The following is a 72,089-nucleotide window of genomic DNA, read 5'->3' on the forward strand; positions in this document are numbered from 1 at the left end:
AGTTCGAGTAATTGGGTGATAGTTGAAAGTCCCCTTCGAAATCCATGTTGAACAGGCGATAAAATGTTTTCTTGCTCAACATAACTGGTGATATGCTTTAGTATAATGTGTTCCAATAATTTTCCTGCCGTGCACGTTAGTGATATTGGTCTGTAATTTGAAACGTCATCTTTGCCTCCTGTTTTGTGTATAGGAATAACTTTCGCTATTTTCCATTCAGTAGCTAGACTACAGGTTGATAAAGATTTATTGAACATTAAATGTAAATATTTCGCGTTGACTTCGGCATATCTTTGCAAAAAAGTGTTTGGAATATTATCAGGACCATTTGCTTTTTTTGTATCTATTGATAATAGTAGGTTGAGCACGCCTGTCTCAGTTATTGTTGGCATGTCTAGCGGTGTTTGATTGCGGTGAATACTCTCCGGTGTGCGGCCATCGTCATCTGTGAACACAGACTGGAAATATGTATTTTAAGGAATTTGCAAAGTTTTGATTTTGCCAGTTGAAGGTGTCTTTTTGTGTTTTGGGGCTGAGGTATTTCCAAAATTTTCCAGGGGAGTGTTTTAAAAAATTAGGAAGCGTAACTGAGAAGTAGTTTGTTTTCGCTGCCTTAATTTTTGCTTTCATTTCACGGATGGCGTTCGTGAGCTTATGTTTTACCTGAGTGTCATTTTTTGATTTTAGTGATTTCCTTAGTCGTTTTACTTTGCGTTTCCCATGAATAATATCGCGTGTTATCCAGGGATTACGTGTATTTGTTCGTTTGGTCTTCAATGGTACAAAGTTTTTGATGCCGTGCGATACAATGGCCTTGAAGCTTCCCCACAGCGTATCTATATTTGTACCTTGGTAATTAGCGAGTTCTTCAAACGATTCGTACTCCGAAATTAGGTAATTAAGTATGCTTGAATCATCAGCGTTTGTGAAGTCTGGGTAAGTAGTTTTCGAGATAGTACGAGCTGCTGTTGCTTGAATGGGTGTGGTGCACAATGTTAGCTTATGATCTGATATGCCATCGAGGACTGCTAAGTTGGTTTGATCGATCTCAAAGTGATTGCTGAGGAAGATGAGGTCAAGTATGTTAGATGCACTACCTTGAACACGCGTGGGCTCGTTGATAACTTGGAACAGGTCAAAACTAAGCATAATATCAAAAAGATGGTGTATGGGGTTTAACGTCCCAAAGCGACTAAGGCTATGAGAGACGCCCTAGTGGAGGGCTCCGGAAATTTCGACCACCTGGGGTTCTTTAACGTGCACTGACATCGCACAGTACACGGGCCTCTAGAATTTCTCCTCCAAAGAAATTCAACCGCCGCGGCCGGGATCGAACCCGCGTCTTTCGGGTCAGCAGCCGAGCACCATAGCCACTGAGCCACCGTGGCGGCCTATAATATCAAAAAGAGTTTCAGAACACGGGGAACGGTACGACATGCTTTGCCAATCTATATCTGGTAGGTTGAAGTCCCCAAGAAGGATCAGTTTGGATTTTTGAACATGTTGTTGCATATATTCATACAGCGAGACCAATGCAGGCTGACCTGCCGAAGGACTGTGGTAAACAAAACCTACAGTGACAGTGTTCGTTCCAAATAACAACTTACAAAAGAGTGCCTCGGCACCCTCAACTTCTGGTAAGATTGCGAAGGGAATTTTTTTGTTTATTAGTATAGCCACACCTCCTCCACGTGTTAACCTGTCTTTGCGCACGATAGCGTAGTTTGGTGGCGCAATTTCTTTGTCACTGATATCGCCAGTGAGCCAAGTTTCTGTGATCGCTATGAAGTCAGGTTTGAGGCCGATAAGAAGAGATTCTAGTGACTCAAGCTTATTAAGAATACTTCGCGCATTTACATTTGCAAAAGTTATCTGTTTCGTTTTGTGGGATGACGGGGGCGTAGGTTTGGTGCTTTGCCATGTTCGTTTTTTTGGCTTGTACTCGCGTTTGTCTCGGGACACGAGTTAGTTGTCGCGTTTGTCTGTGTCTTTACGGGTACTCGGCAGTTGTTTTCTTCATCCCATTGGAACATTTCACCGTTTATGCGTATTTTGTCGAACACTAGTGCAACCTTTGCCCCGGAATCTTTCATTGCTTTCGCACTAGTTCACAACTTTTTCCTTACGTCGCGTACTCGGGCTGAAAAATCTTCACTGATTGCATACTCACTACCTTTGAGTTTACTACAGTTTTTTAGCACAAGAGTCTTTTCGCGATAGTCAAGAAGTTTTAGTATTACAGGCCTGGTTTTTTCAGCTGAAGGCTTTCCCAACCTATGTATGCGTTCAATGGCGACAGGTTGAATTTTATGGATATCCTTAGCAATGTCTTCATTAAAAATCTGTTCTAAGGACTCACTGTTGCTGGCAAAGTTAAGAGGTACGAAGAGGTCGCACTTCTTTAGGTAACAAACGCTGGTGAATGAAATTCAAGAGTAATTGAAGATGAAATGGGCATACGCTGGATATGTAATGCGAAATAAAAATATCTCCGGGCCGTTAAAGGTAACGAAGTGAATTCCAAGAGAAAGGAATTTTAACAGGAGGAGAGAGAAAGTGGAGTGGGCGGATGAGATGAGGATCTTTGCGGAGGTAAGCTGGCTCAGCCGGCACAAGATAGAATTGATTGGAGGGATATGGAAGAGTGCCTTGTCTAGCTAGGCTTGTAAGTTAGGCTGATGGAGATGATAAGTTTATATTTTTGAAGTATTCCTCGTGAAACTAACCCTCAAGACCACATCTAAACGGCCGCCGCGGTGGCTCAGCGGTTATGGTGCTCGGCTGCTGGCCCGAAAGACGCGGGTTCGATCCCGGCCGCGGCGGCTGGAATTTCTTCGGAGGAGAAATTCAAGAGGCCCGTGTACTGTGCGATGTCAGTGCACGTTAAAGAACCCCAGGTGGTCGAAATTTCCGGAGCCCTTCACTACGGCGTCTCTCATAGCCTCAGTCGCTTTGGGACGTTAAACCCCATAAAACCAAAACCAACATCTAAACGCATCTTTTCTAAAGCGCATCCTTACACTGCGCGTCTAAGGGCAGCTACCGGTATCATCTCCAGCAGACCGAGAGTGATTATCCTCTGCAATTCAACTTCGAAATTTTTCTGCTTTTTTTCCACGTCTTTACCCTGATTGTCGATTCGACATTTAAGGCAGGTCAGAACAAGGGCAAAGCCATTGCATTGTTTCTCAACAAGTCCTGCGTCCTGTCGGATATAAGGCCGTTGGTATGCTCACTATACTTTTTTGTGTATTCTCAGGATGTTTATTCGCTCTAAGGCAATTGGAGCCGACGGTATGGTTCAGTTTGTTGCAACCATTCGTGGCTAGAGACGTTCAGCTGAGCCCTCCATTCGAGACCTAATTGTCATGTCAAAACTACTACGACATAAGCAGAAAGTGTACCTGTGGGGAGAGTAAAGAAAGTCGCATACCTAACTGTATAATGAAAGGCAGAATAGTGCACGCAACTCATGTTATAAGTTCCTAGATACACAAGAATGCTTTAATTATTCTGCTTTGAAAAGGCGATATAAGCTAGGGTTGTTTAGCTCTAACACTTATTCAAGACTACGGGGTTGGAATAAAGGAATTATGGAAAGGAAATTGATGAAAGGTAAACGCCCTTACCAAGGACGTCATGATCGCCAATATTACCAGCCCTAAAAAGAATTATGCAGAGCAAAAACTTCTTTCCACGCCATCAGAAGAAGCTTCTTTTGAACACTATTTGGCAGTTATAGCCGAAGCGCTAGACTTTTCAAGTATTTCACGTATAACGGCTTCCTAAGCTAAAATCGTCTTATAGAAAAAAACAAAAAAAAACAAATTCCTATGATTCATTGTTATGAAGCCATCTAAGTTATCATAAATTTTAGTGTTCTTCTTCTCTCCTTTCTTCCAGTTATCTTTACTCTGCGGGGTTGCCTATGCAAGTGCACTTTTTCTCTGATTACCTGAATCCATTATTTTTCAGTGCTGAAAAGCCAACTTGTTCATTTTTCTATTTCTTTTTTGTTATTTTGTTGCATAAACATAGCACAAGAAAACGTGCATTCTTTTATGATCATGAAAATAAAACGTTTCTAAAAACACGTTCCCCTCCTTGGTCTCATTAAGACAGCAGTATGTGTAAATAAATAAAATACACAAAGTAGATATACTCACTTGGTGATCTTCACGGCGCCACTCAAGCACTCAGCCTCCACACATGGTTCCTCAGATTGCTTTTTGTCCCCATTTTTTATTGTTTTGTCAAAGATACGGCACTCACCTGCAAGAAGTTTGCTCTTAAAATGCTGGTGCAATGGCATAAGAAGCTGTGGAAACTAAAAAGCATTGATGTTACATTTCCTAATGTTGCCTAGATTGGTTTCTCTGCTTTACAATACTCATTTACATTGCCGATAATATCAATCATATATCATCATTATTTCAAAATATCAGGTGACCATCGCCTTGTATATGTTTGTGCTTCTTAGTAGTGATTAGCCACCTAAGGGAAAAGTTAATATACAGAACAAAGAAAGGCAAAGCATTATGCTGTAAGCCATTCGAGTTGAATGTAATCATATGTATTTCGCAGTTATAGCCCTTATTACAGTCACGTACCTATGCCACTGACAACTGTTTCATTGTTGCATGGGGCCGCCTCGGTGGCTCAGTGCTTGTGGCGCTCGGCTGCTCAACCGAAAGACGCGCGTGTGATCCCGGCCGTGGTGGTCGAATTTCGATGGAGGCGAAATTCTTGAGGCCTGTGTACTGTGCGATGTCAGAGCGCGTCAAAGAACCCCAGGTGGTCGAAATTTCCGGAGCCCTTCACTACGGCGTCTCTCAAATAGCTTGAGTCGTTTTGGGATGTTAAACACCAATAAACCATAAATTGAACGAAAACTTTTAGGTAGAAATCTACAGCTGTAATAGCCAACCCGCTGCTAAATCGTGCAGTTTCGACATTAAGTTTACTGTTGCAACTAAGACAAATAGCCCCTTGATTCAGTTGGTCGCCCCTTAAAGGTGGCTGGTAGCGCATGCTTGAAAGCTCAGACCGCAACGCTTGCCTCTCGGACACAGAGGAAAAACGCATAAATGAATATCGTTTTCACAAGACCCCCTTCATGCTTGCTACAATCATCCTGCCCGTTGACGTGCTCGTCTCCTGAAATGCTGGAACATTTTGATGGGCCTAGATAATTTTAGCACCGGCGAGTGCTTCCGAAATCTTAGATGCAAAGCGGGTTCGATACTGTGCAACAGAGAAGTCAACTTATTGCAAACGGAGTATAATATGGCTTCATGCGAACGCGGAATAGCAGCCAAACGCACTGCTAACCCCTTAAAACAAAACGGGGCGAATGCAGCACGGAACACACATTATGAGCCGGCCAAGACCGGTTGAGAGACTCTGGATTGGTGCACCGAAGAGATTTCGTAGAGTTTGCTACGCCCATCATGCAAAATTTTTTTATTAAATTACGCTGACCACATTTGTCGGTTACGTTGAAATTTGTGTCAATAACTGCGCGCTCAATCTTGAAGTTGGGGTTTAATCTTGCGCAATGTTTGTCCGCTAATTTAATCTACAACAAACAAGCATTCTTTTTCCTGACAGGTCCTGAAAAAGAATTGGTGCTATGTTTAAAACGCTTTGGGTACGTCAACAAGAGAAACGTTCTTAGAAGTTTTAGTCGCCTTATTTTTAACGACCTATATTCTAATGCAACCAAACATTCGATGGTAAGTAGCAGCACATCTTACGAAGTGAACTTTGCCAGCACAAAACGTTCCTTCTATGGCAAGACTATAGGGAAAAGCCTCCACCTTGAGCTGCTGATTGGGAAAGCAGCATCAGAGGGATGAGAGCGATGAGGGAGGATCTTTAGCATCAGAGGGATGAGGGCATACCATTTTTACTCCTGTTGCAATGCCATTGACCTTTCACTAATGCAGTGGTAGAGGTGTACTCGAGAAAATCAGAACAATCCTCAGGTAGTTAGAAATCAAGAAGCACTTCAGAAATGACATACGCGTTCTGCGAAGGCAAACCAATTTGCTTGAAATTCTGCTCCACAGCAAGTAACAAAACTTTTAAGCATGCATTAAGATGAACACGGATGGTTGAAAAGTGAAAAGTTGGCTGGTTAAACGGGACCCGATGAGAACTCTAACATACCGTGTCCATGATGACTTTTCCTACTAAGCCAGCTGCCTTCACAGTGACACATTCCCAGTACAAGGTAAACGGCCAGGATAACCAGAAGAGTACGCATCTTTCAGCAGTGTTAAGACCTCTTAACAATGCAATAATTGTTGTTGTTGTTGTTGTTGTGACTGAGGGAAGGATGAAAAGGAAATTGCACGGGCCTGCTACTGGCTCTAGCCAAGCCACCACCGCTGCCACGTGCAGATAGAGGAGAGGTAAGAGATCAGAGGAAAGAGAAAAAGGCAAGAAAAGACGCGCGTCGCAGCAACAACTGCGTCCGCCGGAGCGGACGCTGCTGAAAAAATCAGATAAGCGGCCGAAGCCGCGCTCGCCGAAGCGAGGACAGATACCCATGCAATAATTAGAAAAGCATACCTACAGAAGCAGTCAAAGTGGTGCGGAAAACGCTTTCGCCTCTACGCACTTTAGACAGACAAAGTGCCCCCTGAATTTTTTGTTTTTTTTCTTGCCTGCTCAGCTTCATCCACGCCATCTCCTCCCAGCGGCAGAGTATAAAAAGGCGGGATAATTGGAAAAGCATACCGCCTTTTTATACTCTGCCGCTGGGAGGAGATGGCGTGGATGGAGCTGAGCAGACAAGAAAAAAACAAAAATTCAGGGGGCACTTTGTCTGTCTAAAGTGCGTTGAGGCGAAAGCGTTTTCCGCACCACTTTGACTGCTTCTGTAGCACTGCTGGTGTCACATGTAATTGAGTACTAATTACTAAGTGATGACAAATCACAAATTAATGGTTAATTACTGATTAATCCATGAATACTAATTAACTGCTAATTAATGACGCTTAAGCTTCGCCTTTAGGAGCGGAACGCGACAGCGTGTTGTAGCGCTGCCAGGGAGTCCACGGAACGCCACCACCCGTTCGGCGCGATGCCTTGGCCTTTGAACGCAACGCTTTTTGAGGAAAGGAAATGGCGCAGTAATTCTCTGTCATCTCGGTGGACACCTGAACCGCACCGTAGAGGAAGGGAGGAAGTGGGAGTGAAAGAAAAAAGACAGAGGACCCTTAATGAAGAAAATGAAAATTGTGTTTGAGGAAAGGAAATTACGCAGTAACTGTCTCGCATATCTTGGTGGACACCCGTCAAAATTAAGGGGGGGGGGGCACTTTTTTTACCTAAAGTGCGATCACTGATGTGTGGTTAAGATGTTAAGCTTCGCCTCTAAGAGTGGAACGAGACAGCGTCTCGCAATGCTGTAGGGAGTCCATAGAACGCCATCACCCATTCGGTTCTACGCCTCGCTCGTCGGTAAATTAGTTTTAGAGGAAAGGAAATGTATCTGTCTCTCATATCTCGGTGGACACCTAAACCTCGCTGGAAAGGAAGGGAGGAGGATGGGAGTGAGCGAAGACACTGTATTCACTAGACGCGCCTTTGTTCATTCCAAAAGATCGCGCTGGCATGGCGGAGTGGATAGCATGCTCGTCTCGCACGCCGAAGACAGGGGTTCGATTCCCGAGCTCGGCCGATTTTCTACTCGTTTTTATTTATTTATATGGCCTGATTAGAAAAGTTAATTAGGCTAGTTGAGTAATTAAGCAATTAACTAAGCTCAGTCCCACTTGGAGCATCACTATACGATCCCTTCAATTGGTTGCATGGTTACTAGCCAAAGTACAATTAGCCCCGTTTGAAATTCGCGCATTGTGACTTGTCGCGACCGCTTCGACCAATTGAAAAGCGTGACATTTCTGTCGACAACTCCTGCTTACAACGATGAGACATTGAAGGCTTTCGCCTGAAAAGGAAGTTTTCTTCAGCCTGATTCGGTCGTTCTTGGCATTTTCCGCATCTGTCCTGCTCGGCAGATCCGCTAAATATGCGTCAAGTATCCGTGATAAGTGTTTTTCCATTGCCCACATGATGAATTTTGGCTTTCTCTGATTTTTTTCACCTTCAGTTCATGTAATTATGTCGCCACATTCCAGAGAGCTTGGTTCCAGCATTTAAGCTCTATATATCCTGCGTACAGAGGTACGAACATATTGCAGAATAGATTCTACTAAGGGCAAGCATAAATCCACTATAAATCATATATTATGCATGTTTCCGCTTGAGCAGAAAGCGATGTTGGCGACGGATTTCTTCACCTTTATTATGGGCCCAGAATTTCGAAGGAACATGAAAGCATAGAGTCACTCTTTAACGAACTTTGCATAGCCGGCACTCCTAGGATTGTATGTCTATAGAAGCGTGCAAACAGGGTCCATAAAACGCTAGTAACACCGCTTCTTTCTCGAACGAATTTCACATTTCTGACGTAAGTGAAACGTTCCACATGAGGAGTTCCATAATTCCAGGTTGTTTTCATATGGCTTACAATGAAACCATGAAACTTACGGAGTCTATATGAACTATACAAACACCCCATATAGAACAATTCAAACTCCGTATTACCCCACAAACACCATTTGGAAATCAAACAGAAATTACACGAAAAAAATGTAGAAACCATACGGAAAAAATTCGCTAAGCGAATATGTTTCCTATGTGTTTCTGCGTTGTGTGAACTGCATACTCCTGTAATTGCATCTGAGTCAAACATATTGAAAACTTCAGTGGGCATCCGATTACAAAAATGAACATATAAAATTAAAACGATGTCTAATAAAAAAAGCAGGATAAAATATGCTAAAGAATACAGAATCAAACTTAGTAATGCGATGAACTTTGTGTCCGGCGCATGATATATATATATACAATGTGTTTCACCTAAGACATTGTGCAATTTTTAAAAATAAGCTATTTGAATTAGATGCGCGCTTTTTCTGGCATAGCATTGTCAGTGGTGTAGTGCATCATAATGCAGCTAAGACGTGCTAACTAGCAGGCTTGTTAACCAATATTTAATAGTTAACTTTTAAACTATTACCGTTGGGCTCCTTAATTATTGATAGGCATGCAGCCCGCCGTAAGTAATGTCCATATCCGTTTTTAGAATTTCGAGAACGCGATTATCCTCGGCGCTGTGGCCCAACAAATTTCGCCTACATCGCGCCAAAATACATGCGGTTTCAGAAGCTTGCAGGCAAAGCAACCTCTCCAGTGAACCTAACTCGTCGAAATAGCCAAAATGTGTTGCGCCACAGCGCCGAGGATAATCGCGTTCTCGAAATTCTAAAAACGGATATGGACATTACTTACGGTGGGCTACATGCCTCATCGCACAACGCGTTCGTCAACACTGACAATCAGGCCGCGTGAGTACGCCGACTCTCTCTTTCTCACCCTACCGACAGCCCTCCCCAAATAATTCCAAATTTTTAAAGTTGAGAAAAATCGTGGATAAACGAATAAGGCACGAACTCCATATCCATAGCCTAAAGATCTATATGCAATCCAAAATCGCACCAAAAGGTTTACAAATTTCACTAACACCATCAATGGGCAACCTGTGTGATGAGGAAAAGGATAATTGGAATCGTGTACTAGAATCTGCCTCTTTGGATTTGCTTGGAGTTACGATTGGTCATTTTGAGAGGGTCTTGGGGGCTCTGAAAAAAGAAGAGAGTCGCGCTCGTCAACGCATTCCCCTAACCGCGCCTGAGGCCACCGAACTTACGCTCTTTGAGGAAAAGAGAACCCGCGAGGTACGCGAGATAAAACGCAAAAAAATTCATTAGGGACGGGATTCCACACCTCGCGTGGACAAACCCAGCTGAACGCGAAGAATCCGAAACGGAGGTAGCTACTAATAATCACCCCATTGTTACGGCAAGCCCCAACAACAAATTCAAAGCAACGACACAAACGACATTAATACCGACAACACAAGCAGAACGCTCTGGAACGGGAGCAGCCACTAATGATAAACCCGTTGCTACAAGCTCTGGGTCCGGTTTCCAGGATAGCATTATTAATCTATCATCCAGCGCCCTAACAATTGACGAGAAATCAGTTCTTTCTCGAGGTCTTACGTTCTGCCCCACCACAAGTAAATACAATGAATTCTCAGTTTTAAAAGATTTGGACAATTTTGCACGAATGTTGCGACTGAAAGAATACTTTTGTGATAGGCCCCAACTTAGTGCAGACAGCAGAGAATTCTGCGTTACAAACCAACACTGGACTCCTAACATGGGAAGAGACAAACACTTGGATATGTATATTAATGTGGTCCAGAACGACATAATTCACGCTTACAAAAGCCACACTCCAGGGAGACCGAACCTGTCCAAAAAAGAACGGGACGCATTGAAGGCTCTCAGCAGACGGACAGATGTAACCATAAAGCCAGCAGATAAAGGAGGCGGTATAGTAGTAATGGATAGTGAAGCATACATTGAGGAAGGCTTGAGACAACTCTCTAACACTTGCTTCTACCAGCTTCTTGAAAAAGACCCAACTCCACAATACCAACAATATATAGCAGAGACTCTGGATCAGCTTGCGCAAAAAGGGGACATAACCCTAAGGTTATCTAAAGCCCTCATCGCACCACACCCGTCGCCAGGTCGATTTTACTTACTACCGAAAATCCACAAAAAGGATAATCCTGGCCGCCCTATAGTATCTGGCATTGGCACGATTACAGAACCAATTTCCAGTTACATTGACACATTAATCAGGCATATTCCGACAACACACCCATCGTACATACGAGACACAAACCATTTCCTTCGCGAAATAGCGGGCCTTAAACTTCCGGAAGGTGCCTTTCTGGTAACATTAGATGTAATCTCACTCTACACTAATATTCCTCATTCTGATGGCATCAGATCTCTGACCGAAGCGTACAGACAAGATAGAAAAGAGGAGTCTCCTGCCACACATGTTCTAGAAATACTTGCGAAAATCGTACTCGAATACAACAACTTTGAATTCAACGATCAACACTACTTACAAATTAATGGCACAGCCATGGGTACAAGGATGGCCCCCGCCTACGCCAACATCTTCATGCATAGTATTGAATCTAAATTCTTGCAAGATTCTCTCTTCAAGCCCATCCAATACAAACGCTATTTGGATGACATTTTTCTAATTTTGACTGACACAGAGCAAGAACTCCTACATTTTATTGAACAATTCAACCTTGTCCACCCCAACATATCGTTCACTCACGCGTACTCCCACACCTCAATTAACTTCCTAGATGTCGAGATTTCGGTAACGGAAGGCTCACTTAACACGAGCGTATATAGAAAACCGACGGACCGTCAACAATACTTACACTTTCAAAGTTGTCATCCTCGCCACTCCAAAACAAGTATCCTATACTCTCAGGCACACCGATTTAAAAGAATCTGTTCACAAGATCAAGACTTCGTGAGAAATTCCAATCGCATGCAAGAAGTCCTCACCCAGCAAAGATATCCCCCCGCCATTGTCGACGATTCATTGAAAGGGCATCTAAACTCAACCGAGATGAAATACTAGATGGACGTCGACGCAGCGAAGAAACAGATCACCGGGCAAACTTGGTACTCACCTACACAGGTAATCCCCCCAACGTAAACAAAATCCTTAAAAAACATTTCAACATTCTCGAACAAAGCGAGCGCCTCGCAAAAATTTTCACTACTCCCCCTCACGTAGTCTACAGACGACCGAAAAACATTCAAAACATCGTCGTACACTCAAAAACACATAACCGCCTTGGGTTGGGTTGCCGACCCTGCGCCAAACGTAGATGCCACGTCTGCAAACATATGCAAACAACCAGCTGTGCGATAAGCACAGACTCAGGTTTTAAATGGAAAATCAATGGCGACTTTAATTGTGACTCCTCCAACGTTATCTACCTCCTAGAATGTGGCGTGTGCAGTATGCAGTACATTGGGCAGACAGTTAACCCTCTACGATTTCGCTTTAATAACCACCGCGCTCATGCCCTATCTCTACCTAACCTCCCCTTGTCAAAACACATTAATGACAAAAAACACCCATTTGAAGCACTTAAATTAACAGTCTTACAGGGTGGGTTCAACAACACCCGGGAACGGGAGCAACGCGAGTCGTACTTTATTTATAAGTTTGGAACAATTGCCCAAGGCATTAATGAGAACCTGGGCGCTTTGTCTTCAATACGCCCCCTCAAATCCAGTACTGACCTTGGAGTGCCGGCCTGACAGGCCTCGCAAGCTTTCTCCCATACGCTTACACCGATGGCCTCATCGCCCACAGCGTTCTTACCTTCCCCCGTTCGACCATCTTGACGAGAGCGGCGCCGTCAAAGAACCTAAGCACCCCCTATATTCATAGTGGCCCCACGCGACGATTCTTCCCCAAAGTCGCCTCCGTTTCCGGCCTTTTCTTTTTCTTTTTTTTTGTTGCCTATGTGGGTGTGTGCAGGTACACTCCACGTGTGTCTCGTTAAATTCCACTCTGCCCACCTTGACTCATCCTGCCAAAGAAGTAGCACATGGCGGAAGTCTTTCTTCTTTTTTTTTCCCCCGCCCTTTTGCTCCATTGTATCTTGTTTACTCGTTTAAGTGGACAACATTTGAGTGCATCTCAAATCTATGCTCTGCGTCGGCCACTGTTTGTCTCTATACACTTTGCTAGCTGTCCCCTGTGTTAGGACTCAGTTCTCTGTCCATACAACACTCCCGCTCTTCTTTTTTTTTTCTCTCCCTTTTTTCCTTTTTTCTTTTCTCCCCGCGACCGCATACGTGGGTGGCGGGCGACGACATTTACCCTCCCCACTCCCTGTCCCGTTTGTGTATTTTTTGTTAATTTTTTCTTTTTTCTCTTCCCTGAGCCGTTCTTCCTTCTGCAGCGTCGGCTCGTTTTGGCTCAGGTGTCGAACACCTGTACAGATGAAGACCCTTTAAGAAGAGAAGCAAGAACCATGTAACTTCAGTCTTGAAAAAGGACAGGCTCTGTCCGAAACGTCGACTCCCAATAAACGAAGCGTTTCTCAATTTCGCATCTTATTTTAAACTAGCAAGAAGTACATTTACCTTATTGTGCTATATATATATATATATATATATATATATATATTGTCACGTTGTAGTGACGGCAGTCCAGCGGTCGGGAAGACACCAGAAAGACTTATAAATGAAGCTCTTTATTTGGTATGACTTGCGCCCTCAAAAGAACTGAATCACTCGGCGGCGGCGTAAGCAACAGGCGTGCTCGGCGGTCGTAGAACTACGAATGTCCGCCGCTCGCGGCATCGCTCAATTTAAACCCGGCAAGGAAACTTCCAGATAACAGGTCAAGATCATCTACGGTAATCTGGAAAAACCTAGATGCAGCCTTTCATGGCTGCGAACAATCGAGATTAGTCTGGTCGCTTCTCGCGCCACGAACAAAAGTGATAACGACCCTTTCCTGCTGCCTTGAGCGTGAACGAACAAACACTGCAATGATACGTGGCATTACCCCCCTTCCAAAGAAGCATCGTCTCGATGCTTTAAAATGAAAATAAACACGGACAATGAAAACTTCCAGTCCTTTATCGTTCATAATATGGCTTCAGGCGTACGACATGTACGACTTCCGGGCGTGCGCGGCGTCGCTGAGATGCTGCCGTGCCGTCGGGGATGACTTCGTAGTCGAGGCCACCGATGCGACGGAGAACCTTGTACGGGCCAAAGTAGCGTCGCAGCAACTTTTCACTCAATCCACGGCGGCGAACTGGCGTCCATATCCAAACACGATCACCTGGCTTGTAATGCGTGTCTCGTCGGCGCAGATTGTAGCGTCGGGCGTCGGTGTGCTGCTGGTCTTGAATGCGAAGCCGCGCAAGTCTTCGGGCTTCCTCGGCGCGATGAAGGTAGGCGGCGACGTCGAGGTTGTCTTCGTCAGAAACGTGCGGGAGCATTGCGTCGAGTGTTGTCGTGGGCTTCCTGCCGTATACCAGCTGGAATGGGGTAAACCTGGTTGTCTCCTGGACGGCCGTATTGTACGCGAAGATCACGTAGGGCAGAATGCAGTCCCACGTCTTGTGTTCGGCGTCGATGTATATGGAGAGCATGTCTGCGATGGTCTTGTTCAGACGCTCTGTGAGTCCGTTGGTTTGTGGATGATAGGCAGTTGTCCTCCGATGGCTTGTCTGGCTGTAGTTTAGAATCGCTTGCGTCAGCTCCGCTGTAAATGCCGTCCCTTTGTCTGTGATGAGCACTTCGGGGGCGCCGTGCCGCAGGAGAATTTGTTCGACAAACAATTTTGCAACTTCTGTTGCGGTACCACTAGGCAACGCTTTTGCTTCGGCGTAGCGGGTCATGTAGTCGGTGGCCACGATGATCCGCTTGTTACCCGATGATGAAGTCGAAAGGGGCCGAGGAGGTCCATCCCGATTTGCTGAAAGGGCTTAGTTGGCGGTGGTATGGGGTTGAGGAGTCCGGCTGGTCTAGTCGGAGGCGTTTTGCGTCGCTGACACTCACGGCACGTTTTCACGTAATGGGAAACGTCGGTAGCTAGCCGCGGCCAATAGTACTTCTCCTGGATGCGGTGCAACGTGCGAGCAATCCCGAGATGCCCTGCAGTCGGCTCATCATGACATGCCTGCATAATTTCTTGCCTGAGATTTTTGGGCACGACAAGAAGATGCACTGTCCTGTTGGGCGCGAAGTTCTTCTTCAGAAGGACATTATTGTGAAGGACGAAGGACGACAGTTGGCACTTGAACCCCCGGGGAGGAGATGCGGTCTTACCTTTCAAATAATCAACTAGGCTTTGCAACTCAGGATCCGAGCGCTGCTGCTGCGCGAAACTGCTGGCGCTTACCGGTCCTAAGAAAGCGTCGTCGTCTTCCTCTTCCGGTGCTGCGTCTACGGGGGCTCGCGATAGGCAGTCTGCATCGGAATGCTTGCGGCCAGATTTGTAGACTATAGTTATGTCGAATTCTTGAAGACGCAGGCTCCAACGAGCAAGGCGGCCGGAGGGATCTTTCAAATTGGCCAACCAGCACAGAGCATGGTGATCGCTCACAACCTTGAATGGTCGTCCGTATAGGTAGGGGCGAAATTTGGACGTGGCCCAAATAATGGCGAGACATTCTTTCTCTGTCGTCGAATAGTTGGCTTCGGCTTTCGACAGTGAACGGCTAGCGTACGCGATAACTTTCTCCTGTCTGCCATTTTTCTGAACGAGGACCGCTCCTAAGCCCACCCCGCTTGCATCGGTATGAACTTCGGTTTCGGCGTTTTCATCAAAGTGCCCGAGCACGGGAGGGGACTGTAAGCGGCGCTTCAGCTCGTTGAAGGCTTCCTCTTGCGGCCTTTCCCATTTAAAAGGCACGTCAGCCTTGGTAAGTTGGGTCAAAGGTTCAGCGATGCGCAAAAAGTTCTTGACGAATCTCCGGTAATAAGCGCACAATCCAAGGAATCTGCGTATAGCTTTCTTGTCATTAGGCTGTGGAAACTCTGCGATCGCAGCCGTCTTCTTGGGGTCTGGGCGAACTCCATCCTTGCTTACGACGTGACCAAGGAACAGCAGCTCCTCGTAGGCGAAGTGGCACTTCTCTGATTTCAGTGTCAGGCCTGAAGACTTGATCGTTTCCAGCACTATCCTAAGCCTTCTGAGGTGGTCTTCAAAGCTTGAGGAGAAGACAACAACGTCATCTAAGTAGACTAGGCAAATCTGCCACTTCAAGCTTGCGAGCACCGTATCCATTACTCGCTGGAACGTCGCTGGGGCAGAGCAGAGGCCGAATGGCGTCACCTTGAACTCGAAGAGTCCGTCTGGCGTGATGAACGCAGTCTTCTCGCGATCTCTTTCGTCGACATCAATTTGCCAGTAGCCGCTCTTCAGGTCCATCGATGAGAAGTACTTAGCGTCGCACAGCCGGTCCAGTGTATCGTCGATGCGGGGGAGGGGGTAGACATCCTTCTTCGTAATGTTGTTCAGGCGGCGGTAATCGACGCAAAAGCGAAGGGTGCCGTCTTTCTTTTTCACTAGGACGACCGGTGCTGCCCAGGGGCTCCTCGATGGCTGTATGACGTCGTCACGAAGCATTTCCTCAACTTGCTTGAAGATAGCTTGGCGTTCTAGCGGCGATACGCGGTAGGGGCTCTGTCGTAGTGGTCGTGCGTGTTCGTCTGTGACAATGTGGTGCTTGGCAAGGCGGGTTCGTCGCACATTCGATGCTGATGAGAAGCAATCGGTGTACCTCTGAAGAAGACTGCGTATTTGGTCTTGTCTGCTCCGGGGTAATGCCGGGTTGATGTCGAACATGGGTTGATGGCCTTGGTCAGATAGTTCTGCGGGTTGCTCGGGTAGGGCAAATACGTCTCTGATGTCTGCCAGCTCGTCGAGGAAAGCTATCGTCGTACCTTTGTTTAGATGCCGGTATTCTTCGGTGAAGTTGGTTAGCAACACCTGTGCTTGGCCATTTCGGATTTCGGCGACTCCCCTCGCGACGCCCAATCCTCGATCCAGGAGTAACTGTGTGTTCCCCTCGATAACGCCTTCGGCATTTTCCACGTCTCCAGTACCTATGCCGACGAGAACACTTGATCGGGGCGGCACGCTCAATGCTTCATCGAGGACGTTTAAGGCAACGTGATGAGTCGCGCTCGTCGCAACAGGTATGGCTTTTTCCGTGGAAAGCTTGATCGACTTAGATCGAAGGTCGATGATTGCCCGATGTTCGTTCAGGAAGTCCATTCCCAAAATCACGTCTCTCGAGCATTGCTGCAGGATCAGGAAGGTCGTCGCATAGGTTCTCCCATTTACAGTAACTCTTGCGGTGCAGCGTCCTGACGGCGTAATCAGGTTGCCACCTGCGGTGCGGATCAGCGGGCCATCCCAGGTTGTTGTTACCTTCCTGAGTCGGACAGCGAGTGGGCCACTCATGACACAGTAGTCAGCTCCCGTGTCCACCAAGGCAGTAACCGCGTGACCGTCGACCGTAACTTCAAGGTCACTTGTTCGCGTTCTGGTATTGTACGTTGTCTTCGGTGTCCGATCTCGGCTTCGTCGAGTAGTGAGGCTGCGGTGGGCGTGTTGCGACGTTACTTCACTGGGCAGCGGTAAAAGCTTCAAGTCTGGCCGCGTCGTCGTCGGTGTCGTCGTCGTCGGTGTCGTCGTCGTCGGTGTTGTCGTCGTCGGTGTTGTCGTCGTCGGTGTTGTCGTCGTAGTTGAGGCATGGTCTTGAGTACTCGCCGATGGAGGATCTTTGTCATTGCGCTTAGAAGCAACCTCATCTCCAGAGGCTGCTTTATTTAGTTTAACCTTCGTGGGCTGGGGGAGCGTCCACGCACGGCGTAACCTCGGCTAGGAGAAACAAAGCGCGGGGACGATGGCGACGGGGAACGTGATAGGCGGGTCGGTGATGAGTATTCTTCCCGACATAAAAACTCCTCGATTTCGGCTGGTCGCTGGCCGGGTCGGGGTCGTGGAGCGTCGTAAGGGAACCCTCGGATGCCCAGTCTTCTGTATGGGCAGTGCCGGAGGACGTGACCGGCTTTGCCACAGTGGAAGCATAGTGGGCGGCGCTGGTCGGGAGTTCTCCACTCGTCGCATTTCCTCGGCTGCGCGCGTCGCTCGTAGGACGGGCGGGTTGGGGCGAGTGGGCGGCGGTTCAACGCAGCTGGCTGAGGGCGATAGGGGCTTGGGTCCCGTCGTCGAGGTGCAGGACGGCGCACAGCTGCGGCGTAAGTCATGGCTGGGGGCTGCAGAGGCTGCGTGGGTGTCGGCGTCACACCCAAGGCCTGTTGAACCTCGTCCCGGATGACGTCAGTGAGCGATGAAAGTTGCGGCTGCGTTCCCGTTGGCAGCAACCGTCGGAGCTCCTCTCGCACAACTTCACGTATAACCTCCCGCAGGTTATCATTGTTAGCGGTGTCCATGCAGCTTGCTGACAAAAAGCGCTGCTGGCGGTCATACTGGCGGGCTCGGGCGTCGAGAGTTTTCTCCATTGTGGATGCATCTTCTACGAATTCAGCGACGGCTTTCGGTGGGTTGCGAACGAGGCGGCAAATAGTTGCTCTTTAACTCCTCGCGTAAGCAACTTCACCTTCTCTTCTTCCTTCATGTTCATGTCGGCACGCCGGAAGAGACGCTTCATCTCCTCAGTATACACTGCAACGGTCTCGTTTGGGTGTTGTATGCGAGACTGTAGCAGCTGCTGGGCTCTCTCCTTTCGCACGACGTTTGTGAAGGTCTTCAGAAGCTGTTCCTTGAAGGTTTCCCAGTTGGCAAGGCTGGCTTCCTCATTCTCGAACCAGACTCTTGCTGGTCCCTCCAGGGCGAAGAAGACGTACCTAAATTTCATGGCGTCGTCCCAGTTGTTGAAGACAGCCACACGGTCGAACTGCTCCAGCCATTCCTCGGGGTCGGCGCCAGGCGAAGCGTCGAAGGTTGGTGGCACCCGGGGCTGCTGCAGAATGATTGGAGTGGTCGTCTGGGGCAAGGTCATGATGGACGTTGGTACTTGCTTTCGCTTCCGGGTAGGGTCCGGCAGGGTCCCGAACTCAGGTGCGTCCCCTTGCAGGCGTCGGCTTGCGCGGTGGACTGGACTCAGGTCCTGCGGTAGATGACTCAGAGGGCTGGCGTCACGACTTGTTGGGGGTGTGCGGAACATGAAAGGCTACCCCGCACCTCCACCAGATGTCACGTTGTAGTGACGGCAGTCCAGCGGTCAGGAAGACACCAGAAAGACTTCTAAACGAAGCTCTTTATTTGGGCTGACTTGCGCCCTCAAAAGAACTGAATCACTCGGCGGCGGCGTAAGCAACAGGCGTGCTCGGCGGTCGTAGAACTACGAATGTCCGCCGCTCGCGGCATCGCTCAATTTAAACCCGGCAAGGAAACTTCCAGATAACAGGTCAAGATCATCTACGGTAATCTGGAAAAACCTAGATGCAGCCTTTCATGGCTGCGAACAATCGAGATTAGTCTGGTCGCTTCTCGCGCCACGAACAAAAGTGATAACGACCCTTTCCTGCTGCCTTGAGCGTGAACGAACAAACACTGCAATGATACGTGGCAATATATATATATATATATATATATATATATATATATATATATATATATGCCTTTCCTATGTTCCAGCCATGAAACGCAACAAAGCACACATAAAATGCAGTGATCAATATGCTATCGCAGCAAAACGTATAATTTCTCATGCCGCAAATCAGTCAATGCCGCACTGAGACACATGTCACCCAAGCGACCATCCGCCTCAATTCTGATTTCTTTTGCGGCTTGATCGGGCCTTGTAAAATTAGACTAGTTGCCACACACGCGTCTATAATCACATGTTTAAACGCGTGTAACGAGATGGCTAGACGATAACGCAAGCTCCTCTTGCAGTATTCTCAGAGCTGTGTTACTAAGGCCGTGTCAGTTCTCAGCGTTGCTTTTCAGTGAGTAAAATTATGGCCTGGACAAGTCCTATAAGGAAACCACGAGGTTCATCCCATCTTTTTAAGCGACAGCGTATACGGTTCGTTCGGTCGAAAAGCCACCGGCATAGTAGTAGTAGTCGGCACCGGGTGTCGGGAATAATCGGGAGCTGCGTAAAGATTGCCGCAGAATGTTCCGGATAGTGTCTTACGATTTATCGTCTCGTGCAGCGTAAAATTACTAGTCAAGTTAGAGCCTTGCTCACTGCATGGATTCAAAGCGGTGACATATAACCGGTGGCTGCGTAAAAAAAATCGTATCATGCGCGGTTCGGGTGTCCAACAATATAAGTAAAATCAAGAAGTAAAACACGAGCTCAAACTAGCCTGGCGAGTTGCTGCCAGGAAACGGAACGCTGTGTTCTTGCACTAAAGTGTTCATTTTAGAAACAGTGAGCGCATTAACAGCAATTACATTTGCATCCATTTGCAATCTTTAATAAGCACTGTGGTGTTTTACGACGTGATGCTGTCGGGAGTGACAAGTTTCTTATTCGCCATCGTTGATATAGCTTCTCAAAAACCTCGAAGTTAACCAATACAGGCCGCGACTGGAAGAAGCTTAATAAGTGAACAAAAATTTTATAGTTCAGTCCACGATTAAGGAACAGCTGATTTTATGATTTTTACACAGATCTTATCAGAGATATGCAGCCGGCAAATCTTTACCTACAGACAGTTCCAATGCTAAACACACACCATGCGGAAGCTGCTTGTTATGGGTCGCCAAAGCTGTAGGTGACGTAAAATTGTAATTAGTTTCAATGAAATCGAAAAGTATATCGTCCAAACTTGGTTTTGAAAACGAAGACTGTCCTAGCCATCTCTGGGTCAAATTCTAGCGCGAATAAGAGGACCGTTTAACAGAGAGAATCATTTTACGGCGCGTTTATCGTTTCAATGCTCTATATTTCACGCTACCGCTGACTATTCTCTCTAACACCACCTTATGAAGAACTGAACGTGCAAACATTTTGTCTTAGCATATGCTATTAACGCCCATGCTGCTTGCAACAACATAAGCTAAGCTGTTCCCTCTTCATGATGGTACCCATTAATAGCGAGTTTAAACAGCGGGCAGCATGCTCACACGCATCGTCGGCGCGAGCGTTTTGAGACAGTCTTCCTTACTGGCAAGTGGGTCGAACGTTTGTTGATATTTTGTTGGCTGAAGGCTCACATTACAGCCCCCGGTCAGAGAAATATACTCTGAAAACAGGCTGAACGTGCTAGGAACTGAGCTCATCGCTTACACCTTTCATTTCTTATACATCTTGGCGTGAACATTTAATTCGCCTGTAAAAAGAAGTATAACCGTTATCCATTGCGTCGACTGTAATCTGGTTACATAAATTATTGGAACAGTGCGAAGACGCGGACGTGAAACGAGGACACGTACAGGGGTCTGACTGGCAAGTTTTAAGTCAGCGCTCAGTCTGGGTCCTATTTTTTACGCCAGAGCTTCCACTTTCTCCACATTTCCCAGCTGCAGTGTATCCGAAAGGGCCGAAAGGACGGTATCAAGTTTGAATATCTAACAACGGCTTTGCAGAGCGTCCTCATTGTGGATTGGAAAAGCCATCAAAGGAGAGGACACTGCGTGTCTGAAACCACGAGAACAAAAATAGTAGGGGACACTTCACCTCCGCGTTAAGGGTATGACGCGGTAGCATAGTAGGATAATTCCCGTGTACACATATGGTCATGCCTTCTTTACATTCAGTGATATCTGTGAATCCCGATACCCCTCTTGGTTCAGTGGGGCAGCGGTTAATAAGCGGTGCGCCCCTGCCCTGCAATGGCAGGTGCTCCCATTGATGGGCCTTATGCGACCAAAGTTGCTCTTGCCGAGCGACCGATCATTAATTTAACTACCACCTGCCACGGAGGGCAGTTTGCTCTCTATTCAGTTTGCAGGTTGTAATGACGCCGCAAGGTGACGTCGCCTAGGTTGATCTCTCGGGACCACTTGCCATAGCCATAGCCGACGACACACTGACACCGGATTTTAGGTGAACGGGGCCTTTAAAGCTCTCAGGTTAAAATTTAAGAATGAAATCAAATGACGCTTCATAGAAATGTCTATATGCAGATTTATTAGATTACATTCTTGACGTAGAGATCAATGGGTATAACAGCTATCTAAAGGCTAAAGAAGCGTCTCGTCAAAATGTTATCAAACGAGAAATCCATGCTTTCTGCATGTCTTGTTTCAACGTTCTAGACATGTTTTTAAAATAAATTCTTCGATCAGTTGCTAAAATGTAAACCTTCCACTCATCTCCTACTGACAAGGTTTTCCCGGCAAGTTGCCATTCAGGAAAATGGATTGGAGACGAATGCGCGCCGTCACGCACGTGCCCGTGCTGCCAGTGTTTGCGAAAAACGTTTATATCGGGTGGCATTCGAAAAAAGGACGGGCATAGCTCATGACGTTCATAGCTTCAAGGCTTCTGTTTGCATTAGACGAAAGTTTTCTAAGTTCGCTGCGTCAATAGCACCGCTGTATCGAAATGTCGGTGGTCGCGCTAGAAAGGTAACAATTTGACCGACTACATACTGTACAGGGTCGTCCACTCTTCGTGCGATCACGAGTACGCATGGCTGTGCTCTTTGAAGGGCTACTGCATCCTACACAGCCGCGCATCTGGGCGAAGTGGCTAATTCCGCGAATCACTACGCCCAGGTCTAACTCCGGCTCCACTTTGCTGCAATGAGTGGTTGTGTCGCATGCATGGCCTTTTAAATAGTGCCCCCACGCTCTCGCGTGTTCACGCTAAGGGTAGATGACCCTGTGCACTTCTAAAGCCTCTTCCATCCCTCTTACCATCTGTGAAGCTTACGACGCTCGAACTGAAGCCAGTGGAGGAATCGGCATTGCTATTGGATTTACGATTGGGGAAATATATCCGAAGTGATCATTGCCGACACACAAGCAGTTTACTGAATTCTATTCAATTCCAATGGCAGTATTCCAGAAGAAATGAACAATGAACACTCACACCAAGTGAATGAACGCGCAGACGCTAAATATTCCTAACAATACTTCACTTGACAGACGCTTCACCCCAGTGATGTAGCTGACACATAAACTGCGGCCTGGATGAGATGCTGTAAAACTTCGATCTAGGCGGATAATTGTTATAGTAGCGATAACAGCCGAAGGTGGACTAGCTCATGCATGGTCTCCTGTACTAATTGAATTGGCACAAATTTGCTGTCCACAAAAACTAACTTAAAGCAGTTCTGTATGCGAGCACTGCTTTCGTGGCTGGACGGCTGATACACAAAGTTTGTTCGCGATACCGGCACTGTAGCACCCGATCTGTATGAGCGAAGGCAGGTGGTTTCTATGCTTATAAAAAACTGACCGCTGATTTTTATCCGTCAGGCTAGAAACGCTTTGGCACAAGAATTTTCCGGAATGGTCACCACGATTGACGAGGCATTGATTATTCTGGCGTGTACAAGTTTATTGCATATTTTGAAGCAACAGATGTTTTTCCTAGAAACCTCGGTAAACATGGGTGACCAGCGCCGTAGAAGACAAAACATCATCACAACAGTGAAGCAGAAACTTTCTGAACATTTCAGTCTGAGTGCCGTTGAGGTGAGGAATACTTTCCCATAACATTTTCCCCGGTTGTATTTCGACGAGTGAACGCAACAGTACAGGATCATTTTTTCTATGGAGCCATCCCCGCAGCCCGTACACAACTTTTGGCATTTATTCCTCTTGATTTCGACTAGGATTTCATTAACCAGCGTTTGTTCCCTCACCCACTCCGCCCGCTTCCGATCTCTTAACGCTACACCTACCATTTTTCTTTCCACAGCTCGCTGAGTTCTCCTTTATTTAACCTCAGCCCTTTTCATTAGCCTCCACGTTTCTGTACCGTAGGTGAGTACCGGTAAGGTACACCTGTTGTATACTTTTCTCTTGATGGATATTGGTAAGCTACCATTCATGACCTGAGAGAACCTGCCATATGAGCTCTACCCCATTCTTATCCTTCTAGTTACTTCCCGCTCATGATCCGGATCAGCGGCCACTACCTGCCATAAGTAGACATATTCCCTTGCTACTTCCAGCACCTCGCTACCAGTTGTGAGTTGCTGCTCCCTCGTGACACTGCAGAACGTTACTTTGGTTTTCTGCGTGTCAGTTTTTAGACCCACCGTTCTGCTATGCCTGTTTTCCTCACTGATCACGCTTTGCAGTTCATCTCCTGGGTGACTTAGTAAGGCTAATCGCAAATTGCTTAGATATTCTACATTAACTATTATGCCTCACTCTTCTCAAACCACAGCCTCGGAACAGCCCCTGTAAACAGGCGGGAAATTGCATTGGCGAGATGTTGCTTGAATGCCTGACGCCATTTCTTATTGGAATTTTATTGCTGGTTTTATGGAGGGCTATGGTAGCTGCTGCAGTCGTTTTAAATATCTTTCAGTATTTTCACATAAGACTCATCTACACCCTGACTCCGCTGTGGCTGCATGACTGCTCAAGTTTCCGCTCAGTCCAATGATTTCTTGTAATCATAAGGGCTATAACAGGGGTTGATTACATTCTGGGTATTTCGCTATCTCCAGATTGATAATGTGAATATGGTCTATTGTCGAGTATCTTTTACGAAAGCCTGCCTGATCATTTTGTTGGCTGAAGTCTAAGGCTGTCCTGATAATATTAGCAATTAACGCAAAATCAGTGAACGCAGATTTGCCGCCTCACATGGCATGATCGCCTGTGTAGTTTGTGTTCTTTTTTTTAGTTGTGGGAAGCAAACGTTGCGAGTGCAGTTTGCTGACTTCACCTTCAGTCTTTGCGTTTTCAAAAATGTTAATTCAGTCCGGTGAACATCAGAATTCAATATTTATTCCTGGTTTAGCAGCGGTTCTCTGCATTTCCCGAAGTACGCAGTACGGATCTCCGTCTTCAGGCGTCGTTGTAGACCAGAGCTTGCTGGAAGTGCGTGTGCAGACTGCATGAGCGGTGATCCACTTTATCCAGGAAGCTTCAGGCAGCATCTCGGGTATGGAGGCCTGTCAGTTCCATTAAGGAAGGGATTTTCAATCCCCAAACCTGGAGGTCCGCATCTGGAAAGAAAATATTCATCAAAGCAAGCAGTGTTAAAGATATTAACAATCCTGTCTTCACGACGCATGAGGCCTTTTATTTATTTATGAATACTGTCAACCCTCAATTGAGGGTCATTACAGGGAGGGAAAGTGAAGAGACACAAAAAAATGCATATATAACCATGAATGAACAAGCTTCTTTGAGCATACAATACAAGAGAGCATGGAAACGCAACACAGTTCACACCACTGTAGAACCACCTGCTATACAGAAAGCAATATTGGACAATCAGTTACGCGCCCATCTACAAGAATCATCTACAAGAATCTACAAGAAATGTGGATTTATGATTATGCTCTAATTGCACCACCGTGCTTATACAAATGCATTTCCAAATTTCTTCTTGTTGTCTTCTTCAAAACGGTATGGTAAAAAATTAATGTCAACGAAACAAGAACGCCTTATATCAGCGCTCGTTGAGGGTTCATTGTAAACGTCACTTGTACACGCTATTCGAAAATACGACCTTAAAAGTGCAGCAGTCAGTACCACTTCCAATTAGGAGAAACTACTTGGACGCTTCTGGGAGGTTTGCGAAATATTGAATCTTGAGCTCCTCATGTTACGACCGCTTCTGATGTTCTCTTATCTTGAAGTCTGACTTCTAACTCCGTCTACATAGACCACCCTATTAAGAACGACGGTGACGCTGCGCGTGTATGGCTTCTAATACTTTCTATTGTTCAGCTGGCTGTATCTTAGGCTCCTCTATGCGCTTGAGCTCAAGTTAACAACAGCAAAATAATGCAATGGTGACATTAATAGATAGGCCTCCATAGGTGGAGTATCGTTTACTGTAGGCTTTAACTGTGAATGATTTACTTCGTACGGAATCATTTATATTTGTTGACACACGCCTTTGCAGGTTACATGCTCTTTACAGCAACGCGTTGGAGAAGTGAGAGTGTCCAGAGTTTAAATGCAACGTTCGCCTCAAATCACCATGGGCCCATCTCAAGTCCGACTTCCAGTACATACAACCAGTTCGGAAAATTTTTTTAGGGTAGCAATCCACTTAAAAATTACATTCATGGGAGTTTGTCTTTGCCTCTTTTGTCCTGTTTTCGCATAAATTGTTCCATTTGTCTGAAGAAAATCTCACTCGAACGGTTTTATGAAGACATGGAATCTGATGTAGGTATAGTAAAACCGCAGTTCTTTGTACTGGTGAGCTATTGTAATGATCATAAATACTTTTTGAAAACTTGGATGCCTATTGGCAAGAACACTACTAATCCCTCTTTTTCAAAGACATCTCGTTGAAAAGGTTTAAGGGATTCACTATGAACATTCACAATCCTATCTTGCGTAAAAATGACGTCAATAGCTGCCCCGACCACCGAGGAAAAAATCGCCCCCGAAAATATTGAGTACTGTTTAATGCATGGCGCACTCTCCAGTCTTCCTGCCTCTTTCGTTATGAGGCCACTTTTACAAAAAAAATAATGAGAATAAAAATACAAAATAAGTTATCTGTGTTAAGAAAGAGGTTGTTTTATTTTAACAAAAATTTCGAAACAGGTAAAAAAACAAATTTGTTTCATTTTTGTTTACCAAAATAGACTAAATATACATCTGATGCCAGCAGTCATACCTTATGTTCATCTCAAGTCAGATTGCTTTTGCTCTTATACACATAAAGTCAGGAGCTGTAAAATAAATCAAGATAATAATGAAAGCATCAATTGTTTATTTACTATAAAGTAACAATACTCACGGAGTGACTGTAGTTGAGCCCTTGACGCAGCGGACCTTCACACAAGGCTGCGCGAGGTTCTTGTAACTGCCGTCTTCGATGTCATGTCCTTGAAAGCTACAGTTACCTGAAACAAGTTCACCTTCAATGCAGTGATGTACCAATAAACTTATCGAAGAACAACTTAAAAAAATGTGGTTCATGTTTTTATTTTGTACTAGACGGACCTGACTTTCCAGAATGCCTTTTAACGTGCTCATTCGGTGATCTAATACTCCGCATCGCCTTAGGACTGAAAGAGCGGCAAAGGTATAGCTTGTATCCGTTCGTGCTGCCTACCAGTCAGTTTACTACTGGGAAACGGCGTCCTTGACGATATATTGGTGGCTAACGTCACAATTCGTACGCAGGTTGGTTATACTGCCTATTTAAGGTGTTCTTGGCCTTCATTACTGGTAATCCTCGCCATTCTGCTTAATGTCAGTGTGAAGGCCTGCTTTTATTTTTGCTATGGCAGCGAAATAAAGATGCGAATATGTTGCGATTCAATGACGAATTCGTATTTCGCTCACAGCCGTTTTGTCAGTTTAGCGTGACATCAACAATTTACGCGCTATTACCGAAGGACAGCGTTCAGCGATGCTACTTGGGTGCATCTCGATGTTTTTCAATATTTGTATATTTTTTTTGACGTGCATGTTGCAAGCTTTTAAGTTGATTGTTTCATGCTGCTACAAGCGTTAAATTATTATGCAACGAATTTAAAACGCGCATCTGTTTCACTCACTGCATAATTTTCCTCACTACTGTGGCCAATTTATTCTTTGCATCATATGGTAAATGAGATTTAACAGTAAGCTGCGCATCGACATTAAAGCATGCGTCAATGGAAGATTTCGGGTAATGTTTGGCGACGCAGATTTTATTAACGTGCTTTGATGTTGAACAGCCCATGCTGGGTTTTGCATTTCTCTCTCACCCGCCGCGGTGGCTCAGTGGTTACGGCGTTCGGCTCCTGACTCGAAAGACGCGGGTTCGATCCCGGCCGCGGCGGCCCAATTTCGTTGGAGGCGAAATTCTAGAAGCCCGTGTGCTGTGCGATGTCAGTACACGTTAGACAACCCCAGGTGGTCGAAATTTCCGGAGCCCTTCGCTACGGCGTCCCTCATAGCCTCAGTTGTTTTGGGACGTTAAACCCCAATAGACCAATAAACCAAACCAAGCATTTCTCTCTCGTGCAGATCTGTGCGTCGCAGCTATTATTCACGCGTCCTCTTATTATTAAAAAAAAGCGCCCAAACGGATGCTGCGAAGTCAAGAACGCATCGCCAATGCGCCACCCTTGCGTCCCCTGGGTCTATTACCAGCAAAGGCAGCTCCTTTCAGTCGCTCGGCCACCCAGTCATGGCTCCCGAAGGCGGCCGACCATTGTCGGCAACATTTCGGCCACATTCTCACCCGCAGAGGCGTCAGAACATTTTCTGGCTGCATGGTATTTCAGTGCCACCTAAAAGATAGTCAAGTACTGTGGAATGCCGCAAGCATGCCACTTTGGTGAGGACTTTCTGACGGCTTCGTTGCTGCTCCACTGTGTTGCGCATTATGCCGGTCTCCTTAACTGCTAGTTCTCAGTTGGGAAGATCCATGGGCGAAGAAATATGGTATTCCAATCGTTCTTGTTTTGTAGTTCCAGAAGCCCCTGGGCGACCTATACGACGCATCGATCAAAAGGCTTATAAACATGGCAGTCTTAATTTAAGAGCAACACTATGTTCCGACTTTCGGTAGGTTTATAGAGCTTCGGCAAAACTAGAAACATTGTCGATTTATATAAACCCCTTGTTTAATAAAAAAATGTCTTGGTGCGAAGAACAAAAATTCAATAACCAAAGAGTAACTTTTTATGACGGTTGAGCTAAATATGCCTGTTTTGTTCGCTCAAAACAAAGCCGCTATTTTTCGGTACATAACTGAAAAAATTTATTGCTGCAGCTAAAATACATGTTTTAAAGATATGCCTGTAAAAAAAGAAAACTATACCGAAGTTTATTTTCCAACTCCAGTATGCTTCAGTTTTTTAACCACAATTTATATTCCGTAAGCAGCGCGAAATAAAAGCAATCCTGACCGTTCCATTTTCATCCATTGAACGTAATCAGAAAGAATGACAAAACGGTTTGAATCCTATCTGAAGCTACCAATCGCCCTTAAAGTTCGATGGGTGCCTCAAATGCTGCTTCATTGATGACCCGATCTGTTTCCAACTGAAGCCAGTGTTAAGAACCAAGGTGACGGCTGCAGTGTAAATCTAGGCTCTTTTCGGAGATCCGTAGTTTGCGAGGTTATTGCACTGACTACATGAGCAAACCTCTACAAGGAGCTAGACTCTAACGAACGCCGGCGCTGCAAAAAGACGCTTGTCTTATGCCTTGTTCCCTGAAACATAACACGTCATATTTCTTCTGGTGCATTAAGGAGGCAGCTCCTTTCGCTCGGTCTAGGTAGGCGCTCAAATTAGAGATGGCGTTGCATTATAAGCGCTGCAAGTGGCTGCTTGAAAATAAAGATGGCGCAGCCTACTCCTCCAAAACACTATAGTCTGGCATGATACACTATATTATAACTGTAATATGTTTTCATGCATGGCCGTGCAATCTTTGTCTCCACTTTTTAAGCGGTGGTGGCGCTAAAACTGCATAATCAGTCTGAATGGTTAAACATGCAGGAGGAGACTTCAATATTCGGAACCACTCTTCCAGGCGAATGTGAAAATGCGATGAAAGTGTCAGATGGCCGCTCTTGAAACCTATTTCATCTGGCTGAGGCTCATTGAAATATAGATTTGCGAGCGGGGTGTGTGCACCATTCAGGAATGTGGCACGCCTCTCTTGCAAAACATGGCATTGAAATTTACAGCGGCTATGACAAAGACACACATTTTGTTTAAACAAGTGATTATGGTGTATGTGAAATTCAAAGATCACGACGTTTTGTCTCAGCAAGGAGCCTGAGTGTCCGCAACGATTTCATTCTGCCCCGCCGCGGTGGCTCAGTGGTTACGGCGCTCGGCTGCTGACCCGAATGACGCGGGTTCGATCCAGGCCGCGGCGGCTGAATTTCCTGAAGGCGAAATTCTAGAGGCCCGTGTGCTGTGCGATGTCAGTGCACGTTAAAGAACCCCAGGTGGTCGAAATTTCCGGAGCCCTTCACTACGGCGTCTCTCATAGCCTCAGTCGCTTTGGGACGTTAAACCCAAAAAAACCAAACCAAACAAACCAAACGATTTCATTCTCGATACAAACATGGATGCTGTCAAGAAGCGCCTACCTTCAGTGATTACGTAGTGAGTTCTTGTTTCCAGCACCAGTCCTGACACGTTAATAAATGCTTGTTGGTTGCCTGAGAAAAACCCAGTGCTCGAATAATCATGCAGCAGCAAAGCGTGAAACACCGCAGAAATCACACCCACATGGTAGATCCATGAAGCAGACCTCTTAGAACGAATATTTGAACTAACGTCTACCCAGGAGCTTTGTTATAAAGGTGAAAAAAAAGCGACTCTCATAGCCGAACTGCCTGTTTATTTAAATTTTGGGACCAAGATCTTAAAGAACACCTTGTACTCACGTGCCGAATTTCCCCTCACTTCACAGGTTAGCACAGCAAATAACAGGAGGATGCTGCGACAACCTATGTGGGCGCTCATTCTGCGAGCGTTCTTCACAGCACTTGACCTCAAAATCGAGTGAAATGTGACTGAAGCCACAGAGCTTTTTTTCGACTGTGGTTTCCATTAAAGATTAAGATAACTAAAACAGCGTTAATGAAAATAAAATATCAGGCTGTTTAACTTACTCCTAGCTATAGACTGCTCCCCGCTTACACCACCTACCATGACACCGACTGCGACATCAGCGTCTGCTTTAGTGACGGGGGTTTCTTTTTGTCTGCGGGCCTTTGAAACAGTGATGGGATTTTCGATTTCGTTGTACGTATTTTTCTATTTCAGAGGTTCGCTATTATACGCACCAGTACTGCAGCTGTTTCCTTCTCAAAAACTCATATACTACGAAATAAGAACACCGCAGACAAATGTCATCTGCAGGCTCGGCAGCATATCAGTGACGCGAGAGCGGCCGATCTGTTGCACCTTTTCGTTGCGCAGGCTCTAACAGCTGCGTACGTCTAGCTTGGTGCAACCGCAAACGGCTGCGGAAAGAGCGAGTGCAATGTGAATTGCTCAGCCGTATCGGCATTGTCAGCAACACGACCGATAGGTGCAAGCACTCGGTTGGCCCTATCGGCTTACTTTTTCTCGATCACTTTTAGCAGAATGTATTCTTTTTTTCCGCCCAGATATAAAGAAAATACGCAAGAAAGGGAACTTGCAAAAGGTACGGTTTTGCAAAAGGTGCCGGAAACTACACAGTTGTGCCTGCTTCGGAACACTCAGGAAATAGAGTGGCTGGAGAACGTAATATATACATATATCATCATCATCATCAGCCTGACTACACCCACTGCAGGGCAAAGGCCTCTCCCATGTCTCTCCAATTAACCTTGTCCTTTGTCAGTCGCCACCACTGTATCCCTGCAAACTTCTTAATCTCATCCGCCCACCTAACTTTCTGCCGTCCCCTGCTACGTTTGCTTTCTCTTGGAATCCACTCCGTTACCCTTAAGGACCAGCGGTTATCTTGCCTTCGCATTACATGCCCTGCCCAAGCCCATTTCTTCCTCTTGATTTCAACTAAGATGCCATTAACCTGCGTTTGTTCCCTCATACACTCCGCCCTCTTCCGATCTCTTAACGTTACACCTATCATTTTCCTTTGCATAGCTCGCTGCGTTGTTCTTAACTTAAAGGGCAACTCCGGCGATTTTTCAGTCATTTTAAGTTAATGGCTGATTTGTGTTTCTAAGAACCTCCTTTAATGTGTACGATACAAGATTTTGAAAAGTGACCCTAAAATAATTTTTAAATAGCAAAAAACGCACAACTCGAAACCGAAACCGCAAAACCGAAACCGGGGAGGTGCCTTCGTGCGGTATTGACTGTGACGTCACTGACGGGTTCGCCTCGCTGCAAAGTCCCCGAAGATACCGCAACTACCCTGAGCCCTGCTGTCGACATGACTGAAAGCGCGGAGAACAGCTTTTCCGAGACCAGCGAGTATTCAGAAGACGACTCATTCGACGATTTTGGACTGGACGAGTCGCCTTTCAGGTATGATCCACCGCCGCGCGAGCCTGCCGAGTCACACCACAGGCCGCGTCACCTGCAGTATGGAGATGGTCTGAACTCGAAGAAGTTACTCGAGTCATTTACTTGACTTGAGTCATTTGATTTATTACTTTTGATTGATTTATTACTATTTGATTTGATCACTTGATTTGAGTCATTTCTCGTGCATGCATTTGTGACACAGTCGTCAGAACAAAAGTTAATGTGATGTTCCCGCTGACAGCTGTTCGTGCGGCGAGTGCCGGCCGACCCAGCCTGATGAAATAATCTGCTGCCGGAACGTTGCCGCGGTGCGCAACGTCCTTACAGGGGCATGCACCACCAACAGTCCTCTCTTTTCGAAGCTTTGTCTCGACGGCGAGATTTTGGAAGTGAGTTCACACCATAATCCAGCACACCGCTTCCTCTTGGCGGCCGCGCTTTGTTCAGCTGGCCGCTGCGATGGGCGGCTGTACTCGAATAACGTTGGCAAAGAATATGCCTCCAAGCGTCGGTTGTACGAAACCTCAGCGAGTCCAAAGCTCTCTCTGAAGTACACGCTGTCTTCATAGCAATCTGGCGCGAAATATTCCGAGCCCAAGCGGGAATGCTTCCTCGGAGACCAGTTGACACGGCGGACAGCTCTCACCCACTTGTCGCGAAGGTTCTTATTGCTAGGAAACCTATGGTAGATAACGCCCGTTGTCACAGATGAAGAATTTGTGCACCCCACAGCACAACAGAAGGTGCCGTGACCCATCACTCTGATGTACACATCACATCAGGCACGTTGGGATGGCGCGAAATTGCACAGACGGTCGAAATAATTCCGGAGACCTCCACTACGGCTACTCTTTGTTCCTTTCTTATTTCACTCCTTCTTACGTCGCGGTTGGGGCGTCTTTTACTGCGTCATTTACTTTTCTCAAAACCAATTTTAAGTTTTCCCCTGCACTGCCAACGCCAGAGCGCGCCCGACCAGCTTGACACGCCGACTCGCCAGTGACGTCACAGTACAGGGTGGCCTGTAGAAGTTGCTCGATCAATGGGTGCCTCTCGCGTCGAGGAGCGCTTGTCTTCAAAATTCGCCTGCGGTAAAACTACGCCGCTTTCAGGTGCGAAATTATACATGAGACATCAGACTACCATATAGAATGCAGACTTAAAATTTCATTTCGATTGATGAACATCGAAAAATCGCCGGAGCTGCCCTTTAAGCTGAAGCCTCTTTGTTAGCCTCCACGTTTCTGCCCCATAGGTGAGTACCGGTAGGATACAGCTGTTGTATACTTTTCTCTTCAGGGATATTGGTAAGCTACCATTCATGATATATATATATACATGTATATATATATATATATATATATATACACATATATATGCAGTAAGAAGCTTTCCGCAAACACTCAAAATTACAAAAAAATGAACAATACGAAAGAAAGGCATAGACGGCAAAGAAAGATCCTAAATGAGTCAAAACCGTAAATGAGCAACACACAATTGTAAATGCAATGGATATACCGGGTGCTTTTTTTAGCAGGTCCAAAATTTAAAAAAAAGGTAAATTGCTTTAGATTTATTTTAGCACTGAGGCTATACTGGCTGCGACGGGCGCCAGGCAAGAGGAAAACTGCTTTAATTAGTTCGTTGATTAACTAAATATGTTAATAAACATTCCTTATTTTTTTTAGGGGTTATGTTGTATTCGCAGAATTGGAGATCGTCCTTCAAACAGTCCAACCGGTAAAAAACAATTTTAATTAAAAATTTTTCACTCACGTTACGAGGTGCAAAGAAGTCACCCTGGTAGGCATCTTCACACCGTAACTCAGCGGCGGTGAGCGCCTCTGACGTAGTTCGCTCCGCCCGGCGCTTTGCGTCACACGGCTGATATCACCTGAAGCCCGGACGGGCGTTCTGCGCTATCGCTGCTTGTTTCGCTTCACTCCGCGGCATCACGGAATGCCGCGTTGGAACAAAAACGCACTGACACAAAGCGCAGGATGGAGCGGGCTACGTCACAGGCGCTCACAGACGCTGTGTTACAGTGTGAAGCTGTCTACCAGGGTGACTTTTTCTCGGTTCGTAACGGGCGAAAAAATTTTTTTCATTAAATTTTTTTTTCTTGGTTGGAGCTGTTTGGAAGACGATCTCCAATTCTACTAATACAACATATCCCCTAAAATAAAAATTATAAAAGTTAATTAACGTATTCAGTTAATCAGCGAACTAATTAAAGTAGTTTTCCTCTTACCTGGCGTCCGCCGTAGCCCTCAGTGTAGCCCCAGGGTTAAAATAAATCTAAACGAGTTTACCTTTCTTCAAAAATTTTGGACATTCTAAAAAAAGAACACCCGGTACACAGTATAACGAGCAAAAAATACAAATCAGGTGAAGGCACAGCGCGACTGGGGCAGGGCGAAAGAAATAGACGAAAAAAGCGACGCCACACACTGCAACCAACTTAACGGAGGATCGGAACCGCTGAGTACGTTCATACTGCAGCAGTCTAAGCTAAAAGCGCAGCCCTGCGTGGCCTCGCGCTGCCCTAACGTCAAGGTGGTGTTCGGACCACTGTACCATCAGTACAGCGGTCCGATGCACTCCACCTTGATCCTTGCCAAGTTTGCCACCAGCACACGTTATGGTGCACTGAAGAGGAATCTGAACTCGTCTTTTTGCCGCGGGGACTCAATTTACACGTTCCGATCATTCTTAGAAACTTCTACTTATTGCCCTGTGTGGCCGACTTCCCTAATTAAATCGAATTTATGTCCAGCTCTCGCCTTTTTTTTTTTTTGAATTCTCCCTCGTACGGTGGGCGGAGTCGACCAACGCGCGGAGTGCCTTTCACCCAGTCCCGTGGCAGCTTGCCGCTCTGCCATCGGCGGAGTAATACGTAGTAATCCGCAGAAGCAAATAGTCCGCGCGTATTTTTATTTCTGTGGGCTTATTTTGCGGCTATATTATCAGCGAATGAAACTATTTATTGACGGAAACCTAAAAAACAACATAAAGCGAAAGCAATGCCTCCGCGGAGCTGGCTGAAAGGCACTCCACGCGTTGGTCGACTCCGCCCACCGTACGAGGGAGAATTCAAAAATAAAGGCGGGAGCCGGACGTTAATTCAATTTAATTACAGAAATCGGCCACACAGGGCAATAAGTCGAAGTTTCTAAGAATGCTCGGAACGTGTAGATCGAGTTCCCGCGGCAAAAAAGCGAGTTCAGATTCCTCTTCAGTGCACCTTTAAGTATAGAAGAAAAACGCAGGAGTGAAGCTTCTGCAATTGACTCGACAGTTCAGCAACGACAATCACGTTAGGTGTCCTCCGTCCGTTTTTATTAAGCAGGTAAATGGTTCAATTCCTTCAATGCACAGAGTTATCCATATGTCCTGTATCTTGCTCTTTCCAGTCTTTAGGGCTGCGTCGCGATGGCCTTGTACACTCTTTGCGACATCCTTGAGGGATTAATAATCCCAGTTCACGATTACGAAAATTCCGCACCTGGAGCCCGCTTTGCTCCGATGAGACCTTATGAGACGTAATGAAAGACTTAAATATTGTGGCCTTTGCCAATGAAAATATTCCATTAAGCTTGAGGAGAATCAATACACGGGTGAGTTTGTAACACGTATAGTTAATAGCAGCAAAAGCGACCCCGAAAGTTACGAAAAAAGACAAAACAGACCGTGACTCTTCGTTTAATTTTTTTATTTCTTTCGAGTCATAGCTTGTCTTGCAGTCTATTATTCCACGTTTCTCCTCAGTCGTCCTGATTGCTTCAAACTTTCCTGTTTACAGAACTAGTAGCGGGATCCTATAATAAATAAAATGTTATAATTGGCATTAATCTTTTAACACCAGAGCGAAGGATGATACAACTATGTGTGTCCTCCGTGGTGGTGGATTTTAAAATAAGAGTTCAATAGAAATCACGAACTGGTAGTATTTGGTCTCTAGTGTTTCTCAATTGCAGAAATGTAAGCATTGCTTGACATATTAGGACACAGTAAATAACCGCATAAATACTATTAGAACACAAGAGTAAACTTGTTTACCTCCCAGCGACAACACATCACAGGCTTATACAAGAAATGAAATTAAAAGGCAGAACTGCGTCTTCAGCTCCCAATAAAGGTTTTCAAATATTTTAGATTGCTATGGGTCTGGCTTACCAGAAAATTTCTTAAAGCAGGCTGCCTATCCTTAGTTACTTGAATTCTGACCTTCCCTGTGTTATTATGTTAGAAGTGGACCGCTCTGTTAAAAATTAGAAATTATAGCACGTGTACTAGTGGAAATGAAAACTAGTCATTTTTTTACAATGTGTATTATACTTTATTCGCTTACAATTTCTGACACGCTCTGAACCAGCATCACCACCAGCTAACATGAAATCAGACTGCAGCAAGATTAAGAATAAAGCCAAGTGCGGCAAAGTATTATTAGAAGGTGAGCTGGACCTCATGAAACTGCAGGCGATTTCCTGCAATTACTCCAACCACTATGCATACGGTGCACAATAAACCTGAATTTCGATACCTCAGTACTGAGATTACTTAATCCCAAGATTCATCCGGTGGCTTAAAATGTCATATTTGCAATGCTGTAATGGCGGCTAGTTGGTCTTTCACCTTCAGGTTGCCGCGCTATACTTAGGCACAAGGACTCAAGGCAACCACAACGGCAAGGAAGGTCATTTTTGGTCCAAATCTTTCCTACTGGGCACACCGTGTATGGGTAACCAGTAACCCATACATGGAACCCTACTTCAGGGCTACCGATTTAGTTTCCGACTTGTGGCGCAATCTGTTTCTTAGTAGACTTAGCACACGGAGACAACTTTCAAGCTATACTCCCGCAATTAGTAGTATTGATCTGAAGTGGAGAACTGCACTGCGGTACTTGAGAGCGCGGTACTAGAGAGCGAGGTGTGCCATCATTCCTACTAAGCATCGCAAAATCCTAGGTAGCCGCACCTTCTATCAAGCGAGCCCTGTGCCCGCATTTTTTGTGCCTGGAGATAATCCCATTGATAAGACTAGCATTGACCCTCTAGATAATAAGTGATAGTGTAGTTTCAGTCGAGATGGGAAAGGTCTCGAGAAACCAGACCGCAGTATTGACTTGTCCTGATGGAAGCGTTGTTTCCAGCCTACTTCTAGTGCACTTATCTTTCGCGTCCATTTAGTATAATAGTGCTGGTCATTTAAAACAATTTTTCCCTCTGTTGACTATAAGAGGCCAAGATTTGGTTCATTCATCTTTAAGGAGATAGCAGTTGAGACTGAGAAAAAACGCAACGGATGGTTACCAATACGTCACGTGAGAATCAATGGATGTTGTAGAGACATTTTCATTTCACAATGTACTGAGATACAACATTTGCGAGAGGCATGGATACGCGCATGGTATAAAGCCCACACACAAGAAGACACAGATTTTGTCTCCCACACACATTTACTTTTCGTCTAGCTCTGCTCGTCAGTAGACCGTTCCAAGCGAGTGGCGCCACTGCTGCTTGAAACAATAGTTATAGACGCAAGCAATCGAAATAATGCCCTTTCCTTTCCCATTAGGTCTGTGGCCTATGTCACGCACCAACCATAATGAAGTCTGGAGAACATTAAGCCCTACGCGCTTCTATCCTCTCAAATTGCAAGTGTAAAATAAACCTCAATGCAGAGTCATAGCTTAAGTACAAGGATCGGCAGACTGTTCTCAGTGTTTACTAAAAAACGTCAAAAATATTCACAAACTTTCAATCCACCACCCACTTATGATGGACGTTATGTTTGGTGTTGATAAGATTATACTAATAGTCGAGACATAGAATTTTACATTAACAGCTGGTTTCCCTATCTAAGTTTATTAGCACTAAATTTCTTCAAACACTTGAAGCATAAATTTTTCATAGATATTTTACCAGCCCTTCTCATGAGCTTTTACAAGACTAGGAAATGATCAATCGATTACGTATATCAGCAGCTTCCTTTGTTTTAAGCATAAGAGCCTCATTTCCCTCCACTGCAGCCGTTTGAACTCAGTGAAACAGAAAATATATATTAACATGGTTACATTGGTAGTGTTGGTTAAATCAGTTCGTGTTAGACAGCATAGCTTCACAGTAAATCTCTAAAATAACAGCCAACTCACCTCGCCGAGGTTCTTAACACAAAACTTTACTTGAAGTTTAGGCTGGGATTCAGCAAAAAAATTACTGTGAAAGCACTTGGGACTACAATTTAAGTTTTTACGTGTTGAATCTTCTCGCAGCTTTCTGACTGAACGTCAACATTTTATCCAAGCTAACCAATACGCTTCAACTCGTTATTGGGTTTGGTTGAGTTTCTCCTCCAGCTACGGCGCTGGCCTTCTACTTTCAGATTTGCTATATTTTCCACCTTCTTGTCTTTTCTCTCATCTGATCGTTTTTATTCAATTCTAAGATAGCCACGTTCCTCTAACACAGCTTGGTTAATCCTTTAGGGAGGTCAGAGTTGATTTGAAACCGCGAGGCACTGGCCAATCTTGTTTAACATCTCCATAACGACTTTGATTTCTTTCCACTTTCCGGCAAACCTGCATTTGTTTAAATGTGACGTTCGATGAACAAGTATTATTGAGTTATTTACATGAGGTCTTCCCCATTAGTATTGTGTCCTTTTCTTGAGTTTAACGTCCCAAAGCAACTATACGGGACGCCGTAGTGGAGGCCTCCGGAAATTTCGCCGACCTAGGCTTTTTAACGTGCACGGTCTATTTCAGCGCTCGCTGATTGAAATATGTGTAATTGCGATATTGATGCATATATCGTATATCACAAGGTTTTATACTCCTTTCGAGTGGTGGTAAGGGGAACTAGAATTTCGACTTCACTGTTCGTGCAAATCACAATACGGCATGGCATCTTGATCGAATTTTTATTTTCAAACTTTTGATCTTTCAGCATTTTTGCTTCCAAAGGCTACAAAGTACATTGAGGCATTCGTGCATGCGGCCACTTCTCAGAACTGCGCTCGCCGATATTGTTGGCGCCCGTAATTTCAGCGGGAAGTCGGCCGACAGCAGTGCGGGAAATGACGCTTGGCCTTTTTTGACATCCATGAGCCCAGTTTTCCGAAATGTCCTTTAACCATGTGCCCTAGCTGCTCGCAACTAGGGAGGAAGATAAAATAAAAACAAAAACTTTTGCACAGGTGTGGTTAGAACCGGGCGGCACGATTGGAAATCTTCACGCAAATAATGTGAGCTACAATAGGTGTCAGGAACACCACCGTTGCCTATACAACGTTGAAGTCGCAATTAACCCCCCTCCCGTCGACCATAACCACTGTACTGGAGGCTTGAGAACACATTACTAGCGAAGGCGTAAAAAAGAATTTTTAAAAACAACTCTAAAACGTATTAGAAGATACGTGCTCATTATTCACTATTTCAATTTCACCCACAATTCAATTCACTTTTATACTTTTCAATAGACCTGTGTTGTGTGTCGCGTTACTCGCCGGAGCGACTGTCGGGGTGCTCACCTATAGCAACTCTCCGCGATGACCATTGTAAGCAGCAGCACTAGCGAGAGCAGCATTTATGGGATGCGCCGGCCTTATCAATGTCGCTCCAGTATTTCATGCGGCCGTTTTTAATTGAATAAGTGGGTTTATTATTAATGGAGTGGTCTACAGACCACGGACTAACACTAGTACTTTCCGCACTCCATACGCTCACTAAACTGCTCCGGGTATTTTCAGCATTCGTGCACAATAGGAATTGGAACCGCCCTTCTCGACGGATTGTCACGCTTTTCTGCACGTCACAAGGTGGGATCTATAGCGACTAGTGAGAAGCTTTGGCTGAAAGCATTTCTATGGGACGTAAGAGCAAACTCGAAAAGGGCACTGATGCTAACGGCCCTTATAGTACCAATAACGAAGTTCTCTTACTGACTGCGAAAGAGAGCATTAGAATCTCATATTCGGTTCTCCTGTGTACATGATTTATGCTACTGTTTCGCAAGCGTGCAAGAAATATTTGCTTATTATTCTGTGGGAAAAATCTGTGTGTTAAAGAACTATTATTAATTTCACCTTTTGCTGTTTTGAAACTTTTGAGTAAGAATAAAGGAAGAAAAAAAAAGAAAGGAGTTAGAAAAGATGGCCTTTAAAGTCGCCATCGATATCTTCCTCCGACATTTTATAACAGTAGCATAGGACGAAACAAGCTTTCGGTTTTTTTATAAAGCCTTCTCTGAAAGACTGCTGACTACTTTTTGAAACGTTTCTCGTCTCTTTTAGCCTAGCCTAGAAGTTTGGTTGTATAAAGTTCTCCGAATGTCTCTACAGCGCATTCTAAACATTATATGAGTTTCCGGTAATGATACCCACGTGGTGGTGTTCACTTCCCCATCCGAGCACGTGAGGCGCACACAAGGATTGCGCATGTTCTCGATATGCCCATTTGGGATTTTCTTTCCGTTCGAGTAGCAGTCACCTGCAGAGAATGTGCTATGAATGCGTTATTGCCAACGTGGAAACACCGGCAGAAAATTTCGGAAATGTTCTTATAATTCTTTTGTTTTACTAAACTGGCTGCTTACTTTGCCACACTTGTTGTTTCCAATGCACAAGCTAAATCATTCATAAGTTATTTTAAATATGTACTTGTAGTGTAGCTCCCAATTTGTTGTGCCCTGTAGCAGTGCTTTGCCCCTTGGAAAAAGCTATATCATGGAAACAAATTGTGATCTTGATGATGCTGAATTTTCATTGCGTAAGGAGAAGTTTTTCAAAAAAGCGCCAAGGCACAAGATATTTTTCTTTCCAAGAAGTGTCGTCAGAAACTGATTTTTCGATCATTTCACTGCCAAGACGCCGAGAACTCCACCAGGGGCATGCATATACGATTTTTATCACCGATGGGTGCCCGGCGGCATTGGAATCTCACTCCGTAGCTCTTACTAACGAGGGTGAAGCTCAAAGCCCTAGGCTACAGCGTTAGGGCTCCCGCTGCAATCTAAACTGTTGCAGTGTTAGTGTTATTACTTCAGTTCAGTACGTCACTCCCTGGCAACAGTTTGCCACTTTATCGGTATGAATGACTAATAATTGAGGTATCTCTGCCACTCGCGAATTTTAGTTCTGAGTCGTCTATTGCGCCTGTGCCATCAGTGCGATGTGTAGAAATGGCGCATTATGACTGTGAGTCTGGCTACGACCGAAAAGCAGGGGCCTACACGGACATGTTACAGTAACTTTTGTTTTGTTAGCTTCCAGCTTCACGTTCCGGCCCAAACCGTCCTGTATTTTAATTCAGTCCACATTGTTCGTTTCTCAGTGGGATGTGCTCCGAAGTCTATTTTTTGCGCGTAGCAGTGGAGTGATACCCACACTGAGTTGTTCGGTACTTATAGCGCAGGGATAGCATGCTATTTAAGGACAAAGCCGATGACGCTGTCATGGCCATACCCTTCGCAATGAAAGCAAAAATGAGTACGGGATTTCGGAGTCAGCGACACGGTAATCAGGGGCTGCGAAATTTACCAATAGCGCCACTTTTGTGATCGTTTCTCATGGCGCTACTGATTCTCAGGCGTTCGATGCGTTTTTCCAGATGCCTTAATACCACGTTCTTGACTCGAACGTTTTACTGGCCAAGGAATGCAATGTCGTTTTTTTTCCTGGCTTTGTGGTTCTGCTTTGTGGTTCTAGAAGTCATGAGGTGGTCACTTAGACGTAAGGGCCGATAATCGTGCACTACTATTGTAAAAAAGTGGTTAAAGAACTCCACTGCGTTCGGATTTTCTCTGTATTTATTACCCATTCATAAGAGCTTAGAGCATAATCACTTTAAATGTAATTGCTTGCAGTTCTCTTATCTAAAAAAAGCATTTCTCTGGCCGGAAGCAGACACATTAAATCACGAGAAATTCAACTTTTCTTTTTCAAAACCAACAAATACAATTAATGTTTATTTCAAAATATTTTTTCCAGAAAAAAGCCGCTATGGTGAAAATTCAAGAATGAAACGTCTTTCGTGTTGCTCAGCTATATATTACAAAATTTTTTCTTCAAAATGCAGAGAAAAATTAATTTTGCAAATTCTATATGCCGCTGCTTTTGTGAAAAAAAAAGTCTGCATACTGAAATCAGGAGAAAATAATAGTAACCCTGCAGTTTAAGACTTCATTCTCTGAGGATAAGTAATAATATTCAGAACACAATTTTAGTTCTCTGTAAGCTTCACATCACCCTAAACTATGAGTGGGCGCCTGTCGTGTACCTTGATTCACGGCCCGTACTGCTTCCAACTGAAGGCAGTATTATCCTCCAGTATAATGGCTCCAGCTGCAGTCGAGACGCTTTTGACAGACTCGACATTTGCGAAGTTAGGGTACGAATGTACATCTGTACGAAAACAGCTCTGGCCGGAGCTGGATATGAACAAAAGCTGGCTCGGAGCAAAAGGCTTGGCATATGTGTTAACGGGGCGCGCTATACATTTCTTCATGTAGCACGAACACAGAGCTCTATGCAAGGACCTGGGAAGGCGCACATAAACAGAGATAGTGCTACTGAAACTGCTCTATCATGAATGCTTGAAATCAAATATGGCGTCGCCTACCGCTCTCACGTAGAGGATCCCGGGAATCACTCACTATTTTCAATATTGCCATCCGCCTCCGTCATACCTAACTGTTTCCTGTTTGTGTCCAGTTTCCGGTGAGAGTGGTGCTAATACAGGCACATAATGAGCCTGACTGATTAGATATGCAGGTGCTGGCTTGAAAGTTTGGAACTGCAGCTTGCAGTGAATGCGGGAACGTGGATGGGCGTGATATGGCTGCTCCTAGCACCTATTTCATATTGCTAATATTTAGTCTAATAGCGCGGTCATCTCTCTCTACGCTACATTCTAGAATGGGCCAAGCCGGTCCTGCAAAGATATCATATTAAATATGCCATTGACGGCGAAAAAGACCCATATTTTTAAAACCATTTATTAAATAACGTGGCGTAAAATTCGAAGGTTAATAGGTCTTCTCGCCGCGAAGGACTTAACCCGCGTACGGCGCCCCCTTTCGAAAATATAGATGCTGCGAGGAAGTTTCTACCGTAAATGATTACTGAGGCAGCTACTCTACTAGTTTTAACATCGTAAGGATCCGGCCTACATCTTTACGCGTTTTTCCCGCACCAGTTGCGACACGTTAATAAAATCTTGCAAAGTACAAAGCAGGCCCTGAACTCTCATTGTCATGCACCAAAAAAAGACCAAGAGCTGAAGAAATCAAAACCACATGAAAGATCTCTAAAGCAGACCTCAAGGCAAAAAAAAAATATTTCAAGATCACCGCCGACCTTGTGCAAGCAGGCAGGCAAAATGCGAATGTTACAACCTAAAAAAAACAATTGTAATGAAATCTTAAGACTAAGCATACAAAGAACTTGCTGTACTCACGTGCCGGATTCCCACTCTCTTCGCAGCTCAGCAGGGCAAAAATCAGGAATATACTCAGACAACCAATGAGGGCGCGCATTCTGCTTGCGCTCTACACAGCACTCGGCCGTAATAGAAATGAAACGTAGATTGAACCGCACAGCATTTTTGTCTGAAAGTTGTCACAGGGAGTGAGGATGACGGACTTTGCGAAAGTCAAAGGAAAAAAGTAGGGCTTTCTACCTTGTCGTAATTATTTCCTGCGCTACGTTTCATTCGTTTACCGCGACACGGGCTCCCATGTCTGTTTATACTTGTACCTTTCTTTTTATCCACGTACTCTTTAATCAACGGTTCTATCTTTGCGTTCGTTGTACTCGCTTTGTTGTTTATTCGAGAGGCTTGCTGTTGCCTTCGCTTGTGTCGTAGCCGTTTCCTTCAGGAATGCGCGAATACTGCATACTAAAAAGAAGGCAGTCATGCATTGTTAGCTACGGGATTGGCCGCCCAGTCTTGATGACCACGCCAGCTCATCTGTGTGACCTCTTCGTTTCAGGCTAAAACAGCTGCACACGTCTACTGGGTGTGTACGCTGCCTGCGGAGGCAACAACAGCATGGTGGATAGTTCAGCCCTGCCGGCATCGTCACCCACACGCCTGCCATGGTTAACCGCTCGGTTCCCTCTGAAGGTTGCACCCTTTCTCATCACTGCGAGCAAAAAGGATTCTTTTTTTTTTCTGCGCGAAGACAAATAGGGAATGTGCAAGAAATAGGAAGAGAGAAAGGAAACAGTTCGGCCAAAGGTACCCGAAAGTACACAAGGCCTGCCTTCTCCTACATCGCTAAGAACGAGACGTACTGAAGAACCAAGACGAAAAAGAAAAATAACACGGCCCAAGAAAAATGTCTGTGACTAGACAACAAGATAGGGGAAATGGCGAAAATGTTAAATTAAAAGGCCATAAATTGGTTAAAACAAGTTTAAAAACAGGACACGGTGGACGATGGAAAGCAAAATTGCTTTAAAAAACAGAAAGCAAAAGAATTAAGGCGCACAAGAAAATAAAAAAAACTGCCCTAACCGTAAAAAATATTCAGCCAGCCAACACAACCCTCAAATTAAGAGTGGATGTGAACAGTCTACTAATTAGCAACAGCATAGAGTAACAAACACGACCATCGTTACGGAGGCTTTCGGAAGCGACAACCTGCGACAGCAGTGTATGGAGGTGAATATAAATTTAATAATATCTTCCTTTTTCCCCTTCGGTGGTTCGTTCTGAAGTATCCTGCGGGCGAGTTTGGCTGAAGCGTCGAAAGGCGTAGAAGAGTTATTGCACGCGGCAAGAGCAGAACCAATACAAGTGACACTCTGAGCCGGTTTATGTAGCAGTTTGTTCGTCCTCGAATATTTCGTTTGTGCGACGTCATTCATTACGCGACCAATAGGACCGCCCTGCCGCAAACTCTGGAAGTACTATAGAAGAACTTCTTGTTGGGCAAGTTGGTGCATTGCTTTGAAGGAACCCAGTTGCGCTATAAAAAAGACAGCCACAGGAAAAAGCCAAGGAGACAGACAGAGCGCTCTGTCTGTCTCCTTGGCTTTTTCCTGTGGCTGTCTTTTTTATAGCGCAACTTGGTTCCTTCTGGAAGTACTAGTTCGTGCCAGTGCGCAAAGAGGACTCGATCAAACAATCAAGCGGAACTTTGCTCGAACTTTGTTTCGCGCTGCTTCGCAAACAGTGCGCCACGGATCCTTGGTGCGGCACTCAGCGCACATATCCGCCCATGTTTTCTTCTCTCCTTCCTCCTCTGACTGCTCCATCGTGGCACGTTACCAACGACGCCAACAATGCTTGCGGACTGGCAAAAGTGTCTCTAACTGCTGTCGTATCAAGAGCGCTCCGCCCCGCGGCCTTGCTCCACTCTTCTGACAAAATAGTCTTTCTCGGCGCGCTACCCTCTCATTTACTGTATTACACTTGCAAGTTTCGCTTCTGCGCGGTTCAGGATACGCACCAAGTTCCGACGCCAATAATCCGCAGTAAGTCTGAGGCACGAGAATGCGAGAGGATTACATGACAAACACAGCACTGAATCATCTGCTGTTGACTCTGCAGTGCAGTAACGCATACCGCTTTAGTTCTGCGTTGATTTATTGTTGGGCAGGTAAATTGCTCCGTTCTTATTAAGCGCAGAGCTACCCCTGTGTCACGTTCCTTGCGCTGCCCAGCTCTCAGCATCATTTCCCATTTTCCTTTTATTTTCTCGTCGCGGCACACGAGACATTAGCATTTTGAGGTCAGAAATGAAAAACCCGACCCCACACCCCTTCCACTACTGCGCTGATCATAGACGACATGCTTAAAGTCTTAATTCATTGATTCTTATGTTTCTGAATGGCGCTCAAATGCTCGGAAGGATCAATAAATTGGTAGTTGGCAATGAAAGTTTTTCATAACACTTCAATGGACAAGACACGCCGCACAAGAAACAATAAAAAACGCTGTAAAACTCCGTACTTTTATATTCAGTTTTGAATCAAAGCCTCTCTTGTGGTCTCTTCTGCGTGCTTCTTCCGTCCCCCTGATTACCACAACTGTTTATTCGTCACACAGTTATTCTGTAGGCAGCACTAGTGGGAAAATACTGGAATTTCATACACAGAATTTCATATAACAGGGGGAAGGTTGATACATGGAGGTGCAGTAAGCAAAAAACAGTGGCCAACTCGCCCGACAAAATGGAATTCTGTTGTGAATCCATGCCTGTCTTATCAGTTCTTCCGCATGTCTCGTATAGGGCGAGAATTATTAAAAGATTCGCCTAATAGGAGTAACGTCCAATAAATTGACCATGTGTAGAAACTCCTAGATGTATTAAGAAATCGTAACAGCGTAAAATAATTCGCAATCAACAATAATTGCTTTTTTTTAAATAGAAATCCACAGCACAAGCACAGACATGCACAAGATATCGAATGCATAAGACAGAATTGCTACGTCAGCTGCCAAAAGAGCGTTTAGACAATTAAAACCTAAAGCTTGTGATATATCAGTCATGTTTAGAAGTGAGTTTTCGTACAGAAGATTCCTGAGTTTAGACGGTAACGCTGTAGAATTCATATCATCCGTATGTTGGCAACATGAGAGAAGCCAACAGCCACAGAAACCAAGGGGCACAGGGGATTTTTAAGTTTATTTATTTATTTTGTGGTGTTGATCAATTTATATTACTGAATATGTTATCGCTTAAAGCTAATTGATTAGAAAAGCAGAAGAAAAAACAACCACATGCCGCCGGTGGGATCCGAACCCACGACCTCCGAATTAAGCGTCCGGTGCTCTACCGCTGAGCTACGGCGACGGCGGTCAAACCTTCTGCTTTCGGGGGTATTTATGTTTACAAATAACCTAACCTTGGGAGTGTTCACCAGCGCCACCCACGTTCTTAAGCGGCGGACGTGGCACGTCCTGAGTTACCGCTGATGTGACGTAGAACGTCATCGAACGGCGAGAGTGGAAGCTGTGTGAGAACCCTCTTATGCTTCCTAAGGCATCAAGGCTGCCAGAACCGAGGCCCTCGTTAAGCAATTAAGCAGACGAGGAAAGGGGAATGAGGGGCTCGTTATAAATATGAGAGAAGCCAACAGCCACAGAAACCAAGGGACACAGGGGATTTTTTTAATTTATTTATTTATTTTGTGGTGTTGATCAATTTATATTACTGAATATGTTATGGCTTAAAGCTAATTGATTAGAAAAGCACAAGAAAAAACAACCACATGCCGCCGGTGGAATCCGAACCCACGACGCGACGGCTGTCAAACCTTCTGCTTTCGGAATAATTTTTTCTGCACAAACGCTAATAATTCGTGCACTACGCACGTAACGGGTAAAAGCGTTCATATTGGAGCAGCCTGTAGGATAGGCCATTCGCTGGCCACTGCAGTATTATACGAGGAACGTTCTGGATAAGCATCTCTGCTCAGTATGGTCGAACGGCGGATTGCTGGTTGACCCGAACGGCCAAGTGCTAGAAGAAGCCAATAAAAGGTGAACTAGAACAGAATAAACTGCATGTCCTTTGATGCTTCTTACCGGGATTTTCGCTCAGCATGGTAAGTGTGAATTTGTATTAGTCCCACGATTACTAAATCCCAAAACTCTTCACACGAATGAAACATAGACCTGAAGGCGAAAGCCTGCGCTCACGATGAAAATACGATTCTTCGACGAAACGGAATTTTGACTGCAATTTTCATCCTCTGAGTCAAAGAGAATTCATTATAGCCCAAAGCTAAAATTTATTATTTTTGCAAAATTCGAGTATTTTTCAAAGCCTACTTACTGTCTTTAAAAAAAGCAGTTCGTCAAATCTGAAAAACTCATCTCAACACCCCACTGTAAGAAGATTTTCATCAAAAATACAACATAAAAAATTCAGGACTATTTATGAGACGTGTCTTAAACGTCTCAGTTAGTTCTGTACATTACAGCGCGGTAATGTCTAAGATCCGCTCCTCATGACCAGAGCAAGATCAGTAACCTACTACCAAACTCGACACCTCTGATAATTAAGCGTGTTTTACGGAATATTATGGAGTTACGGAACGCCGCGATTCTTTCAGCGTTATCGAAGTACAATATTTTCGAGAAGGCTTCGTACTAAGAGGTAAATAGATACGGTTGCAAGCACGGTTACCTCATGATTATTTTGTGGCTGTACAAACCGGCATCTATCATTTGCACGGGCATGGAGCAAAACATCTAAATCGCTGGTAAAAAACAGAGGGGGTTGTCTGTTCGGTTCTCAAGCCGTGCTGTGTTTGGGAACAAATTGCTTTCTACTATTTTAGTGCACTATATATGAAGACGATTTTTTTTTTTATCCCATACATAGAATGCACATCTCTCGTCGGTAAAGGTATGTGTACGAACTCGACTGCTCTCAAGACAAAAACTAGATACAGAAAGGAACTCAAACTGAAAGGGCAGTATTTACGCTGAGACAGCAGCAACATAGCTGAATTCACTGCGGTCTAGGCACGCCCACTAAAGACAAATTTGACCAAGGAGAGATGGCGTGGCTTTAATTCAGCTGCTAGTGGGCGCGGGAAAACGCAGATGGCGCCGCCTACCGGCCTCACACACAAGGCAGGTTAAAAATCACTATCATTATTGAGATCGTTCATCTTCATCATGTTCGGTCGTTTCTTGTTTATGCCCACATTTTCTGTGACTATGACGTTACATCTTCATGATAGGTCTGCATGATAGACAGGCAGAACACGTCTGTAAGGTATGTAAATGCAGTTTCCAAACAAAGCGAGAAGGCGATCAAGGAGTGACTACCGCTCTTAGTGCCTATCTGGTCTTGTTTAGGTTGATTCAGATAGTGTAGCTAGCTTTTTCTATGCCCTAATCAGGAATATCTACGTCGGTCTCGTAAAACTTTAAATTATTATTCACAATAAGCTCGACAGACAGCCCAATTTTTTACGATCTATTATATTGTTACGTGCTTAGCACGCACGGGGGTTTATTCACAGAGGGGATCGGTCGGAGCAGGATGGAAGCAGGCAGCCTACCAGCGTCCCTCAGCTCTTTTTCTTCCTTTCTCCCTGCCGGTCAGTCCTTCATCTTCTGCTTCTTCCGTCGAGATTCTGTGGAAGCACGTGACATTTCCCTCCTCGCAGACGGAGCCCGTCGGGCGAGTTACGTAGACCGTCTGGGATGGAATCGCTTGAGACGGGCTACATGCACCACCTGAGACTGGCGTGACCGTCGACCACTAGCAGTTAGTCGTGATATAACGTAATTAACGTCACTTATGCACTCCAACACAACAAACGGTCCAGTGTAGTGGGACAGCAGTTTCTGACACAGACCACGCTTGCGTAGAGGGGTCCACAACCACACAATGTCACCAGGAACATAAGAAACTTCTTGGTGTTGGACGTCGTAGCGGTTCTTGGAACGCTCTTGAGAAGATAAAATTCGAACGCGGGCAAGCTGGCGAGCTTCTTCAGCTCTGCAGAGTGTGGTCGCAAGAGAAGGTTCGTCGTGGATGAAAAATGGTAGAATGGTGTCAAGGCCGCAGCGAGGTGAGCGAGCATAGAGCAGGTAAAAGGGGCTGTAGCCTGTTGTCTCATGTTGCGCTGTGTTGTATGCATGAGTAATGAACGGGAGGACGCCATCCCAGTCCTTATGATCTGCAGCGACGTACATAGCGAGCATGGTGGTGAGCGTCCGATTAGTGCGTTCTACCACCCCGTTCGTTTGGGGATGATATGGCGTGGAGTGGCGAAAACTGCAGCTGCTGAGGCGGAGAAGTTCTTCAACAACGTCCGCTGTAAATTGGCGTCCACGGTCGCTAATGAGAACTGCAGGAGGGCCGTGCCGAAGAATGACGAATCGAAGTAAGAAGTTAGATACTTCAGACGCAGTAGCAGCTGGTATCGCGGCTGTCTCACAATAACGGGTTAAGTGGTCTACGCACACAAGAATCCATCGATTTCCTTTCGAGGACCGTGGGAAAGGTCCAAGGAGGTCAATGCCAACTTGCTCAAACGGGGCTGTTGGAGGTGTGATTGGCCGCAGTTTGCCCGGTGGACTTGAAGTCACCAACTTAAAGCGCTGGCATTGCACACAGCTGGCTACATAGTGCTGGATGGTTGAACGCATGTTAGGCCAGTAAAATCGTTGTTGTGTGCGGTGGAGTGTGCGTGTCACTCCCAAGTGCCCAGACGTATATATCGCAAAAATCAGTTATTACATCTCACGGCGAAGCAGCGAAGCACACGTAGCCTGCACAATGTGTCCTATTTCGAGAAAACGCGTATCCAGCGATGAAGCGTGTACTGTCAGCGATTACCGCGTATACTTTTCTCGTGACTTTTAAATCAGACAAATCCGGTCTACGGCTTTGAGCTAATTTTACTAGACTAGTGATTCTTGAGAAGACCCAAGGAAACCAATTCTCCGAATCACTGTGCAGCGAAAAAACCTCAAGAGCTGCATTGATCTCATTCACATGAGAGACCTATGAAGCACGGAGCTAGAAAAAAATATTTTAAGGAAAGTCTTCTCAAGAGATTATGCATACAGGTACATAAAATACGATACTCGATGACCTTACAAGTTATAATCATAAACACCTAGAGCCGATAAATTCAAAATCATCTGTTACTCACTTTTAGAATTCGCCGTCTCTTCGCATCTAAACACGGCAAAAATCAAGAAGATGCTGAGACAACTCATCACGGCGCGCATTCTGCCAGTGCTCTTCACAGTGCTCAGCCATAAAACGAAAGCGACGGGAGCGAAACAGCATGCATTTGTGTGCGCTCGTTGTCACAGGAAATGAAAATGAAAAATACAGCGAGAATGGAAAGATAAAGGCACGACTACATTGCCTTTTCTAAATTATTTCCTGTCCAACACTTGCATCACCTACACTAACAGCGACTGTCACATCAGCATACGTACCGGCTAAGGGTGTTTATTTCTGATGACGGGCGTTTTGATCTGCCGTTCAATCTCCGGCTCCGTTATATTTTTTTTTATTTGATAGGTATCTTATTACTCTTATTACTTGCACCAATTGCACAGCTGCTAGTGTATGTACCTCTACTGTATATTCGAAAGCGCTTGATGATACAAAAACGCAACTACTATAGAATAAAAAGCAACGCTGTAATGTACCCACATCTGCAAGATCGGGCGAGCATCCACGGTGGCCACACCAGTTAGTCTTTATCGACTTTGCTCTGCATGCTCTAACAAGTGTGTAAGTCAATCTCAGAGCTCCAGCAGTCCGCCGCAGCAACAGGAAGGTAGATGTATAGCCCTCCAATTTTTTAATAACATCCGGCAAGCGTCGAGCAGCTGGCGCTGCGGCGTCGGAAGGCGAACGTAAGCGAAATGTGGGCGAGGGTCAGGGCATGCGCACACGGGCTACTGTTGGGAGTCAGTTACGTCTGATAGGGTCTTCTCGATTCACACCAAGCACTGTGCAATGAATTTGCTAGTAGCGTATTGCAGCATTCGTCCTCTCTCCGGTCCGGCGAGTGTTTTCGGTCCGGCGAGTGTTTTCGCTCCGCCTTCTCTCATGCATGCTGCGTTGCAAGCAAGACACTGTGCAAAGGCTGCGTTTGCGCATCATCAAAGGGCCCACAAAGTTTATCTTAAACTAACGTTGAGTTCCAATCCCTCAGCACACGCCGACCGCGCTTAGCTCACCGCCGTAACCAGGAGACCAGGCCACTCATGCCTCCAATGCGTTTCGCCAGCTGCCTGTCGCTTGATACGAGCTCTCAAAGGCCAAAAGGTTGTAAGTAGTTAAAATGGAAAACACGGTAGCTGCCTTACAGCGGGTGAAATGTTAATCGTACAGTGAAGGAAGCACTGAGAGGGGAGGTCTGCAAAGCAACAGACTCCGTGTACACGCGCTTTCATTGAGTTTTCCGAGTTCCGCAAGTTAGGCAGCGTCTCGAGCATAGTGATTTCACTCTTCCTTACGAATGCAATTGTTTCCTCCGAGTTAAAATGCTGACTAAAGAGAGAAAAGGTGAGCATTCAACCCATGAATTTAAATTGGCAACTAATGAACGTGGACATAATTTAAAGGCGGTATATCATGATTGCGTTTTCACGTCTTGCAAAAATGAATCGAATTTTTTTTGTTTAATTTTTTTGTGTGTTATAGTTTGCAGCCGTTTCAGTAAGGTTTACTTCAGTTAGAGCATAAGCGTTTCGAATGCACTGACACAAAGGAATAGTCAATGGCTTAGCGTCACGGCGCACCAGACATGCCGGAAAATATTAATAAATAAAACCTTCTTTGTAATATGTGGCAGTCTAATAGCTGGTGGCATATTTGTGCGTGTTATGCTCCGATCTTGTGACGACTGTATTCAAATTTTTGTCATTAAATGCAAGATGCATTTCGAAGGTTTCCTTTATCTCTGCACAATCGCAGTCCGCGAATTTACCGTCAGCCAACAAGCACCCCTTCGCATCAAAAAAATTCTGACAGAGTATTTGTTTTGCTTTTAAAAAGACTTCACGCATGACAAGAAAAGCCGGGAGGTGACGCCGGCGTCCGAAATTTGAACACAGCACGTGTCGGGAAGCCCAAAGCTTCTTCCCATCTCCTTTCTGTTCGTCAGTGTCATCTACATTGGTCATGAGTCATCCACACCAGACAGGATTCTCTCATGCCCTTGCCGAAAAACACTGTCTCATGTTTAAGGCCTCGGTATAAAGCAAAATCATTCACTATATTTAAAGGATTGTCCGGAACTTTTATGTGTCTTCGGTAGTTGTGGTGAAAAACTTTAATATTCAGAGAGAGTCTGAGGGTAAGAAAACCCCGCTGCATGGTCGGCATCCTTAGTCCGGGACACCGCACGATGAGGCCCCGTCTCGCGCCCGCTTTACAAGAGCCCTTCGGGACTCCTGTGTAGCAGTTGAGGAGGGCAGTCTCCCATGCGTCTCGGGTGGGGATGGGGGAAGGGGGAAGGTAAGGATTCTGAGTACATGCTCACACCATGTGAAAGATATCGCAGATCTCTCCACAGTGCGGGCAGCACCCATCTATGTTCGGATCGAAGTGTTTTGCAATGGCAGGACAGAGAACAGTTCCTGTCTGCAGGTGCTGCAGAGTTCGCTCCTCCGCCTTACTCAGCCCCTTGGCAGGTGCCGGGTAGAGGCGGTGGCTGTCGCAATAATGAATTAGGATTTCGCGGAACCGCAGAAGCGGTTTATGAGCTTCTGAGCCAGGAGAGCTAGGGTGAGGAGCCCGATGTGTGAGCGCTCGGGCAGCCGCATCAGCGGCCTCGTTGCCTCGTAGACCCTGGTGGCCAGGAGCCCAGATCACTTTTGTGCGAGTTGGATCGGCGGGAGCGCGTCTTAGAATTTGGGAGGCAAGAGGTCATATCTCGCCTGCAAGATAATGTTCACAGGCCTGGCGAGAGTCTGTGACAACCGCTCTCGATTTTGGATCGGCGGCAGCGAGAGCTATTGCAACTTCCTCCGCTCGTGTTAAATTTGGGGCTCGAAAAGATAGCCCATCGACATTCATTCCCCGGTGGACAACGGCAGCTGTGAAGAATCCCGCGGGCGACGGCCCTGTGATATCGACGTAGTAGACGCCCTCTTTAGATCCATAATGCCTCTCAAGTGTGCGAATCCGCGCTTGTCGTCTGCCTTTATGTGAAGCCATGTCCATGCTACGCGGGAGCGGAGCGACCCTCAGCATGTGGCGCCACAGCACCGGGATGTTCTCCGTCCCCTCTGGTATGCATGTGTGTTGGATGTGTAAGCGATTTATCAGGCGGCGCTCAGGAACCGTCTGCGATAGCCGCGTATATTGGTTCACGAGGTGGGCCTCCCGCAACTCCTGATAGGTGTTTACCACTCCCAACGCCTTCAGTTTGGCGTTGGAGGTAGCCACCGGGAGGCCCAGTGCTCGCTTTGTTGCCTTCCTGAAGAAGGCGTCAATGCGCTCGTCTTGTTGTTTGGTGGTGCGTAGGTACGGCTGTGGGCTGCGCAATTCCATTTTATTCTTTCTTCATCATCATCAGCCTGGCTACGCCCACTGCGGAAAGAAGGCCTGTCCCATGTCTCTCACCAGCCGCGGCTACCATATTCCCGCAAATTTCTTAATCTCCTCCGCCCACCTAATTCTCTGCCACCCCCTGCTACGCTTGCCATCTCTCGGAATCCCGGTTAATTGCTGCATTGCTGCAAGTCGCTTGCGTAGGCAGGAAATCCTTGCCTTGCGACAGCCGGTGTAGACATCTTTGAACATATGCTTCGGGATCACAGCTACTTTGATGTTGTTTCTTTTGTAGTTTCTCTGTTGAGGATTGAGAATCCAGGCCCCGTACCCGCCTGAGCAGGGTGTGGTCGGCTTGTGTTTTTAGAGTCGGAATGCTTGTGACGTGAGGATTGCGTCCTGGAGTTCTGAGTATGCGTTGAAAAGGCCAAGGGCGTGAAGTTTATCTTTTGAGGTGCTCGGAGGAAGACTAAGAACCGTTTTGTATGCCCTCCTTATGATAGTGGCAGTCGGTTGTTCTTCTTGTTTCGTGGTCTTTTGAAAAGGAAATCTGTACGTTATTCTATGAGGACTAGCGCTTGGACTAATCGCAAAGCGTCCTCTCTCGCATGCCTTGGCTATGTCGGGTAATACGGCTAATCATGCGGGTTATTTGAATAGTGGTGGCTTTAAAGGTTCGAATGGTTTCTCTGGATCTGGATCTGGAGCCCTGAGGTTTCTCTGGATCCAAAGTTCATGTATCCCGATAATATACACTTCCTTTATGGGCTGCCTTTCAATAGTAAGGTTGACCAGGCCCGGTGATTTTTATCGCGGATTAAGAACCCATATTACTTCGGACTTCTCTGGGGAGAAGCGAAGACCGATTTTAAAGGAAAAAACTTCCACTACTTGTGCTGCTTTCTGTAGCGTGGTTTCTTTGTGGCCTAAGGAGCCCTTAGTGGCCCATATCGTTATATCATCAGCATGCAGCGTGTATCCGATGTTGGGGAGTGTTGGCAGTTGCTGAGCGAGCTTCAGCATCGCGATGTTGAAGAGCAGGGGTGATATGAAAGAGCTCTGCGGCGTGCCTTTGTGTGGCATTTGTCCAGCCTCGGAGCATGTTTGGTCCATGACTGTCGTCACTGTGCATCCCATGAGGAATGCTCGTACGTAGGAAAAGACCTTTTCGCCACAGTTCAGGTCGATGATGCCTTGAATTATTGCTTCGTGCGAAATGTTATGAAAGGCGCCCTTTAGTTAGAGGGCCAAAATGAGGCGTTCATGACCTGTGTGGATATTTTTGAGGACCTTTTCTGTTGTTAGGAGGAAAGCGTCTTCGAACCGAGAGGCCCGGTCGAAATTGATCAGAAGAACTAGGTTCCGGGCTAGTTGGTAATGCATTTAAAGGAAGAAACAGCGCGACGAAACACGGACACACGAAGAAACGACACACACACGAGCGCTTCAAATTGATTCAAGGTGGGGAGAAAAAGGTCGTTGTCCCGGATGTAATTTTCAAGACGGGTGCGGACGACCCGTTCATGGTGTTAGCCTAAGCAAGACGCTAAGGAAATTTAGCATTATGCGGCCAATGTAGGCTTATTGCCTGATGTGGGAATGGTTGTGATGTCAGCGTGTCGCCTGTCCTGGGGCTCTCCTCCTTTGTTCCATAGCTCATTGTTGAGGTAGTCCGTGACAGCCTGAATATGATCCAAGCTGAGATTTTTTATACTGTCTGCTCAGGGGGCAGCGTTTCGCTGCGAGGCGTGAACTGCCGCTCGGACATCTGCCACTGTAATAGGGGCAACCAGCGTAGGGTTGCGGTGGCCGGTGTAATAAAGCGTACAGGGAGGAATTAAAGTGTAGCCTACATAGGGTGTCCACAGAGCTTCCGTCAGTGCCTCACCCGTGCCAGGGAAGGGAATTGATTTGCAACTGTTTCAAGGTACTGTTTGTAGCCGCTTTGATTTTATCGGGTTCATCCATACTGCGGAGGATTGTCCATGTCTTGGCGGTGCTGAGGTTCCCTTCAGGAATGAACAGAACTGGATCCAGCTTTGCCGTCGCAGTCACGTCGAGTATTCTTGGGCTTCCTCCGTGATAGAGGCTATGCGAAGCTAGAGTTCTCTGTTGACACGTTAATGTTTCGGTCGTTTAATGAGTTTTTGTCTATCTCGTCATAACTGAACAAGATGACGATATATATCTGGTGCTGAGGCTGTACGCTTGCTCCCTTGAGTGTGGGTTGCGTGTGCTTCTGTCAAGTATTGTGTCCATTCTCTGATGTTTGTGATCCTTTCTACAGTGGGTGGGTGCTTTCAGAAGTTGTCCAAATTTGTGGTTTTGGCGTCTCTGAGTATTCTTTGGGCTTGGGTGTGGAGGGGGCTGTACTGACGACATAGTGCTCACCGCCTAACGCCTCGTCTAGATGTGTCCAGGTGACCGAGTGGACACTCTTCGCAAAGGAGGAATTCGGTGTGGTGTCTCCACAAACGCTATTGCCTATGCGCGTGGGTGTATAGAGGTATGTGACAAGGTCGAAACCTTCCCTGTATGTTGCTTCTAAGAGTGACGAACCTTTCGGGGTGTCCCTCTCATAGCACCAAGTCGTTTGAGGTACGCTGATGTCACCTACTATAAAAAGTTCATTGTTGCCCGCTTCCTTGGAGCTTGCCATCGGCGAGCTGTAGAGGTTGGCTATAAAGGTGCTGTTGACAGTTTTCAGAGGGAGGATTGCTAATATTATGCCATCAATTCTGGTGCTTGGGGTCGAGAGGGTTATTGAGGCTATGGGGTTGGCTATGGACAGCGCAACTCGTAGATAGGCCGGATTATATATTAAGTATATAGTATACTCTCATAGAGGAAGGGTGAGCTCCTATCTTCTGAATGCAGATCACGTCCGCCGGTATCAGATGGCGCTGAAGAAAAAGGTATAGTGAGAAAAATTAATTGTGGAGGCGGTGGCAGTTTCACTGCCAAATTTCCAGCTCATGGCAGGTGTCGCGTGAGCTCTTAGATGACGCAGCCATCCAGACTGCTGGCGTCGCTAACAATATCAGTGTTGTTGGTGCGTCTATAGGATTTAAAATGAGAATTATCCGAACTGTGTTCTTGCTTATGGGAGCAGGGTTCCAGTACTCGAACGCTACGCTAGAGTTTGTCTATGACTTTGTCAGTGTTGTGGCTGTTGGATAGTCTTTTCTTGCTATTGAGTGGTGAGTTGGACTTCTTGACTAACTCTCCACTTACTTGAATTAACATGAGAGCAAGCGGACAAAAACGCCACTTCTCTGCATAACGCCTTAACTGTGAAATTCAAACTACTGCTCATGCAGTTTGCTAAGTACCAGCTAAACTTGCTCGTAAAGTCCTCGAATAGGGACAGCTCTCACCGCGCAAGTTTTTACGCAACACCACACAGTCCTAACCATTATCAGGACTTTCTTTCCTTCAGGTAAACAGCAAACCATGTCTTTTCTTGTTCATATATCAGGAACTTTACACTGCTAAAAGTTAGTGGCTGTATATACGATTGAGAGATCTACCCATTACAGCATTAAAGCAACAACTGCTTTGTAATCTCTCGAACTGCCATGTTGCCCTCGCGGTGGCGCCTCGTTTGCTCCTCAAAACTGCGAATGCGCTATCTTTTCAACAACCTCCTCACATGTATCGTTCCCTACATTCAACAAGTGTCTACGCTCCAGCGCCTTAAGTTAGGCCGCTGCAGGCCCGTAAACGCGAGCAATTTTTCTCTTGCTTGAGGACTAGCAGCACTCACAAGATAGAGAGATGTCGTACGCATTTTGAAATACAAAATAAGCACCACAGCGGAGAATATTTCAGTGCAGGGTTTATTGCTGGCGTACCAAACACTGCGAATTTAAACTCTTCCTCAAGGAATAAACGGCCACGTTGGATCCTGGTTGTATAAGCCACCGCTTTCTGGCCATCATTTCTTCCACATTTGAGGGCAGCAGTCTGGAAATGGCTTTCCCTTTTGTCCCGGTTTTGATCTTCCGCTATACCCTTTCACTTCAATAATCGGCCCGCAACTGTATGGAGAGAGAAAATGCACAGGAATCACACGCATGTTCCACTTCCACCTGTTCACAGAAAACGTCCCATACATCTATTGGTACTGCCTAGAGCATGATTTCCAGAGTCCTTTTTGTAGGAAGAACTTTGTCAGCAGTTTTTTCATGTCCTCTCGTGTAGTGACGGTCTCCGTGATTACGCCGCAAACACTGCCATGTCGAAATAAGACACACATTTGAACTTGCAGGTTTCTTTGGCCTTGCTCTCTACTTTCACAACGGAAAACGTTTCTCTTCTCCTGGATGAGTGAGTAGTGCCGTCCCATCAGGAGACGTCACGAGTAAAGGACGAAATTTTAACACTGCAGTATTCTTTCACTAAGAAAACAAAACTTGGCGCCATTTCAAGACGGGGACCTCTCCCAGGATAACTGCCAACCCAGGGTTGTTAGAAAAAATTGTTTATGCACCTGTAACAATATTCCCGCCAATTTTTTACGCGCACAAAAGAGGAAGAAACAAATGTTTTTAGGAGTAAGCAAAAGCTATGTACAGTGGTGATATGGAATCGTAGTCACGTATTTGGGTTTCAAAGCAGTTCAGATGGAAAACAGAGAGGCTTCTGAAAACCTCGGAAACCTTTCTTTTTAATGCAACATGTGCCCGCAGGCAGCCACCAGATCGCTCATGAAGTTAAGAATGCCCGGCGGGTTGAGAACGCCACCCACCCATCGCCTTGTCAGACGAAGAGACTTCTTAGAACTGAAAAGCGCCTTAATCAGGATAGCTGTTTCGTCACTATGCATTTCTGTCATTCTTGTATGCATTCTTGTAACCCTACATTTCACTTACGACCACTGATTTTTACAGGAGTTGAAGACTTTTTATCGTATATCTTTATATTTGCGTTGTTTATTCTATGGGTGCATATTGTCTCCTCAGCCATTAAACCTCAGTTGAGAGTCCGAGCATTTTTCGCTTTTTGGGTCGTGCCTGCCCCACTAGCACTGTTAAAAATGTTCTACGCATGATCGTGAAGTGTTCATAATCATGATCGCAAACTGACAGTGCTGTCGCTCACAGGAATATGGACAAAAACGATGAAAGAGTTGAATAAGGTTCCCTAGAAGTGCCGTCATCACTTTTTACCGGCGCACGCAGTGTTGTAAGTAAACACACTGTTCTATTTATTCGAGTAGCGCTCAAAGCAAGGGATGAGATCGGTTTGGCCGGCTGTAACCTGCCATCCTGGTATACAACTTTCTATGCAAAAACGCACCATCAAATCCACAAGTTTGATATACAACGTCTGGAGGATACTCATCGGTAGTTGGTAAAATATTTTTTGACCGTGAAGGGTACGGTTACCTTTTTACAGTGGAAGACTAAAATGGTTGATACGGTTTCGCACGCCCGCTCAATAAGCCGTTGCTGGTCCCTCGGGCCTGAACCGAACGTGTTCGCAACAAATTTCTGCTCTAAATAGTCTAACCAATTAATCAAATGCTTCTACATGTGGTCATTTTCTGCTTCTGCTCATTAATAAAGGCATAGGCTTCAGACCGCTATAGAAGGAAGGGTTATGTATTTTGTACTATATTTGTAAAAGTATCATTTCCCCAAAAACCGTTGTTCGCATGTGTTTTTGGGACCAAACCATCAGCGGAGGAGTGCGAGGAGGGAAACAACTGGGCGCTGACAGACCATCTTCGTTTTCGACTTCTTCAGACTATTATCTTCTAATCACATGAACAATTTCTAAACCTATGAGGAAAGTGCATTAAAGTAATGTCATAAAGCGTTCCAGTAACAAAGCACAAATAGGAAGGCAAGGCTGAGCACAATAGCAAAGGAAGCGGAACTCCAATTTTAAAATCCGTGTGTGCATGCACTTCCCAGAGACGAACAGTCATCTATCTGGCAGGTAGATTTCGTCGAAACCAAAGATTCACTGTGCTGTTCCATTATTCGTAATTTCCATAGCAAAATATATCAGCGAAGACCTCAATATATTAAATTGCAGTAAGGCATATGATGGTATGAGAAGTTAAATATTTCGCCCTTTCCAGGCATCTGCGAGAAGTATTGCCTCTCTACTATTGATGAAGCAATGCTCCATTTTCAAAGAAACCTACAGAGAGGGCAGTTCACTGAAGACGCAAAACTGAGGCAACCTCGGTGCTCGCTTATAAAAGCTTCCCCGCAATGCTAACTGCATCATGTTACTATGGTTTGCGTGGGAAGTTTCCTTCGTTACCAAGAGTGGGCATTCTAAATAATTATTGATGAAATTCTGCACTGGGACTTAGGCAGCATACCCTGTCCCGGAAACTGAGTGCGCTACTTCAATGTAGCCTTATTCATGTTTTGAGTGCACGGCTTGAACACTACGTTTTTCAGAGAATTTCTGTAACTGCACTGCGGAGCTCAGCTGGATAGCAATTCGTGTACAAGGTCACATGAAGAGCATTAAATGCTACCAGTTTACTTGCGGGCATGGCTGTGTGCTGTGCACAATACATATATGGCTTTCTACACGGCCTTGCTATTGCATCTAGACTAGCTTGGAACAAGAGGAAGGTAAAAGACTAAGAAATTGTAATGTACAGGAACCTCATTGTGGAAACTATAGAAATATATTGCCGCGAAACTTGCAGTAAGCACTTTGCATGTTAATCCTAAATGTAATTTTTACTTGGGAATATCTTCAAGCTAATAAGCCATTCGATAGCGCGTTTTTCTGTTGACCGAAGTATAAATAGCTTAAATGAATGACTGAAAGCTGACGCATGCTTTTCACGCATCAGTAGGGGCGAAGTAATAAAAAAAAAGAAAATGAACGCTCACTCTGCTGCAGCAAACACGCGGGTAGGGGGGGCGGGGTTCTGGTGGCGCGATCTTAGTATTCTTCTGGCCCTTCGTTTTTCGGCAGCAGTGTGCCCTTCGTCTAAATAGAACAGCCGACGTGACAGTCTGCTAACTACCTAATTTTGACCGAATCTGTATGCAGAATTTTGATAGGTAAAATAGGCGCTCTTACGCTACAGCCATATCCATGTTACTCTCCTAGAAGAAGATCATCTTACACATTCCGTGCTTGACTGCCCTCTTGCATCTCTTCACGTTCACCAGGAGAAGGACAGAACTTTTCCGGTACATTGTTTTGTGCTTTTTTTGTATTGTGTTTATTGTGCCCCTCCTGCCAGGGCCCTTCACTGGGCCTGCAGTATGTCCTAAATAAAAATAAAATAAAAATAAAACATAACAGCGCCCCTATGCCGACGGCGACATAGCACTTTCAGGCCTGAATAAAATCGGCAGAGAGAGAGCATTATTGCTTGCACAAACCATGCTGAAAGAAGCAGTCGAAGAAATATGTAAAAATTACGATAAAAGTTTTCGATTTCCCAACACTTTACTTGCGTCCAAAATTTGCACATCTCGCTTTAAAGCGGATGCATATCAAAAACCACCCGCAGCTTTTTTTGTATTTCTTAATTTTAGACATCGATAATTATCGATGTATCATAGACTACGTTTCAGAGCATTATCCTTGAGTGTGCCACTTGTGAAAAATGTACAAAGTGTTGGCTTTCAGAAAATACAGTCAATCTTGTACATGTTCTCCACCGAATGCGACTCTTTCACGTGAAGCCTTCACGTCTGCATCTTTGTCGTTTCGCAGGCACACATGCTTGCATAACACGTTCGTTTTTCGGCAGTGCCTCAGTATTGTGAGGCATGTTTAGGTACCGTGACTACTATTATCGGCAGTGCCTCAGTGTTGTGATGCTTGTTTAGGTACCGTCACTAGTATTGCATGGCTCGGTCGGCTGCGCTTTCTGAAGAGGCTTTCCTGTAGGCGAATGCTTTATTAAAAATATCACTTTGAAGGTCTATCAATTCTGCTGCATTTTTTCAGCAACTTCTATTGGCACCTCACAGGTGCTCGAAACAAGTTTTACACACAGAAAATGAAATGAAATTCAGCGATGACCCGATGCAGACATTTCCTTGTTCTGCGTTTTCAATTCGTTCAGGGCCAATAAGGGAATCTTTCTTGTAATGCCCTTCAAGAACTGATTGTGTTCGACGCCGAATTTAGGATTTTCAATGCCTACATATGGTTCTGCAGCTTCACTGAACTTCGAACTGTTCAAAGTTCATCTATGGCCATGAATTCAGCCACGTTTGCCATACGATTATATGCCAACAGAAAAGGAGAAGGTCTCCATTTTTAGAAAACAACTCCTGACAAAATCCTCCTCGTCCGACCTTTAGCACAGTTTTCATCTTTATTTTAACTATGCAAGGCATTTGTCCCGATGATGCCATTAGATCGAATTCCGACCCGTTTTATCATCGCAAAGGCGCTGTCACAGATACCTCCACAAGCGATCTACTTGAACAACGCTTCAGAGCTCAAATCACCGAAGCTATTTCTTTCTAACACATTTTCTTGATCACCTACAGTTAATAAGGACGCCAAGTACAGCACTTAATCGCTCAAGAAGTGACACATTGGGACAAGGAAAGAGCACTCAGTGACTTCTACCGATAGGACGCGATGCCGCCATTTCTGGATGCAAAATTTTAAAGTCCGCCACAGGCCTTTTTCTTTGTCTGTGTCACACAAAAAAATTTCGTTCGCGCATTACCTTATCGACACATTTCGCATAAATAAATGCATCATAAACAAGCAGTTAGAAAGAATTCACATCTACAGTTTAAATTTTCAAGGTAGGCAACAATTCAGAGTTTGACGTTGGCCTTGTACCCGAGAGTAAAATTAGGTTTAGGTTGCGACGACATTTATGGACATCGTGTCTAAGGAAGACAACTGACTGCCCAGGAAAGCCCTCATACAAGATTTACTAGTGCCTAGTGGCGCCATTAGTCAGAACTTTCGGCCATGCACGAGGACGGTAGAAGGCTTCCAATGGAAAATGTCTACTAGGCCAACTTGCGCCCGAAAATAGAGCGCTCGGAAGTGCCGGCTGCACAATGTGCACTTGACCGGCTTCGAAGGCCGAATGGCCGCCGCTCTACTCTGTGCTCCATTCAAAGGCAGCAACGAAATTTCACGGAAACGCGTCTGGAGCACACGATCATTACGAACATAAGCGGACACCTTCTCGTGTTCCTGATTTTCAGAGAGGGGTATCGTCGCGTCTCGCGCAGTTAGATTAGGGATAAGGCTTCCTGCTGGCAACGGCAAAAAAAAGAAAAGAAAAATTCATCACGGCCGTATTGCAAACAAAAGCGACTGCCATTCTGGCTGTCAAAGTTTTTGCCTCTAGGGCCAAAAGTTATATTGGTTGTGGAAGCTTAATCTTTGAGGGGGGTTGGGGGGAGGGGGGCGGCAGGGATATGTTAGTACCAAACCAACTTAGATCATATGACGACATCTGTTACATTCTTGAGAAAGGCTAGCCATCACCCCCTCTCCTGCCTTCATCCCGTTCACGGCCATTCTTCACTCGCGTGAACATCTTTTCCAGCGAAGCAATTGCCTGTTTCCGGTTCGGACAAAGGAGAGCAACCACAGACAAGATAGCCCGCTTATCAACTGGCTGAGAAATATATCACAGCACAGATACAAACATACTAGGTATTTTTGGAGCTTGCAAAGATTTCGGCCTACTCACGGCTCCTCGAAGTGCACAGGCTACCAAGTTCGCATCTACTTATGCCTCGTCATCGCGCTTAGCCGCCATTGGCCCCGCGCTCAACAATTCCTGCCACAGTGATCTTAAAAGTAGGGTCGCCCAAAATGTCGATGGCAATTTTCTCATCTGATCATAACGCTTGGTGATGTCTACAGACCCCCCTCCCTGTTTTTAATTCGTGCCCGGGAAATGTAAAGGTTAAGTGTGCTGATTTTCTTAAAGAGCCATTAATTTATATCGAAAGTACCCACCTGTCAATTACCTTTGCCAAGCCATTGAAGCAATGAACCTTAACGCAAGGACACGACAAGCATGTGGTGTGGGCATTTTTAATCCAATTACCCTGGAAGAAGCAGTCATCTGCAAGAAAGACGCTTAAATTGTGGCAGAATGGTGCTCTAGGTATGATTTTTAGACGCATTTGACAGATACCACATCATCAATTAATCAGATATATACGTTTATTTTTTTAGGAAACCATGCCCCGTTGTCCTGCGAACATTTCGCGACAGTAGCCTGCAGTTCCAGGATACACTTCATGTCACTCCAGATTATAAACTCCAGCTAGCATTCGCTTCCAGCTGTGAACATTCTCTGAATAAAGCAGGTCTGTGCAATGATGTGTTGTACTTAAGTTCTCAATGTAAATACTTCTCAGCCGTGTTTTCACTCGACGGGATACTTTTCTTCTCCCATGGGTTGAAAAGAAGAAATATATGTAATATTTTGCGTTTTCAAGATGACACAGGTGTACCGCTTGCAGAAAAACTGTATCCTGGACCAACCTGCATGAATTGCTGCCAGAAAGCACAACTCCCACAATGTTCCATGTACCGCAACTTCCAAGCTGCTATGGTTCGCCTCCACATTTATATTTGAATTTGAGAAATTGAGCAACTCCTCAAGCTACTATGTTAGCACTCGAGACCATAGTGTGGCTTAAATTTTGGTATTAATCGCTTCTCTTCCTACTTCCTTATGGAATACTCATCCACGTTAGAACTACACATTTTCGGCTCACCTTCAGTTGAAATTTATGCAGAAATATTGAATGTATAAATGTGCGCATTTACGCTCGGAAATTGACAATGTGGACAACATACTGCCACGCGCCCAACGCGCCGCGAGGCCTCCGCGCTGAGTCGAAGACGACGACGAAGCGGCGGTGGGCTCTCGTGGCGCGCTGTTCTGTTCTGTGTCGTGGAAGCTGGCTCCATAATTAAAAGAAGGCTCCCGGTCTTGGGTTCTTCCCGACGTCTACCTTCACGGCTCCTCTGGTCGTGACACCGGTGGAGGTGCGGCCGATGCTCCCTACTCCTGAGGACGACTCGACGCGTCCGCCTCTTGTGACCACCCCTGTCCATCGTGCCAGCCGGAGGATCCGCGGCCTGTCCCCCGAGGCCCTTCCTATTGTAAACGCGCCTTCAACTACCACTCCACTCATGGCGACGCCACTGCCCGCCCTGCCTACGACTGTCCCTGCAGCCAGCCCCACCTATCTCACCCTTCAGACTCCACGCACGCCTAAGCCCTTTCACGGCGACCTGTTTGAAGATGCCGAAGACTGGTTGGCTCAATACGAACGGGTCGCGACCTTTAACTGCTCGGACGACGCTACAAAGCTGCGTAACGTTTACTTCAGTCTTGAAGACTCTGCACGAACGTGGTTCGAAAACCATGAGACTACTTTCTCTACGTGGCCGGACTTTCGACGTCAGCTCCTGAGTACGTACGCCAACAGCGACCGCCGGGAGAGCGCAGAGCGTGCACTGTCCTCTCGAATTCAGCTTCCCAATGAGGGTGTTGCCATGTACGTCGAGGATGTGAAGCGTCTTTGCGATCGCGCCGATCCGGCCATGCCTGAAGAAAAAAAGCTGCGGCACCTGATGCGCGGCGTAAAAGACCAGCTCTTTTCCGGCCTCGTGCGGAACCCGCCCAACACCGTCGCGGAGTTCCTGGCCGACGCCGTGCACATGGAGAAATTGCTGCGGCAAAGATCCTATCAGTACGACCGGGAACTGCGCCAAACGTCGACTCTATCAACGTTGGACCGGTTCGACCATGATCCCAGGACGAATCCGGACTCCCTTCGCGAAATCATCCGTTCCGTGGTCCGCGAGGAGCTGCAGCACCTTCAAGCCACCTTTACCCCTCGCGTCGATTCCGTCACCAGCGTCATCCGCGAGGAAGTCCGACAGGCACTCAGGGCACAAGACGCTGCAGCTTTGCCGGCGCCGCAACCGACCCCATACGATCCCGCGCCGTACCCGACTCCTGTCCAGCCAGTCACATACGCGGACGTCGTGCGCCGCGCGGCCCCATCTCCTGGGCCTTCGCCTTACACCGCACCATTGGTCGCGGTGCACTCTGCCCAGCCGACTCCTTACTGGGCGGATAGGCGCCAGGCACCGCGGAAGACTGAACTCTGGCGCACTCCGGATCGACGCCCGCTCTGCTACCACTGTGGTGAGGCCGGCCATCTCTACCGGCGGTGCCCCTATCGCGAAATGGGACTACGCGGTTTTCCTGTCGACAGCCCCCGTCCACGCCCTGGAGAGCGCCCTCAAGACATCGCCGAATATGTCACCCGCCAGCGTAGTTCACCATCTCCTCCGCGCCGCGAGTCGCGATCGCCCTCTCCACGCCGGTCTTCGCCCTCTGGGTCCCGTTTCGCCTCGGGACAACGTGGTTCCTCGAGCCCTCGTCGGGAAAACTAGCTCCGGCGGCCTTTGGAGGCGAGGCCGCCGAACGCCGTTCCGACGCAAAGCTTCCACCGCCGCAGCAACTGAATCGCCCCGACGTCGCACGCCGCATCGCTGCACAGTTTTCCCCGACGCGCCTTTCGTATCGCCGCGATGCCGCAACCCCAATCGCCGACCCGCTTCCGCCGCCGCACCGACCCAATCGCCCCGACGCCGAACGCCGCATCGCCGAAGAGTTTCCCCCAACGCGCCGCTTGAATCGCTCCGACAGCGCAACCCCAGTCGCCGACCAGGTTCCGCAGCCGCACCGACTGAATCCTCCACAACAGCCATCGACGGGCCGTGCTGAAGGCAGGGTCTCTTTGGATATCCCTGTTCTCGTCGACACAAAGGAGGTCAGCGCGTTGGTTGATACGGGCACAGATTACTCTATCCTTAGCGGACGGCTTGCGACGGCCCTGAAAAAAGTGACGACACCCTGGGACGGTCCCGACATACGCACGGCAGGCGGACATCTTGTCGCACCACTCGGCATGTGTGCGGCCCGGGTTACGGTTCGAGGCTGCACATTCGTTGCCACTTTTCTCGTTCTCCGCGAATGTTCTCGCGATGTCACCCTTGGCATCGACTTTCTTCGCGAGCACGGTGCGATCATAGACCTCCCGAACCGCTTGGTGACGTTTTCTACCGCAATGGCCACAGAAGAGCCTGCGCACCAGGGTTCTCGGTCCGCCCTGCGAGTCGCCGACGATAACGTTACGGTGCCACCACGTGCCAGCATTCTCACGAGAGTTACCTGCGACGAGCCACATAGGGGACTCCGGGTTATCGAGCCTAATGTCTCCCTCGTACTCACTAAGGGGGTTGCGGTGGCACGGGGCCTTGGATCCTTTCATGACGGTTGTACAGAGGTCCTTGTCACCAACTTCTGCAACGAACATCGACATCTGTTCCGTGGCACAGCCATCGCTTACGTCGACCATGTTCAGGAAGTGGCCGAATGCTTTGCGTGTGCGGAGGACACACCTGGAGCTGACGCCGAAGCGGTCACCAGCGTAGACATAAATCCTGGCCTTCCACCCACTGAAAAGAGGCAACTCCAGGACCTCTTGCGGGAGTTTGGTGCGTGTTTCACGTCGTCGTCCAAAGTGCGCCAAACGTCGATAGTTAAACACCGCATTATCACGCATGAAGGAGCCCGACCAATCCATCAGCAGCCCTATCGTGTGTCCCCTCGTGAGCGAGATGCTATTCAAACACAGGTCGAAGAGATGCTCACAGACGGCGTCATCCAACCGTCAAGCAGTCCGTGGTCGTCTCCTGTCGTCCTCGTGAAAAAGAAAGACGGGACACTACGGTTCTGCGTCGACTACAGGAAGCTGAACAGTGTGACCAAGAAAGACGTGTACCCGCTCCCGCGTATCGACGACTCCGTCGACCGACTTCGTCAAGCCAAGTACTTCTCTTCGGTCGACCTCAGAAGTGGTTATTGGCAGATAGAAGTTGATGAGAGGGACCGTGAGAAAACCGCCTTCATTACACCAGACGGGCTGTATGAATTTCGCGTCCTCCCATTCGGGCTCTGCTGTGCTCCTGCCACGTTCCAAAGAATGATGGACACCGTTCTCACCGGTTTGAAGTGGCAGACCTGTCTTGTTTATCTTGACGATGTCATCATTTTTTCCGCAACGTTCACGGAACATCTGCACCGCCTCAGGACTGTCCTCAAAGCCGTTCGATCCGCCAACCTCTCCCTCAAACCAGAAAAATGCCACTTTGGTTTCACCGAATTGAAGTTCCTCGGGCACGTCATTAGTGCTGACGGAATCCGCGCTGACCCAGAGAAGCTTGCTGCCGTTGCTGCCTTTCCGGTCCCCTCCCCCAAAAAAGCAGTCCGACGTTTTCTGTGCCTGTGCTCCTATTATCGCCGCTTCATTAGAAACTTCGCCCAGCTCGCCAGCCCTCTGACGCTCCTAACCCGTGATGACACGTCATTTTCCTGGGGCCACGAACAACAGAGCGCCTTCGACGAGTTACGACGCCTACTCCAATCACCGCCCATCCTGGCACATTTCGACGAAGATGCCGATACGGAGGTGCACACGGATGCGAGCAACGTCGGTCTTGGCGCCGTTCTAGTTCAGCGGCAAAACGGTGTCGACAAAGTAATTGCCTACGCCAGCCGCGCACTGTCGCGTGCTGAGTTGAACTACTCTACCACGGAAAAAGAATGTTTAGCGGTAGTCTGGGCCGCCGCCAAGTTCCGCCCATACCTCTATGGCAGACCGTTTCGTATCGTCACCGACCACCACTCGCTGTGCTGGCTGAAAAATTTAAAGGACCCTTGCGGCCGCCTAGCACGGTGGGCATTACGCCTGCAGGAATTCGATTTCACCGTCACCTACAAGTCAGGCCGGAAACACACCGACGCTGATACCTTGTCACGCGCTCCCGTCGAACCTCCTCCGCAAGACACCACCGACGATGATAGCTTCCTTGGAGCGGTCAGCACATCTGAGCTCGTTTCCAGACAGCGTGCCGACGCCGAGCTCCGTCTGCTCATCGAACATCTCGAAGGTGGGTGCCCTGAAATACCACGAACCCTAGCTCGTGGACTATCGTCGTTCTGCCTGCGGAGAGGGGTGCTTTATAAAAAGAACTCTACTTCAAGTCCGACAACTTACCTACTCGTCATACCGTCTGATCTGCGGGATGAAGTCCTCCTTGCCTGCCATGATGAACCGACTTCCGGCCACCTTGGAGTTACCCGCACCTTATCCCGAATCCGGCAGAACTATTACTGGCCCAACCTAACTTCAAGTGTCAGGCATTATGTCCGGACATGCCGGCAATGCCAGCGGCGGAAAAAACCCGCGCTCAAGCCTCCTGGACTGCTTCAGTGCATCGAGCCGCCACAAATACCATTCGACAAAGTCGGCATGGACCTTCTGGGGCCATTTCCTCTCTCGACGTCCGGCCACAAGTGCATCGTAGTCGCCACAGACTACTTGACCCGCTACGCTGAAACGAAGGCCCTTGCGCGAGGTACTGCCGCCGAAGTTGCCCACTTCTTTATGCACGACATCGTGCTTAGACACGGCGCCCCATCGGCCATCATTACTGACCGAGGCAAGGCGTTTACAGCCCGCCTCCTACGTGACATCTTAGAGCTTAGCCATACTGCTCATCGACGGACAATAGCGTATCATCCCCAAACCAATGGTCTAACGGAACGGCTCAACAAAACATTGGCGGACATGATCTCGATGTACGTCGACGTTGAACACAAATCCTGGGATGAGGTCTTGCCGTACGTCACCTTCGCCTATAATACCGCGACGCAGGAAACCACCCAGTTCACCCCGTTCCGTCTCGTGTATGGCAGAGAGGTCCGCATGATGCTAGACGCCATGCTGCCGTACGGAGACGCAGAGCTTCCCCCTGAAGCTGGCCACTTCGTGGAGCAAGCAGAGCAGGCCCGTCAGCTGGCCCGCTTGCACATCAAGGTCCAGCAATCCGCCGATGCCCGACACTATAACCTTCGGCACAGGGACGTGCACTACGAGCCGGGCGACCACGTGTGGGTGTGGACACCAGTGCGCCGCAAGGGATTGTGCGAAAAGCTTTTAAATAGATATTTTGGCCCGTACAGAGTCCTGCGCCGCCTGAACTGCGTCAACTACGAAGTTGTCCCCCATGGAACTGTGGTCGCCGGCCCTCAGCGTCAACGGCCTGAAATCGTCCATGTAGTGCGCTTAAAGCCGTACTTTTCGCGTGACTGAGCGCTGTGTTCACGCTGTTTCGTACCTTTTCCCCTTACCCCACGTGTGAACTTGACTCTCCCTGCATGTTCATCTAGCGCGCGCTGTATAGTTCACCTCACCCCCAGTCTTTTTTTTTTTTTGTTCCTCCTCCCCTCACTGTACATACCCCATTCCACATCGAGACGATGTTTGCTTTCGCGGGGGGGAATAATGCCACGCGCCCAACGCGCCGCGCGGCCTCCGCGCTGAGTCGAAGACGACGACGAAGCGGCGGTGGGCTCTCGTGGCGCGCTGTTCTGTTCTGTGTCGTGGAAGCTGGCTCCATAATTAAAAGAAGGCTCCCGGTCTTGGGTTCTTCCCGACGTCTACCTTCACGGCTCCTCTGGTCGTGACAATACATTAAAGTTTATAGATCAATCATTCTTTGAATTGAATGAATGAATGAATGAATGATTGAATGAATGAATGAATGAATGAATGAATGAATGAATGAATGAATGAATGAATGAATGAATGAATGAATGAATGAATGAATGAATGCTGATTCCAAGTGAAAACACTTGGGATAAGTAGCGTATATATTTTACCACTGCAAGAAGCTTGTGAGACGCTATTCTCTGACAGAATAATATGCAATATATGTAAGTGAATATCGAAATTTAACTGCCTGAATTACCCCTCAAGCCTTATCCTACACCTGTAGCTATGTCTTATTTACAATCTTATGTGGAAACCTCATATTAAGGAATCCTAATAAATTCCAACGAGGCCATAGTAGAATGGTATCACTGCCCATTTTATTAAGTTATGAGGATCTGCTGTCTAAAACTACACATTTGATATTCCGCTTCTTCCTCATCGCATATAAAGCACCCTTGGGCTCTCTTTTCTCAGCAATCACTTGTTTTTCAGTTCTTACCCTCCCCAGAAACACTGCTTTGAACAAGTGTTCCAAGCATTTTGTATTGCATTTTAAAAAATGTTCCCTCGTCTACTACTGCTTAATAAACCCCTCAAAAGCCCTGCCTCAGCACCTCGACTTTGGTAGGCCACTTAGATACTCTGTTTCTTGATCCCTTTTCCTCCAAAGCCAATAATATTAAATGCTTAGCGCAAGTTGCGCCCCGATCTGGAAGCAACTTCTTCGTAGTCCAAAGCCACAATTCCGAAACAAAATAGTCATCCCCCGTGCCAGAGAGAGGGAGAGAAAGATCACGTAAAGGCAGAGAGGTTCATTAGGCGCCACCCTGTATACTTCCCTAAATGTGTGAAAGGATACGGAGACATATAAAGAAAGGAAAGAGAGGAAAGCGGCACATGTTTTACACCTGCCTGCAGGTCATTACTTATAAGGTACACGGGGCACACCCTAGTTAATAGGGCTACTGACAGGGCAGGAGTGACGGCAGGGTTCACTTTCTCACGTACATCTTTTCTTGGAGTTCGCTTCATTAGCATATATGCAACCAACGTTTTCCTGCACTTTGTATTGCATGTCAAGCCCATGACAATTAGATCTTTTTGATATCAGCTAGAATGTCTGTTAACAAAGGTTGTCTCTTTATTACGTAAGGCAGTTTTTCTGTCGGTAAATTTTACCGACATTATTTTGTTTCCACATTTCAATGTGTTGCCTTGAATTAAAATGCAGCCTTTTCAGCCAGTTACGGCTCATCACGCAGTTTCGTGCTAGGTATAAGGACTTAAATTTCCATGCTCACTTCGACAGCTACACGAGATGCACAAATTACTCTTTCTACTCATGAAAAAACGTATTGGCAGTACGCACATTTTCCACAACCTCCAGCTGCAGCGACATTGATATCGCTGTAAAAAGTGACCAGGGTCAAGAAGGCGCAGAAGAAACGCGGTACAACTACCATAATGCAGACGCCTTGGCGGCTATTCCACTTTAGTTCGGCTGATACTTTGTTCTTTGCCAATGACAAGAGCGTAGAAACAGGGTGTAGTATATAACCAGAGTGTGGGTGTGTTATCACCGCTTTGTTTTCCTTTAAATTTCCTTTTGGGTAGCGGAGCATGACAAGTAATACAAGCTGCATATCCTGTGATGAATTGAGACTGTTACAGGAGCATTGTACTTTTTCTCCTGTGTATTGTACTACCTCCTCTGTCGTAGTTCGTAACAAGCATTGTTTTTTGTGATGTAAAAAATTGTCTATTGAGTGATGCCTGCATCATGATGGCTAAAAACACTTGTCTGATCTCCCTTTGCTTCAAGCAAACGATGTCGCTTTTGTTTGCATGACTGCAAACACACGATGAAGCAACTCTTCAAACCCTGAAGCCTTTGTTATAAGCCGCCATCTTGTCCTGTC

The 72,089-nt window shown here is 46.3% G+C and overlaps 1 long non-coding RNA gene across 2 annotated transcripts; it reads right to left on the reverse strand.

The window, feature by feature from the left end:
• Positions 1-24,378: 24,378 nt before the first annotated feature.
• Positions 24,379-50,373, reverse strand: LOC149348477 (uncharacterized). 2 transcript variants are annotated; one of them, XR_016292259.1, is made up of 3 exons: positions 50,226-50,373; positions 26,387-26,492; positions 24,379-24,626 (listed from the first exon to the last, which is right to left on the reverse strand). It is a non-coding gene; the product is annotated as an uncharacterized LOC149348477 (long non-coding RNA). The 2 variants fall into 2 exon arrangements; XR_016292260.1 differs by lacking the exon at positions 50,226-50,373 and adding an exon at positions 43,051-43,162.
• Between the last annotated feature and the right edge of the window lie 21,716 nt (positions 50,374-72,089).

This window comes from Amblyomma mixtum, chromosome 4 (assembly GCF_055824585.1).
Source record: "Amblyomma mixtum isolate Tamu chromosome 4, ASM5582458v1, whole genome shotgun sequence".
Taxonomy (NCBI): Eukaryota; Metazoa; Arthropoda; class Arachnida; order Ixodida; family Ixodidae; genus Amblyomma; species Amblyomma mixtum.